A 72,089-nucleotide genomic window follows, 5' to 3' on the forward strand; every position below is an offset into this window, starting at 1 on the left:
TACCTCTATGCATTCCTAAAATTTTGAACATTCAAATTTGAATACATTTCTGAAATCAATTTGCTTGTAAGGGTAAAATAGGCTAAAATTCCAAAATTATTGCCAACACTAATTTAGGAAACAGGGAACAATCAAAAGGGCTACAGCAACCGAAAAAGGATCTCAAGCTCCAATCTCAAGTCTGACTATTTGGGCGACTATAAGTACTGGCTTCACCTCCAAACAGCTTCGCGTCTGCAATACAGCTGTCTCTGGCCTTTCCCTCTCTACAGGTCGCAGTTCAGGTAACATGAAATAACGTACCAAGCACAGTATCTGACATGCAGTGTTCACAAATGGTTTGCTTCCTTCATTCAACACAAGAGACACACTCCCATGAAGGCTGAGGTGGAAGGGAGCCCCCAAGTCCACAAGTCTCCGACAGCACAAAAGACGACAGGTGCTTGGTTCTACTTAAAACAACAAATCAATAATAACACCATCACCAACATTCCACGGACGATTCTGAGGGATCTCAAGCCAGCCACGGGAGCCTGCACTTGCTTCTTCAAGAACTCCATCTGGGCTGCATACACACTGGGCGCTAAAGCCTTAGAAGGAAAACCCCGCAGTCATTGTGCTAAGACATCTAGATTCCTATCTGCTAGTAGGAAAGCTCAGTTGGGCTCAAAGTGGGGCGGTGGCGGGGGGGGGGGGCGTCCACTGAGGTCGAAAACCAATGACTCTGGAAGAAATCAAGACAGCGATGCTGACTTACCCTTCCTGAACCTCGAACACTACCACAGCAGAATCCATTTGGGAACTTCAGGTTTGAAAAACTTTCCACACCAACACTGCTGCCACTTCATGCTTTCAAGAAATCTTACTCAGGAGAGAACCACTGGCACCGCGGAAGGTGCTGATGCTAAGCCTTCAGCGGCAAACAAAGGTGAAGGGCTGAAGAGAGACAATGATCCAGGGTTTCTGCACACACGCCGCTACCAACCGACTTCCCGAACAAGGGCGCAACCGCCTTTAACATCTGAAGGAATTGGCGGCTTCACTCGGGGTGGTCAAGGGAAGGCCGCGAGGGGTGCACCCTGGGGCGGGGGCTCAAGTTCCCATCCTGGGGTTCACGAAGGGCCCCTGCGGGGCGCGGCCCCCACGCCCTGAGCCCCTCCCCGACTCCCTGAGCTGAGCCAGGGCCCACCTGGAAGCTGCGGGAGCAAAGCCCCAGCAACAGCGGCCAGGCCCTGCCCCAGTTCCTGGCGCGCAGAAGACGGGGCGGCTTGGAGGGGGTCGGGGTCTGCGCTGGAATCAGGGCCGAGGGTCCTAGGCCAAGGCCGCGGCTGTGAACGCCTAGGTCTGGAGGGAATCTGCGCGGGTGTGCGCGGCCGGCACACGGGGTGCAGACAATCACCACATCATGCCTCAGGATCCTTCCCCGATGTACCAGAGGTTGCTGTAGGGCGGCCCCACGCCACACGCCTTTCCTGTGGACCATCTTGGAGCCCGTGTCCGCCGCCGCCGCCACCAGAAGCGCGGCAACCAACTCTGCCGTCTCCATGGAAACCGACGCGGAGGCCACAGGCCCCGCCAACGCGCTGCGCTGGCCCCTCCGCGGCCGCCGCTCGGCTCAAGCTGCGCCTCCTAAAGGGACCGCGCCGCTGTCTGTGCAGCTGCCGCCGCTGGCGGCCTGAGGAGAGACAGCAGCGCTCAGAAAAGCGCTGGGCCGCTGGGAACGACTGCCTCCTGCCTGCCTGCCTGATCAAGGGGCGGGCCGGCGGTCGGGGCAGGGGCGTGGCCGAGGGGGCAACTGGGCGGGGCCGGGATGCGTGCACACGGGTTGGCTCCTTTGCCCAGGGGGCGGGGCTGCACGCTCAGGGCCAAGACAAGTGTGTGAACTGTCATCCACCCAGATTTGTATTCACGCCTAAAAGTGTTCTTCCTTCCAAACATGACCAGTTTTCACAAGAACAGCTCGCCCAGCAGGGACAGCATGGGCTGAGACGTCCGTGTTCCCCAGGACTGGGTAGGAGCCGGGTTCCACCCTCGATGGGGGCTGGCCGATACCCCACGGTGTCAGAACAGGGGAAATGACCGGCTTGTAAGGTTGAGATGAGCCATCAATGAGGCACAGGAGCCCAGCAGGGAAGTAGACCACTGCTGTTTCCCACATCTCCCCTGGCCCCCTCCCAATCTGCCTAGTCTTCAACCACAGTGTGTGCTGGCCCACCTCTAAATCATTTCCTCCTCACCCCACCTCACATGCTCTGATCCTTCGTGGACATGGCCTGGCTCTCACCCCTGCTTCTCCCCTACACAGTGCACCTTTTCCAGGCTCTGACTTCTGATTCCTTCCCTGGGACCCAGGCATGGTCAAGACAGCAGAGACTCCCTGAGGAACGCCTGTACACCACCAGCATGGAAAGCTGTGGCCACAGGCTTATGCAGGTGGTGTGGCCCTCCACTTGGCCCTGCAAAGAACTTGCAGAATATGGACCTCATGCCAGGGCCCTCTCTCCGCCTCCCACACGATCTGTAGGTCAGCCCCTCCGGACCTCCTCCACTGCTTTGCCTCCTCCTGTCCACCTGAGCAGCACCCAAGGGCTCCCAGCCCTTCTTGACACTCTGTGAAGGAGACTTTTGGGCACATTTTCAGCTCTGCCATCTCCCTGTCCAGCTGGGCCTGCACCAGAAGAATCCACACACTGTCCAGGCTCCGACAGAGAATCGCCAACCCTGATGGCTGGCACCGTACTGTGTCTCTGCCGTGGGCGGCACACATGGCAGGCAATGGCAAAAAAAAGGAGGAGGTGTGATGACGGACAGATAGAACCTGGACCCTAATTTTCCTGGTGGGATGTATTAGTCCTGTTAGTTCACTGCTTTCAGAAGTTTCATGGTGAATTGGCTAATGAACAAGACCTTCTCCCAGGGCCCTCAGGGAAGGATGGCAATCTCCGTGTACATAGAGGGCTTAGTGGCTGTTATCAGCTGCACAAATTGCAGTCTTTTGGCAAGAAACTGATCAAAGGCTGGTTCTTCCATGCTCCCTAAGGTTAAAGAGGACAGCCTCCTAAGTCCAAATCATCCAAACAACACTGTAGTCCACTGGGCCCAGACTGGCGTCATCAGAACCAGCCAGGCCATGTAGATCACACCCCAAGGAATGCTTTGACTTCTCTTTTCCCTGAACACGAGCTTCTGATAGAACCAGCAACTTCAATGGGAATTTTGCAAATGTATACAGAAATAGACAAGGGCAATACAAACACTCCATCCAGCTCTCAGACATGACACAATGTTAAACAATCTCCCATAATTGCTTCAGCTCATTTTACAAGGAAAACTTTATTAAGACATCGACATAGCCTATAAGTCCCCATTTCAAGTGTACAATATTGGGGGGCGGTCAGCATATTCATAGACTTTGTCATCATTGCCACAATACATTTCACAAAGTTTTCATTATCTCCAGAAGATACCACATATCCTTTCGCTATGATGTCTTGTCTCCACATCCATGCCTCAACAACCACTAATCCTCTTTCTGTCTCTGTATGTTTGCATATTGACGACAGCCACTTGAATGTGTCATCAACGTTTGACTTCTTTCACTTAGAATGGTTCTCAAGTCCATTCATTCGTTCACAGCACTCTGTTCCTGAAGTGAATGGACATATTCAAGACTTTTTTTTTTTTTGGACGAATTTTAACTAGTTTCTGTACCTAGCTAGCCTACTTGGCAAATATTCCCTCTATGCATTTCTTAAATTTTGGACGTTCAAATTTGAATACGTTTCTGAAATCAATTTGCTTGTAAGGGTGAAATAGGCTAAAATTCCAAAATTATTGCCAACAGTAATTAAGGAAAACAGGGAGCAATCAAAAGGGCTCCAGCAACCAAAAGAGGATCTCAGGCTCCAATCTCAGGTCTGAGTATTTGGATGTTGATAAATACTGGCTCCACCTTGCAACAGCTTCGAGTCTGAAAGACAGATGTCTCTGCCCTTTCCTCTCTAGAGGTGGCTGTTCAGGTAACATGAGAGAACATATCAAGCACAGTATCTGACATGCAGTGTTCACAAATGGATTGCTTTCTTCATTCAACACAAAAGACACACTCCCATGAAGGATGTCGAAGGGAGCCTCCAAGGCCACAAGTCACCCTCAGCACAAAAGACAAAGGGAGCTGGTTTCACGGAAAAAAATAAATCAGTAACAAAACCATCACTCCGATTCCACGGACGATTCTGAGGGATCTCAAGCCAGCCCCGGGAGCCTGCACTTGCTTCTCCAAGAACTCCATCTGGGCTGCATATATACTGAGCGCTCAAGCCTTAGAAGGAAAAGCCCACAGTCATTGCGCTAAGACATCTAGATCCCTATCTGCTAGTAGGAAAGCTCAGTTGGGCTCAAAGCGGGGCGGTGGCGGAGGGAGCGTCAACTTAGGTGGAAAACCAAATGACACTTGAAGGAACCAAGACAGCGATGCTGACTTACCCTTCCTGAAACGCGAACAGTGCCATAGCAGAATCCATTTGGGAACGTCAGGTTTGACAATCTTTCCACACCAACACTGCTCCCACTTCATGCTTTGTAGAAAGCTTTCGCAGGAGAGCACCACTGGCACCGCGGAAGGTGCTGAAGACAAGCCCTCAGCGGGAAACAAAGGTGAAGGGCTGAAGAGAGACAATGATCCAGGGTTTCTGCACACACGCCGCTACCAACCGACTTCCCGAACAAGGGCGCAACCGCCTTGAACATCTGAAGGAATTGGCGGCTTCACTCGGGGTGGTCAAGGGAAGGCAGCGAGGGGTGCACCCTGGGGCGCGGACTCAAGTTCCCGTCCTGGGGGTCACGAAGGGCCCCACCGGGCCGCGGCCCCCACGCCCTAAGCCCCTCCCCGACTCCCCGCGCTGAGCGAGGGCCGACCTGGAAGCAGCGGAAGCAAAGCCCCAGCAAGAGCGGCCAGGCCCTGCCCCAGACCCCGGACGCGCAGAAAACTGGGCGGCTTGGCAGGGGTCGGGGTCTGCGCTGGAATCAGGGTCGAGGGTACTAGGCCAAGGCCAAAGCTGCGAACGCCTAGGTCGGTTGGGAATCTGCGCGGGGGTGCGCGGCCGGCACACGGGGTGCGGACAATCACATCATGCCACAGGAGCCTTCCCCGATGTACCAGAGTTTGCTGTAGGGCGGCCCCAAGTAGCACTCCTGCCCGCGGACCATGTCAGAGACCGTGTCCCCTCCGCCGGCATCACCGTCGCCTTCGCTGCCGCCGCCCCCGCAACCACAACCGCCAATGCCGCCTCCATGGAAACCGACGCGGACGCCACCGGCGCCGCCAACGCTCTGGGCTGGCCCCTTCGCGGCCGCCGCTTGGTTCAAGCTGCGCCTCCTAAAGGGACCGCGCCGCTGCCTGTGCAGCCGCCGCCGCTGGCAGGCTGAGGAAGGACAGCGCGGCTCGGAAGAGCCCCGGGTCTCTGGGAACGACTGCCTCCTGCCTGCCGGCCTGATCAAGGGGCGGGCCGACGGCCGGGGCAGGGGCGTGGCCGAGGAGGGCACGGGGGCGGGGCCGGGCTGCGTGCACGGGGAGTGGTTCCTTCGGCCAGGGGGCGGGGCTGCACTCTCAGGGCCAAGACACCTGTGCGAACTGGTATCCACTCTGATTTGCATTCTCCCCTAAGATTTCTTCCTGACAAACTTGAGCAGTATTCACAAGAAGAGCTCGCTCAGCAGCGACATCATTGGATGAGATGTCTGTGTTCCCCTGCAATGGGTAGGAGCCGGTATCCAAGCTTATGGGTGTGGATGCTTCAGTCTCCCTACTTGGGGGGCTGGCCTAGAGCCCACGGTGTCAGAACAGGGGAACTGACCCGCTCATATAGTTCAGATGAGCCATCATTGAGGGACAGGAGCCCAGCAGGGAAGCAGACCACTGCTGTGTCCCTGAACTCCCCTCCCCCGCCAATCTGCCTAACCTTCATCACAGGGTGTGCTGTCCCACCTCTGCAGCCTTTCCATCTCACCCCAAATCACATACTCTGATCTTTCTTGGACATTGCTTGGCTGTTATCCCTGCTTCCCCCCTGGACATTGTGCATTTTCTAGTCTCGGAGTTCAGATTCCCAGGCAATTATAAAGGTTTGGTTGGGTGAGTGGGTCATTGAGGGCTACGGGGTGAGGAATGTGGGCTTTTAAGATTCACTATAGGATTTCACTCAGGTGCCTGACCTGAAGGCATCCATTTCCTGAAGGGGACTGGGCAGAGGAGGTGCCGGACAGCCTGGGAGGGGGTCCCAACAGTCTAGCCAGATGGCAAGGGATCTCTCATGGAATCCAGGGTTCCAGTGTGGCCCTGACTTTGCCCCTCATTTTGGAAGGACCTGGGGACCGGCAAAGGACAAATCACCCAGTCAAGGCCTAGCCGAAGGCAGTGTTTTTGCCTGGAGACTGTCAGACCAGGTGTGCTGGCATGGGGGTTGCAAGGGGATGTGGAAGATTTGGTTCTGATGTACCTGTCTCCCTTTCTCTCATCTTGCCTAGACATGATTTAAGAAGTATACCAAGAAAGAGTATTTAAATGCAATCAAGAAAAGACCAAAAAAAAACCCAAAAAACAAAACAAAACAAAACAAGACTCAGTGTAAGGTACAAATTCTTTGCTCTGAGACAGTTCAGACAGTGAGAACATAATAATGGTTCTGGCTTCACTGTGAGGGGAGGGTTCCCTGCAGGAAGCTCAGAAGTGAGCGCTTTGGGAAAGTTAACATGCCTGTTGGGACATGACACCAGGCACAACATTCTTCCCTTCCCAGTGCCCAGTCTTCTCTTAAATGCCAGCTCTTACACTGAGAGAGTGCCCATTCACTGACTGGCAAGTTACTTTTATTTTGGCTCATTGGTTAGTTTAATGAATATTATTTTGGTGAAAGAATGCATCTGTCAGCTTACAGTTGATGGGCCTAAAGCTGCTGTTGAAATAGACATTCATTTGCTAATTTCTGTTAGTTCTTCCTAACTTCTAGCATAATAAATGCCATTTGTAAGTTCTAAAAGGGTTAAAAATTTTTGCTCCATTTTTGGTTAATAGGGTTAACTGTCCACATTTAAAAATACCTTCAAATAAATAATTTCTCTTTTCTAACCAAGGTGTGACCTCTGAATACTATTCTTTTCTACACCATTTGAGATGGTTCAAGCTTTTCACCCTAAAGCTTGGTTTATTCCTTGGTATTGGCTTCTGTAACAATGAAAATGTGTGATCCTAGGCCTGTGTACAAGTAAAGACGTGGCCATTCCACAGGTGAAAAAGAGATAAAAATATAACTCTGCAGGTTCAAATGAAGCCAGAACAGAAACCAAATTTTTCCTGGCTTAAATCAACAGCATCACAGCCTTATGATTTCACATGTACATTTTACAAGAATGTATTTGGTTGAAGGCCCAAACTGAAATTTTCATTTCTATATTCTCATCTGTTACTTTAAATTACAGTATATTTGTAATTATTAATTTGGCTTAAAGGCAAAGTTTCACTGGCAGTTTTCAAAGGCATTAGTCCAAGGGAATTTGGATATATAATTTATTTATTAAACATACTCATTGTAAAAATAGTATTAATTCACACTGATATTTTCCCATCCTATACAAACTGTTGTATTTCAAGCACTGTAACTATATTGAACTAAATTCTATTTGATCATAATAAAAAAAACTACATGATCATCGTTCAACTGTGTAAATAAAGAATTTAGTGAGAAGTAAATAAAAAGCATAATTTCAGATGACTTACATAGAATTAAAATGTTCTTAAAATAGCTAGAAGTAGTCTGATTTCACAATCATTTCTTCATATTACACCAGTTATAAGAAGCCAATTAGAGAGATTTTAGCCCAACAAGAATCTAGAGTATTTTCATCATAAATTGTCCCTACACAGGAATGGGCAGTGTTTTGGCATTCTGAGTTCTCTTTTCTAGAGACGTCTCAGTGAATAAAGAAGAAATTTATATGTTTATTATATAACTTATTTTCATTTCAAGTTCTTAAACAACAAAATCTTAACACCAATGTAGGCAATGTTAGTTACAAGGGACTCAGAATAAAGAATATCACATCTCTTTCATTGACTGTGACTCTTGAAAGTGCTCTAAAAACACTATGAGCTTGATTAGCATCAAAGCATTAGCCTAATGGAAACCTCCCTCCTCCCTTAAATATGTATATAAGTATACACATACTATAGGTCAGTATCTTCTATCAGTCCAACTTAAATCCAACAATTGTTCTCAGAGGCTGTGCAAGGTTGCAAATACTGTCTACGCTGTCTTAGAGTTCAAGACCACTAGCACCTGAGTGCTTAAGAGAAAACCAGTCATTTCATTAAAGCAAACAAAAAGCTACAAAGTCATAAAATCTGAATTTCTTTTAAGAGCAGAATAATTGAGGGCTCAGTGAATCACCCAATATATTAACTTTTCTGGGTTCTATAATTTTATCTAAAACTATTTTTTATACATGGAAGGCTAAATGCCTTTACATAAATAGTTTCAGCAATTCTAAAAATATAAAATATTCCTTTGAAAAATAGGACAAGTTTTGTTTTCTTTTGTTTTGAACTTGGAGAACAGTTCGGTGAGGGGTGGGTTTTCTTCTCACAGATGAATTTTGCAGCATCCTTCCCCCAGGAGCACGCTGACAGCTCCGTCATCCTGCATCTAACGCACCCCCGGGATGAGCCTCTAGGAAGGGACCCTACTGGCATCATTGTAGGCTGGTCTTCTCTCTTGCACACTCCTCTAACAGCTCCCCATCCCTGGGCATCTTGCAGTAGTGCCTCACGTCCAGAACTTGAACTTGACTGGGAAACCACATCCATTTCAAAATGCAGCATTTTCATCTGTTGGTTGGGTGATTCTTGGTGCCCCAGGGATAGGAGTGATACCTGGAAGAGTCAGAAGTAGAAAGAGTTAGCTACAGCCTCAAGTGTTTTAGTTCACACATTCAATTTCAAAAGCAGCAGCTCAGGTATATAAGTAAACAAATCACATGGAATCAAAATGTGATTCTAAACATGACAGAATAGGGAGAATGTCAGAAAGCTGCCTTTTGCTGAAGTTCACTGCTAACACTGTGTTTCTCAAACTATAAACTCAGTGGGACCTAATAACCTTTTAGAGTGGAAAAATCACCACTCCAGAGTAGCCTGTATCTTAAATGACTATTTCACATATTCAACAGTTAATTGCAGGAAAAATAATGCAAGCTGATTCAATGTACTTTTTAAAAAATCTCAACACATATTACATTGTCACAAAATAAAATGTTAATGCGTACCCGTAAGTATACAAGGATGATATGTTGGTCATCTCTTCACTTAAAAAACACAACGCTTTTACTCTCATAAACAATGCTGATCAAATTCAGGCGTGCCAGGCTGTAACCTTCTGGTTAGGAAGCGAACTGTTATGTGTGTAACAGATGTAATTAATGAGACAAGCCTGCAAATCATCAGGAGTAGAGCCCTTCCGGGTCTGGCCCAGCTTGTTTGAACCCTGTTTCATTTTCTTATACAGCTGTCTTCAGTTCAACTCCATACTACCCCCTCTTCCCAAAGCCCTCATTCTGGCTAGGGTCCCTCACTGCTGTTTCTGTTTCTGCTACCATTTTCTTTAACTAATGCAGCATTTTGTGCCTGAGAAAGTCTCCCTCCTGACTGCCCAAGCCATCTTACTATTATTTAAACAGTTCTCGGTAACTTCCCCGAAGACAGCTAATAGCTAGATAATGGCCTTGTCCTGAGATTCAGTTTGAGAATCACATCTCTCTATCCCTAACTACACATAAACTCCACGATCTAAGCTGAAAATGTGCCATATCTTGGCTTAATGCTTTAGCTGTTGTCTGGATGCTTTGTACACATGTGTCTTAATTTGAACGGACAGTCTTAAATGGTAAACTTGAGTTATACAGGACTTAGCACGTAATTCTCTGTCCATGGTGATGAACCAAGATCATTGAATACTATTTTGCAGTGATGACAATGATGATTAAAAGGATGATGGGAACAGTAGCAGATCTGGATTAATACTGGTGGAGGAGTTAAAACAACGCTTCCTATTTCTAACTGTACTTCTAGGGCAGGTATTCTCAGTTTGTGTTCCAAGTAAAAGATGAAGATTCATTGGGGTGAACAAGGTCAGCAGACTTCTTTCCTACAGTGCACCTCAAAGTCCTTAATATATTAATACATGTTAACATTCTCCAAAAATGGAAAAACATACAATCAGAATTTCCCAAATATATTTGTTCAAGGAATTTTATTTTTCAGGGAGCGTCTATTAACATCTTTGAGGATATTGGCTATTTACAAATCTTATTTGGGAAAATACACTCTACTGATTCTAAGTACTAATTATAAATACCTCTATATGTCCTGCGATGTTTTGCATCCTCTATCCTTGGACTATGGGTAAATCATGACTGTCACATTTGATCTGATTCGTATTTGGAATTATGTGTGTTTTCAGCTTGTGAAGTATTAGGTGTCTATGTGGAGCCTGATTTTCTCTTGGAAATTAATTGGGGACACCAGTAAACAAGTAATGGCTTTAAGCACTACCATGGGTTCTTTTTACTTGTAAACAATGAAAACTCTCTCCCAGTGATATATTTTATCATTGCTATTAGAAACTGAAGAAGGAATGTCATGGCCATGTGGCTCTTTAAATGGATTATTCATTTAAACTTGGAGCATTTTAAGAAAACTTCATGTCATTACCATCATATATTGCTTTAACTTGATCATGTATAGCATGCCGTCATATTGTATTCACAATTCTGAATATAACTAAACAATTTCACCTTCATTATTAAGCATCTTATTGTCTATTTACCATAATAAGAAAATCTGCAATGTCTTTTAATACAGGAATATGTCTTGGAAAATATAGTATTTGATTTTTCAAAAAACTCAATAATCATAGAATTGAAGGATAACCATACATTTGAAAGTAAGACTGAAATTATTATTTCTAAAAAAGGAAAAATAAGACCTCTTGTAAGAGTCTCCCTAAGTTCCTTACACTGTTACTTAGTGGATTCTCTGCAAAAATTTGAAGACAGTCATAGCACATGATCCTGAGTCTCAGAAAATGCAGATGCAACAATGGTAAGTATGATTTTTGCCCCACCACAAGCAAGGGCACTTGAAATATGAAGTTGCCAAAAGTCAAGAATAGAGACATTCACACCATCCGTGGAAGGCTGAATGTATTCAGATCGAGAATAGAAAATGAATGTTCCAAATCCCTCCAGGATAGTGGGAACAGAGTGATGATGGAGAGGGTGATTTCTGTTAACAATATGCCTTCATTTCTCTGAAGTTACAAATCACAACAGAACTAAACTTACAAAGGTTGAATTTTGGAAATACATTCTCAAGCCAAAAGAACAAGCATTTGAATACACTTATGTGCGATTCATAATAATAACTTGTTGAAACAGAAGGGAAAAATGCTGGAGAATGAATTAATATCAAAAAAAGAATCTAATTTCCATATAATGACCATAACAGGTTGTTCTTAAGACTTCTTTCTCTTTCCAAGGCTAATAGTTATCTTTGGGAAAGACTTTGAGAATAATTTAAATAGCGGTCACCTGATAGCTTCATCAGCTTGACAGAAAGGCTGTATCTCCAGGCAGAAAAGGCCACTTTGGGACAGCAGACTCTACAGGCCTCCTAAAGAAACTTTAGCCATACAGGATGTGTAAGTGGTGGCTCACGGTTGATCTGATAATTCAGTTACCAGTGGGCTCCTCGACAAAGCCCAGAGACATTTCATTTATAGTAAACACTGGCAGCGCCCATATCCCCTCATTCAAACCCCTTCAAAATGTGCTGGCATGACTTCCAACCACTAGCATCTGCATTCCTTTTCCTGAGGATTTCTCTGGCCTCTAAAATCTGCTTTGCCCACTCTTAGAGGAGGCCAGAAATGCCAAGGAACTAATGTCCCGAGAAGAAAAATGCCTCCAACAAGGACTGATGGGAATTAGAAATCAGTATCCCAGATACCTGAGCCCTGGAGCACTCAGAGTCCCAGTGGGTTCAAGTTCCATCCGCCACAATGGTAACTTGCTTCATTGATCTCAATGCCCTACCAGAGTTTTCTGGGATTGCCTCTCAAAGAAACTAATGTAAGCACATTTTGACAGGAAGAGCTCTCTGCATGAAGTCCCTTTGTCTGGTCACTGACTTTAAATCTGTCACCCCCATGCCCTGCTCAAATCCAGGTCTAGCGCACCTTTCAAATATTTTGATCACACTACACCTTGCTTAACATGTTGGTTCATTCCTAGATCAAAGAAGTAGAAATGGAGACTAAGTAATTATCAGATGACCAGATCACTTTCCTAGCTTCCCCTTCAGTCATCCCATGAACAAACTGTGTGAACAAGATGGCATCTAAAGAAAAATCACAAGAGGATTACAAGCCTGCACATGAAGGAGTGGGGAGAGAAATGACTCTGACCCCCATCTCAATGACTTACCTGAAGTCACTTCCTTTTTCCCTTTAAAACATTCATGATTGAGCAGACTCTTTGGAGTTGTTTTTTGTAGACACTAAGTCCACCACCTCCCCAGACTGCCATCATTTGAACAAAAGGCAACTGTCCCTTCTACCAAAATTTGTCCCTCTCGAGTATTGATTTTTGAGTGGTGAGCTGCTGGACCTGAGTTGGGTAACAGATTTTGATGCCCAACATGGGGCTGCACCCTCTCGGTGGTGAGAATCCTCTGGGCTTCCTGTGCTGCAGCTGCCGGCTGTGGCAACACACAGGGTTGAGTGTGAAGAGCCAGCTGCCTGTGGCAAGCTGGCCAGAAGGTGGTTCTCAGGAAAGTCCCAGGAGTTGCTGGAACTATTCGTCCTTGGGATTCTGTCCATATGTTCCCTGCCCAGCACTGTCTGCCAGTTTTCACTTAAGGTTGGTGGGGATGAATTCTAAGTTCTAAACTGATCTTTAATATTTGAAAGCAAACCCTGGATCTCACCTGTTAGAATTAAAATTGTAATACCCACTTTCCTGTAGGACTTCTTCAATCACAGTCTAAAATGGAAAAAGAAATCAGGTTAGTACTGAATTAAAAGCAACAAAATATAATCATTCAGAGGCGCTGCAGAAACCTTACCTGCATCTGTTCATATGTGATGCCCTTCTCCAGATCAAAGCTGGTGGGTACACCTGAAGTAGACAAATTATTGTGTCTGGCACCTGGTTCATGTTTTTTTAGTTGGATTTTATTGGCAATTATAAGCGGGCAGTGAAAAAGATCAATTTCTTAATGATGAAGATGAGTACTTAGAAGCACATTCCAAATTATCTTGGCTTTGAATACTCAGATGCTTCGTTTCTCTTCCTTTAATAGCTTTCCACTTTTGGAGTGGCCAACAAAAAATAATACTCAAGATTTAAAGGCGTCAGATAAACTGGTCAATTAAGTTGTGTGTATGTTTGTGTGTGCATGTGGGTCCGTGTGTGTGTGTCTTATGAACAGGAAAGTAGTGACTCTAAAGACAAACTACCTGGAAGGTAAAGAAAAGGTTAAGAAACTCTCCCTCATCCACAAGACAAAAAGAGTGGAAGGATAAATTCTTAGTGGAGGAAGTAATAGCCAGTGAACCCCAACAAAGATCTGACCACTTCCGTTGGCTGCCAGCAGAAAAATAAAATACATTTAAAGCTTGAAGGCAATATTTCTTCTGCTGTTTAGTCTGAGTGCCAGCAGTTAACGTACTCCGGTGCCACCCAAAGCAGTGTTGACCATCTTCCACTCAAATCAATCAACACGTAGAGGCCACGAGATCCCCTGACACTCAGGAGAGAGAAGAGAATGGGTTGAAGGCTGAGGGGAGGCATGAGGATGTGAATCCTGGCTTAAAGCCCAAAGTGCTTTATGGTTCTGCTGTCTTCCCTTTTGCCCAGCCTGCTGTGACAAGGGACACACCCAGTCTCCTCTGGGATGGTGTGTCCAGCTTCTGGGAAATCCTGTCAAGTCCCTCTCTGACCACTGAGAGAATTCAATCAGAGCTCTTCCCTTAATGGAGCTGCTGCTGTCAAAATTCTGGCCTGTGACTGACTGACCTGCCCTGGGAGATATTTTTAAAAGCAAGTGGTTTTTTCCATTCTGAGTCTGTTTCTGTTTTGTAAATAAGTTCAGCTGTCTTGTTTTCTTTTTAGATTCCACGTACAAGTGATGTCATGTGATATTTGTCTTTCTCTCTCTGACTTACTTCACTTATTATGACAATCTCTATGTCCATCAATGATGCTAAAACTGGCATTATTTTAAAATCTTTTTTATGGCTGAGTAGTATTCCATTGTGTATATATGCCACATTAAATTCAGTGAAGTCACTCAGAGAAAGACGAATGTTGTATAACACTTATATGTGGAATTTAAAAATTTATACAAATATTTACATAAGAGAAATAGACTCACAGACACAGAAAACAAACTTACGGTTACCAAAGGGGAAAGGTTGGGAGGAGAGATAATTTAGGATTATGGGATTAACAGATACACAATTCTGTATATAAAATAAACAAAAAGGATTTACTGTACAACAGCAGGAACTATAGTAAATATCTTGTAAACCTATAATGGAAAGGGAAAAAAATCAGAATCAATTTCCTGTGTACCTGAAACTAACACAATATTGCAAATCAATGATACTTCATTTAAAAAATAAAGAAAGCTAATGACTTTAGAGAACAGTTTATCTGGATCTTATACATTTCTCAGGGGCTATTTTAAATGAAATTCTGCCTACCCAGGTTAGCTTTATCCTAGGAATCCAAGTCTTAGGGAAAGTCTGATAATTATTACATGAAATGATTTGCCTAAAGTAGTCAACAACAAAAGCACACCAGCAAACAGCGATGTTCTTGGCTAAGGAAATGGCAGGTTTTCATTTAACCCTAAAAGGTTCACATATGTTTCTGCATCACTGAGGGACGTAACTGTAGTTTACAAGGATTCAAAAATTTTGCAGTAATTCTACAGCCTCAGAATTGCCTGAAGATCTGTTCTGAGAATCATACGTCACAAGGAGTGTTACATTACACTCAGCCTGCAGGCATACTGGCTAAGCATTTGTTATGTATTTACACTGATCGTTGCAATAATCTTAAAATGCACATAACATTATTATCCCCATGTTACAGGCAAGGAAACTGGGGTTCAGCAAGGTCAAATAGTTTGCTCAAGGTCAGCTACTTAGTGACTCAGTGTGCACCTTTAATCCCTAAGTTACTTTGCCTCCCTATATGAAGTTTTTCCAGAAAAGAAAAAACAAATTAAATATGTTTGATGTGATTCTTTAGGTAAGTTTCAAATTTTCTGTTTTATTCAAACTCTTCCCTTTCTGCTTTTTATCTCCCCGGATGCTTTTTGGCATTTGGTTTCTGATCATCAGATAAGAAGAAATAAAAGGAAATACAATTTAACCACATGGATTCTCTTCGCTTCTGGTATTAATTAATAATCAAGGAAGCTGTCCGAAGTGGGTAAAGTAAACCTCAGGGAATTGCCAGATTCCTACTGCACATCCCTCTCAACTACCATAGCAGATAATAAATATAAGATCTATTTTCTTTTTAAATTGAAGATAATCTTTTAAGGATAGCTGTTGATCCAAACAATCTGTTCTGTTTTTCTTTTTTTTAATTGAGTTACAGTCAGTTTACAATGTTGTGTCGGTTTCTGGTGTACAGCACACTTCCTGTCATAATTGAATATACATATATTAATTTTCACATTGTTTTTCACCATAAGCTAGTACAACATCTTAAATATATTTCCCTGTGTTATATACAATGAAATACTACTCAGCCATAAAATGACAACATAATGCCATTTGCAGCAACATGGATGTCCCTAGAGAATGTCATCCTAAATGAAGTAAGCCAGAAAGAGAAAGAAAAATACCAGTCTGTTTCTTCATGAAAGCCAGACTCCTGTGTTGAAGACCGTTACCTGTTGAGTTATTTGTGGACAGGGTGATTTCACTTGATGAATGATGCAATAAATGGTAATATGCTGTGAAAAAGCTGTGTTCAATTGGTTCTGGAGATCCCTGAGATAACTGAAGCAGAAAAAGTAAAACTGTGTCTTATTTCACATTCAGAGTCAAGTGACATGAGACCTCCGTGTGTGTCTTTGCAAGAGGGACCAGAGCTCTTTGGCTGTCAATCCCTCTGACACAGAGAAAGACCCATCTTTGTCCTTTCATAAGAACGTATACAAGGGGAGGCTGTAGCTCAAGTGGTTGAGCACATGCTTAGCATGCATGAGGTCCTGGGTTCAAGCCCCGGTACCTCCACTCCCCAGTACCTTCTCTAAGAATAAGTAAGTATATAAACTGAACTGTCACCCCCAACCAACCCCCCCGAGAAAAAAAAGTGAGGCAGGCAAATTACAGTGAAAGCAAGCAAACAGTTCCCTGGTCAGGTGAAACACACACACACACACACTATACTTTACAATCTTATGAGAACAAAATTTAAATGGACAGAAAAATAATGGTGTAGGGTCTGGAATACCAAAATGTTATTTTTACCAGGTGTGAGAGGAATAAACTCCAATTATTCAACAGAACATTATGTATAGCCCTAATCTATACTTTTTCATGTATCTGCTGTGAAAATGCCTTCTTGTTTGGCCAAGGCAAACAAGTTTTTTAATACATCTTTCTCAATCACCATTAATTAATTTTTATCTCCACACATTAATTCTCAACACTGCAAAGGAAAGACTAATTCAATAAAAGCCAGAATTTATTAAAGTTCCAATCATTTAATTCCCTTCTATATAGATGAATTTTTTAAATGAAATTTTCAACTTCCTTTCAACTTTCATTTTAACCAGCACTTGGTTTGGCCAAGTTTTGTGCCTGTGTAATACAATATGCTTTAAAAATGTCGATTCATATTAATAAACTAGAAACAAAAGGAACAACGTAGACTATGCCACAGTAGTTACCTTGGATTCATATCCTCTGTTCATTAAATTAGGAATTTTGAAATGAGGTACTGAGATCGAAACTTGCACAGAGAAGGATGCTAAAGCTATGAAGACCAATGTGGTTTTTATAAATTAATTTTTAAAATAACTTTATTGTGGTATAATTTCTGTACAGTAAACTACACATATTTCAGCTGTACAATTTGATGAATTTTGATAGACGGATACACTGAGAAAACCATCACCACCTAACATTTCCATCACTCCCTGAGAGGGGCAAACTTCTAACTCCCAATTTATCCCTTCTCACCCCCTTTATCAACAAGGTTTTCAGAAGCTCTGCAGAGGGGACACTGGAGCTGAACCTCAAAGGCTGGATTTGGGTGGACAGAAGGAAGCCAAGTGGACATTCCAGGTGAGAGGACATCGAGGGCAGAGGCTGAGCATTGCACAAAAGGGGCATGGTGATACAGGGCTAGGACATTAACCCAAAGATCTAGAGGCATGGGGATTTAGGCTGAAGAGAGGAAGGCAAGTGCTGTTCATTCATTCAGGGAGTATTTTTTAAACAAACTTTTGTGTTCCATGCACAGCTCCAAGCAACAAAAACAACCAATGTTGGCCAAAAACCGTATTCTTGGAGCTGACTGCCTAATTAGGGAAAAATGTGTCTGTGAAATACCCACCTGGATATATGTAAAATTGCAACTGAGCTGAATGCACTGAAGGCCAGGGCGGTGGTTCTAGGAGGTCACAGATAGACCTAACTGAGACAGGGAAGGCTTTTCTGAAATAATGCTTCTGCTGAGAGACAGAATAATGAGCAAGAGTGAGTAAAGGATGGAGTGGGCAGAACATCACAGGCAGAGGAAAGAGCATGTGCAGGCTGGGGAGGAAGCAGCATGGTAGGTGGACCCTGTGGTGGGTGAGTAGACAGCAAAGGGCGAGAGCGGTACAAGGTGAGGGTGGGGAGAGGGGTCCAGGCTTGGACCAAACAGGACATGAACATTGTGGTGGGAATGTTGGCATTTTATACTCAGACCCATGAACAGTGTGTGTGTGTGTGTGTGTGTGTCTGTGTGTGTGCATGTGTGTGTGTGAGATAGAGAGAGAGAGAGAGAGAGAGAGAGACATGACCACATTCTGTTTTAAAAGGATCACTCTGGATGCAATATACACATAACAGTCTGAATGGGGCTGGGGCTGTGGGGTGAATGCAGACAGATCAGGAGGAGGCACCTGCAGAGAGCAGAGGCCAAGGCAGCTGGATCCAGAGTCAGATGGGGAGGCAGGAAACTGGAAGCAAGTGATTAAGAACACTGCCAACGTCTGGCAAAACTGACTGGAGAAGACATCCAGATGGCCGACAAGCACATGAAAAGATGCTCAGCATCACCAATTGTTAGAGAAATGCAAATCAAAACAAAGATGAGGTATCACCTCACACGGGTCAGAATGGCCATCGTTGAAAATTTCACAAACGATAAATGCTGGAGAGGGTGTGGAGAAAAGGGAATGCTCCTTCACTGAGGGTGGGAATGTGGTTTGGTGCAGCCACTGTGGAAAACAGTATGGCGATTCCTCAAAAGACTAGGAGTAGACCTACCATATGATGCATTAATGCCACTCCTGGGCATATATCTGGAGGAAGATAGAATTCAAAAATACATGTGCACCCCAATTTTCACAGCACCATTATTTACAATAGCCAAGACATGGAAACAACATGAATATCCATCGACAGATGACTGCATAAAGAAGATGCGGTATATTTCAACAACAAAATACTATGCAGCCATAAAAAGAAAAATAATTCCATTTGCAGCAACATAAATGGACCTGGAGAATGTCATTCTAAGTGAAGTCAGAAAGAGAAAGAAAAATTTTGTATGATGTCACTTATATATAGAATCTAAAAAAAAAATCACATGAATGAACTTATCTACAAAACAGAAACAGAGTCACAGACATAGAGAACAAACTTACAGTTACCAGGCTTAAAGGAAGTGGGAAGGGATAAATTGGGATTTTGAAAATTGCAGCCCTTGGGGAGTGCTGGAAATGTTAACTTTCATGAGTGTGGCAGTAGTTTCATGGGTGTAGACTTCTATCAAAATTCATCAAAGGGTACATGTGAAATGTGTGTGGTTTACTGTATAGGAACCATACCACAATAAAAATTGCTTTAAAATAAAAGGATATCAACATGAGAAGGATGCAAAAACCTCAGACTAGTTGATAACCAGAAGGAAGGATGGCTACTGAAGATCAAATATACTTAATTAATAACAGTAGCACCTATGGCCACTAGTTAGTGCTTACTGCATTCCAGATAGATTTGATGTTCTATTTGGTTCTTACAACTACCCTGTAAGGAAGGCATTATGTCCAATTTACAGATGAGGAATCTGGGATGTAAAGTAATTCACTCCTAAGTGGCAGGAATAGGGCTATAATATCAAAGGCCAAGCAAAACCACCTGCACGATGAAGACCCACAGGTGTTAATGAGGTAGGAGATGCAAGAGATAAAGTGGAATATCTGGAGGTGACCACATGGTTTGAAGACCGAGCAGAAGGAAAACAGATGCTGCCAATGATATTTGATGCAAAGAAAGGAGGAAGATGGTGAGTTCAAGCCTGGACATACCAGATGGCAAGTAAATGTTCGACCGGCAAGTGGAAATCTGTCTGATACAACAGAAGCTTTCTAAGCAGTGGCCTCTCCAGCCAGCTGAGGCCACGAGGTGGGTCTGCAGTCCCAGACCAGCATCCTGGGGCCCTCTCTTGGCTCGTGAATATTGAGCTGAGGGGCACCTCCCGTCTTCAGCATTATGCTCTGCTTGGAAGAACGTGTACAATCCTCCTTCTGAACTGATATAAAAGGGCTCTTCTGCTCTGAACAAACACCTACACTTCCAAAGGGCAAATGGTTCTGTGTACTATTGAACTAAACAAGTCACTATTAAAGAGAAAAGGCTCTATCACTGCCATTATTCTCCTCCTCCCCAAACACACTGATGTTGAGCAAATATTGAACAATTTTACCACCTTATTGGTTAACTGAGAACACAGTTACTTTCTGGGCAAAAGACTAAATAGAAGAAAACAAAGAGAAACTACAAATGTAATCCTCATTAAATTCCCCAAACTGTATCTTCTTTTCATATCATAAAATAAGGTTATCTTTGCTGTGGGACAACTACATAAATGACTTCGAAGCTAATCAACTGAGGAAGGACTCAGAAGGAAATTAAGCCCAAATGAATGAGATTAGGTATCAGAAGTGAGAAAAGTTTCAGCACTTTTCTCATCACACTTCACTCGCCAGGCCTCAGATCTGTTTTCCTTTAGGTTTTCCTTGTCCTCTTTCACTGAATCATATAACATGTTAAGTCACAAAGTATTACCTTTTTCTTTTTTCATTTCTTCTCACCTATAGCTCTTTTCTATTAGGATTTATTAGGCTTTTGAGGCCACTTTGTTAACACAAACATCAGTATTTACACTGACTATTTTCATATACTTAAATCTTAGAGGCTGATTAGATGCAGGTTCAAGGATTTACTTCACAGTAAACTTCACAGATGGTGCTACGCACGCCCATGAGGAAGCATGGAATGCCCGGCTGTCCCTCTTTCGTGATGTCAGTGGCCAAGAAGGGTCATGTCTAGACCCATCACTTCTTTAAAGGGGCTGCAAAATGACAGTGTTTTTACACCTTTGGTACTTATTAGCTGAGGGAGTTCTGTAATGAGAGAATTTCCTTTCATCGATTTAGTTACCCTGAGACAGAATTCACAAGGGAAAGGCAGAATAAATGTTTAATTCTTTCCTTCTGTAAACAATTTTTGAAATAAGCTGTTGGTCACTCACTGTCTTCCAAAGGTAACCAGTGAGGGATATTCTTTTTTTTCCACTATCATGAAGCCTTGGAGTTAAATATTAGTTGGTGCCCTTGATCCACTGTGGTTATCATTCTCTTCAATTCTCTAATTATCCAACAGAGAGCAGTGGGCTCCTGAGTCCTCTGATACACCCTCGGGAGCCCTGGACAGCATCCCCGCCCTGCACCCTGTGATGTCAAGATATTCCAGCCTAGTCTTGTTCAGTTTCTGCTCAAGAGCTGCCAATGGCTGTATTTCCAAAGCCGTGGATGCAGAGGGAGCACACTGCTGCTTGCTTAGTTTCTAAACAAACTTAGTGAAATTTTTGGAAATATGAATTTTTTTAAAGATAAGATTTATCATGAATTCATACTCATTCATACTGATCTTTCCAATTCTAATTTGAATTAATACCTTCTATTTTGCCTCTGCTGCTTTTCTCTCCCATGCTGAAAATCCTGAACCTTAGACACCTATCCAGTTACTCAGATGCTTTATTTGTCTTGCAATTCTAGCCAAGGTTGAGCAGGCTGGATGGAAGATACCTCAGGTGAGTAAAAAAATAAAGAGCTTCATTTTTCAGAAAAGGGCTCGCCCATGTTTTGGCTCATCTGTATACACTGGGTCTCAGGCGGCTCATAAGTAAGGCACAGTCATCCCATGAAAACACCTTCAAACTGCAGGTGCGGAGTCCCTGGATTTCAGGGGGAGTTCAGAGGGGGAGGGGGAAACTGATTGCACTTCTTGTATTGTCACCACTGCTTCACATCTATGTTGTGGGACGGTTGTGGCATTCAAAGGCTAAAGGGCCCCTCCTCTGTGATGGCACAGTGGAAGAAAAAGCCATTTCTGAACAAAACCCATTGCTAAAGATTACATCACAAAGGGGAAAGACAGGTCAAAAACACCTATTTAGGTTTCAGACTAGGGAAAAGGTGGCTACTTTCTGTTCATGGAGAATTATACAAATGTATCAATACTTACATTTCAATAAAGAATAGAACCAGCATAGGCCATGTTAGACAGCGTGCAGGTGCACAAACCTAGAACCTATTTGATACTCAACAATATTAACCATCAGGCACCTACCAGGCACTGGGTACGACCCTGGGGAATCAAAGATGAACAAGACACACTCACTGCCTTTGGAGAAGCCATAATAATGCAAGTCTGAATGGTGAGCTACTTAAAACAACAGTAAGAGTGAAAACACATATAGAAAGGGGAGATTAATTCTTGATGCGGAAACAAAGTTTCAGTGGAGGAACTGGTTAATACGCCAAGTGGAAGCTTTATTTAGATCACAGAAGGCAAGGCCTGCCTCCCTGATTGTAGGGTTTCATAAGGGCATGAACCACCATGAGCTTAAATTATCAGACAAGAGGGCAGAGCACCCTACAGAGGGTAACTGAATCTGCCTCTCAGCCAGGTTGAAAGCAAAGATAATCATGTGTCCCTACAACTGTCAAACAGGACAAAGGGGCTTCTGTCACCAAGTTGTGATAACCAGAGATAAGCAATTTTCCTTCTTCCTGGTTGATTTAACCTGCCAGTGAGTTAGTTCCCTTATTTAAGAATAGAAATATCTACCAGCACCCACTGTCTAGGAGACTGCAGAATGTCGATTATGGAAAGAACCTTAGAAATGGTTCATTCCATCCTCATAGCTGAGAAAAATCATGGCCTCAGATGTTAGCTGACTTGTTCCAAGTTGCAAAGCTCAACTCAGGGGTTTGTTGAAGAATATCCTAATAAAGATTGGACTAGAACTGTCTAATATGTTGTTTGTGTGTGTGTGTGTGTGTGTGTGTGTGTGTGTGTATGAGATATTAACTTACATATATTATATATTAAATGTATATATAGATACACACTTAGAGATATTTAATAACATTTTTTAGGAAAACATGCAATAATATTGAAAGAACTTTCTATTACTCTTCTGAGACTGATGGCTTCACAAATGAAGGTGAGAAAATTAGAGGCAAAGGCATATCCTTGATTTACTATCTCAAGTGATGCTACAGTCTGAATCTTTGTGTCCCCCTCGAAGGTGTATGTTGAAACCTAATCCCTGAGGTGACGGTTTTCAGAGGTTGGACCTTTGGGAGGCAAATTGGGCCAGAAGGATAAAGTCCTTATATAAGTGTTCCTATTTTTAAAAATACTCATAAAAAGAGGTCTAGGGGACCTCCCTTGCCTCCCCTCCCATGTAAGGACACACAAAATGTCAGCAGTCTGCAAACAAGAAGCGTGTCCATGCCAGACCCGACCATGCTGGCACCGTGATCTTGGGCTTCCAGTATCCGGAATCGTTAGCAATAAGTTTAAGCTGTTTCTAAACACATTATCTTATTGTATTTTTACTATGGCAGCACAAATGGACTAAGACCACCATGGACAAAGCCCTTTCATAGTGGGCAGAGCTTAAAAAGAGGATGAACGCTAAGGAGGCAGACAAACTAATTCCTACGATGTGTTTTTGTTTGGTAGCCAAAGAAGAATTCCTGTATTTAGAGCACCATAGATTTTTAATTTCAGATTTCATGTTGCAAGGGTTACTCTGCTGGCTGAAGAGGTTATTCCTGAATCTCTTTATAACCTTTCCTTTCAAATTGTGCAGCAGAGCTAGAGGAAGCTACATAAAATGAGAAAATCCTTATCAGCAACTCATTAGCAAAGCATAGCTGACTCCCAGGAAGCATTACTGAGGGTCAGTCACAGTACTCCCTGCATGGGACCAAATAAGAATTAAAATTTTACCCTGACTAGCATGACTTAGTGTTACACTTATTCATTCTACAATCCAGAACAAATATATTACTCTGTTCTCTTTCAAAAGGCTAGTTCTACTTATGTTATTGTTCTTTCATTTTATTGATATTATTTTTCATAGAACAACTGAATTATATATTAGTTGCACATATGAATTGAATTCAGTTTGCAAATAACAGGCTTCACAAAGATGCATTCCTTGAGATGCTGGAGTGCTTCTATCAGTCCCAGAACCATGCTAAATGCTCTAACTTTGTCTTTGTCCTGAAGGACCTAATACTATGGACCAGGAAGCCCTTATCTCTATTAACACATCATCAGAGACCTGTTTGTGAGCACGTCTGAATGTGCAACTGATCAGAGAGAGAGATCACATGGCAGGGACTAATCTTACCAGGAAGAAAGAGAAATGAACTCATATACATTAGGGCCCAGCCAGTATGACTTAGATTTGAAGAGTAAGTAGTAGGAAGTCCCAGGTAAGAGTGGAGAAGGTATGGAAAAGTTCTTGAAGACACCTTTTTGCCCCAAATATTCCCTACTGTTACCCAACACAAGTTGCCACCTCTCTAATTCAAACACCAAAGGGCGGTTCAACATACACAAATCAATCAATGTAATACATCAAATCAATAAGAGAAGGGACAAAAACCACATGGTCATCTCAATAGATGCAGAAAAAGCATTTGATAAAATTCAACACCCATTTATGATAAAAACTCGCAGCAAAGTGAGTATAGGGGAACGTATTTGAACATTATAAAAGCTATATATGACAAACCGACAGCCAGCATAATACTCAACAGTATAGACCTCAAAAGCTTCCCACTAAAGTCTGGGACAAGACAAGGCTGCCCACTATCACCACTCCTATTCAACATAGACTTGGAAATCCTATCCACAGCAATAAAGTGTGAGACAGAAATAAAAGTGATCAAAATTGGAAAAGAAGAGCTAAAATTGTCACTATATGCAGATGACATGATAATATAAATAGAAAAATCTAAAAGGTTGACACAAAAACTACTAGAAATAACTGAAGAATTCAGCAAGGTAGCAGGTTAGAAGATTAACGTACAAAAATTAGTTACATTTCTTTACACTAATGATGAACCAAAAGGACAAGTAAGTAAATAAACAATCCCCTTTAAAATAGCACCCAAAATAATAAAACACCTAGTCATAAAAATAACTAAGGAGATGGAAGACTTACACATGGAGAACTAGAAAACACTGATTAAGGAAATTAAAAAGACTACTTTAAAATATTGATTCTTCCAATCCAGGAGCATGGGATGTCTTTCCATTTTAATAAAATAGTCAAACTGCCCAAGGGAATCTACAGATTTAATGCAATCCCTATTAAATTACCTAGGACATAGTTCATAGAAGTAGAACAAATAATAATCAAATTTATATGGAACCATAGAAGACCAAGAATTTCCAAAGCATTACTTAAGAAAAAGTAAGAGGATGAAGGAATAACCCTCCCAGGCTTCAGACAATCCTACAGAGTCACAGGCACCAAAACAGCATGGTATTGGTACAAAATCAGACATATGGACCAATGGAAAAGAATAAAGAGCTCAGAAATGATCCCACAAACATTTGGTCAACTAATCTTCAACAAAGGAGGCAAGAATAGACAATGGAATAAAGACAGTCTATACGGCAAATGGTGTTGGGAATACTGGACAGTAGCCTGTAAACCAATGAAGCTAAAACAGTCCCTCACACTATACACAAAAACAAATTCAAAATGGATCAAAGACTTAAACATAAGACAACACACAATAAAACACCTAGAAGAAAATATAGGCAAAACGTTATCTGACATATATCTCAAAACTGTTCTCCTATGGCACTCGACTCAAGCAACAGAAATAAAAGCAAGAATAAACAAATGGGACCTAATGAAACTTACAAGCTTCTGCAGAACAAACGAAATAATAAGGAAAGCAAAATTACAACCTACAGAACGGGAGAAAATTTTTGCAAATGAAACCGACAAAGGCTTGATCTCCAGAATATAGGAGCAACTCATATGAATTAATAAGAAAAAACAAGCAATCCAATCCAAAACCGGGCAAAAGACCTAAGCAAGCAATTCTCTGAGGAAGACATATAAATGATCAATAATCATGAAAAAATGTTCAGTATCACTAATTATCAGGGAAACATGAATCAAAATTACAAACAGGTATCACCTCACATCAGGCAGAATGGCCATCATTCAAACGTCCACAAATGACAAATGCTGGAGAGGCTGTGGAGAAAAAGGAACCCTCCTACACTGGTTGTGGGATTGCAGTTTGGCGCAGCCACTGTGGAAAACAGTATGGAGAATCCTCAAAAGACTAGGAATAGACTTACCATATGACCCAGGAACCCTGCTTCTGGGCATATATCCAGAAGGAAACCTACTTCAGGAGGACACCTGCACCCCAATGTTCATAGCAGCATTATTTACAATAGCCAAGACATGGAAACAGCCTAAATGTCCATCAACAGATGACTGGATGAAGAAGTCGTATATTTATACAATGGAATACTACTCAGCCAAAAAAACCTACAACATAATGCCATTTCCAGCAACATGGATGCTCCTGGAGAATGTCATTCTAAGTGAAGTAAGCCAGAAAGACAAATAAAAATACCATATGAGATCGCTCATATGTGGAATCTAAACAAACAAACAAACAAACAAAGCATAAATACAAAATAGAAATACACTCACAGACATAGAATATAAACTTGTGGTCCCCAAGGGGGTGGGGGGTGGGAAAACATAGACTGGGATTTCAGAATTGTAGAATAGATAAACAAGATTATATAAAGTATAGCACAGGGAAATATATACAAGGTCTTATGGTAGGTCACAGAGAATACAAATGCAACAATGAATATATGCATGTTCACGTATAACTGAAAAATTATGCTCTACACTCGAATTTGACAGGATATTGTAAAATGATTATGAATCAATAGAAAAAGGCTTAAAAAAACAAAGACAGGATAAGGGAAATCCCACAATCTGAACATGACATAGAGAAGCAAGTGAAAACCATTGGAAGCCATGTATTTCAAACCTGAGATAATAAGAGGTATGCCATTCTATGAATCAAAGGGGCCTCAGATGGAAAAGAAAGAGAAAAGGGTTTGGAAAAGGGAACTGAAGGAATCAGACTAACATTTCCCAAACTGAAGAAAGAATCAGCTCTCCCAATACAGGAAACACAGTCGGATCCATACAAGAGAATCACAAAGAGACCTACAACAAGACATGTTGTCATGAAAAGGACCTCATTTCATGACAAAGAAATGATTCTAAGTTCACCAAAACAATAACAAGTCAATCACAAGAGAACCTCCATCAGGCTTTCAGCAGAATTCTCAACACAAACGTTGAAGGCCAAGAAGGGAGTTCACAGAGAGAGACAAATCCCTGAATGAGAAGAACGTGCAATCTAGCATAACCTATGCCACAAGACAGTACTTTAGAATAACCGGAGAGATCAAAAGTTTCACAGACACGCAAACACGGAAAGAATCTTGCAATAAGAAACTTACCCTGCAAGAAAGATTGAGAATTTAAGACCCTAATGAGAAAAGAAGTGATGACCTAGAAATGAGAAAACCATCATTGGAAAGGCAATAACGGCAAGAATTTGTGAAAGAATAAACATAAAGTTGTAAAACACATCATCAAAATCATTAAAGATGGGAGAGGGAAGCCAGGATATAGAGATTTGTTTCCATTCTTTTCAGGATGTGTTTGAGATTATATAATTATCTGTTTAAAGACAACAGAGAGAGAAATGGGTTAATGTATTTGAGAATCAGGGTGACCACAGACCAAACGCACACAATGGACTCACAAAAACCAAAGAGAAACCAAGGTAATAAAAAAGGAAATACTCAAAAGGCAGTTAAGGTGTATTTAAGACACAATGACGCAGTATCACTGCTTGCAAATATTCTTCACACATGTTGAAACAACAGATTATTACAAAAAAGATGCATGTATAAATGTTCAAAATGTGAATTCATACTAACGAAAAATGTACTAACCCAAATGTCTATTATTATAAAAAGGGATAAATAGTTTCTGATACACTATTACAGGCCATACATAAAGAATAAATGCATGGCATATTAAGCAATATGACCAGTATGAAGTTCATATTCATATGAAGAAGATCTTGCACGCAAAAATAGGACTGAGAGAAAACGGACAGCCACTAACCTGTGAACTGGGATGGATTTCATGTCTATGAAATTGAGATTTGCATATTCTTGACATCCAATTCAATGGATTCATAGAATATGTGATCATCAATGTTTGTCTTTTTTCACTTAGAATGGTTTTCAAGTCCAGATATTCATTAACAAAGGTTACACAAACTGGAAGGAAATATTCAAAACATTTTTCTTACACATTATATTTTCTCTTCGTACTTATCTAGCAAACATGGTAAAACATTACCACTATGCATTCCTAAAATTTTGAACATTCAAATTTGAATACATTTCTGAAATCAATTTGCTTGTAAGGGTAAAATAGGCTAAAAGTCCAAAATTGTTGCCAACACTAATTAAGGAAAACAGGGGGCAATCAAAAGGGCTACCGCAACCGAAAGAGGATTCAAGCTCCAATCTCATGTCTGACTATTTGTGCGACTCTAAGTACTGGCTTCACCTCCAAACAGCTTCACGTCTGAAAGACAACTGTCTCTGGCCCTTCCCTCTCTACAAGTGGCAGTTCAGGTAACGTGAGATAACGTACCAAGCACAGTATCTGACATGCAGTGTTCACAAATGGTTTGCTTCCTTCATTCAACACAAGAGACACACTCCCATGAAGGCTGAGGTGGACGGGAGCCTCCAAGTCCACAAGTCTCCGTCAGCACAAAGGACGACAGGTGCTTGGTTCTACTTAAAACAACAAATCAATAACAACACCCTCACCCTGATTCCAAGTATGCTTCTGAAAGATCTGAAGCTAGCCACGGGAGCCTGCACTTGCTTCTCCAAGAAGTCCATCTGGGCTGCATACACACTGGGCGCTCAAGCCTTAGAAGGAAAACCCCGCAGTCATTGTGCTAAGACATCTAGATTCCTATCTGCTAGTAGGAAAGCTCAGTTGGGCTCAAAGAGGGGCGGTGGCGGGGGGAGCGTCAACTCAGGTCGAAAACCAGATGACTCTTGAAGAAATCAAGACAGCGATGCTGACTTACCCTTCCTGAACCGTGAACACTACCACAGCAGAATCCATTTGGGAACTTCAGGTTTGAACCTTTAAACACCAACACTGCTGCCACTCCACGCTTTGTAGAAAGCTTACACAGGAGAGCACCACTGGAACCTCGGAAGGTGCTGAAGCTAAGCCATAAGCGGAAAACACAAGCGAGGGGCCAAAACGAGACGATGATCCCGACTTTCTGCACACACGCCTCTGACAGCCAATTTCCTGACGATGGCCGCAACCGCCTTGAATATCTGAAGGAATTGGCGGCTTCAATGGGGTCGTCAAGGGAAGGCAGCGAGGGGTGCACCCTGGGGCGCGGACTCAAGTTCCCGTCCTGGGGGTCACGAAGGGCCCCACCGGGCCGCGGCCCCCACGCCCTAAGCCCCTCCCCGACTCCCCGCGCTGAGCGAGGGCCGATCTGGAAGCAGCGGAAGCAAAGCCCCAGCAAGAGCGGCCAGGCCCTGCCCCAGACCCCGGACGCGCAGAAAACTGGGCGGCTTGGCAGGGGTCGGGGTCTGCGCTGGAATCAGGGTCGAGGGTACTAGGCCAAGGCCAAAGCTGCGAACGCCTAGGTCGGGAGGGAATCTGCGCGGGTGTGCGCGGCCGGCACACGGGGTGCAGACAATCACATCATGCCTCAGGATCCTTCCCCGATGTACCAGAGGTTGCTGTAGGGCGGCCCCACGTCGCACGCCTGCCCGCGGACCATGTCGGAGACCGTGTCCCCCTCCGCCGCCATCTCCGTCGCCTTCGCCGCCGCCGCCGCCGCCACCACCACCGCAACCGCCGCTGCCGCTTCCATGGAAACCGACGCGGACGCCACCGGCGCCGCCAACGCTCTGGGCTGGCCCCTTCGCGGCCGCCGCTAGGCTCAAGCTGCGCCTCCTAAAGGGACCGCGGAGCTGCCTGTGCAGCCGGCGCCGCTGGCAGGCTGAGGAGGGACAGCGGCGCTCAGAAGAGCCCCGGGCCGCTGGGAACGACTGCCTCCTGCCTGCCGGCCTGATGAAGGGGCGGGCCGGCGGCCGGGGCAGGGGCGTGGCCGAGGAGGGCACGGGGGCGGGGCCGGGCTGCGTGCACTCGGGTTGGCTCCTTAGGCCAGGGGGCGGGGTTGCGCGCTCAGGGCCAAGACACGTGTGCGAACTGGTATCCGCCCTGATTTGCATTCTCGCCTAAGAGTTCTTCCTAACAAACATGAGCCTTTTTGACGAGAACAGCTCGCCCAGTAGCGACAGCATTGGGTGAGATGTCTGTGTTCCCCAGGACTGGGTAGGAGCTGGGATCCAGGCTGAGGGGTGTGGGTGTTCCAGTCTCCGTCCTTTGGAGGTGGCCGAGAGCCCACGGTGTCAGAGCAGGAGAACCGACACGTTCATATAGTTAAGAGGAGCCATCAATGATGGACAGGAGCACAGCAGGGAAAAAGACCACTGCTGTGTCCCAGAACTCCCCTTCCCCCTCCCCCAATCTGCCTAGCCTTCATCATAGCATGTGCTGGCCCAACTCTAGAGCCTTTCCTTCTCACCCCAACTAACATGCTCTAATCTCTCTTGGACAATGCTTCACTGTTCGCCCTGCTTCCCCCTTGGACATTTTACATTTCCCACACTCGGAGTTCAGATTTCCAGGCACTTATGAAGATTTTGGAAGTGTGAGTGGTTCATTGAGGGGTCGGGGGTGAGGAATGTGGGATTTTAAGTTTAACTATACGAATTCACTCAGGTGCCTGACCTGAAGGCATCCATTTCCTGAAGGGGACTGGGCAGAAGAGGTGCCGGACAGCCTGGGAGGGGTCCCAACAGTCTAGCCAGATGGCGAGGGATCTCTCATGGAAGCCAGGCTTCCAATGTTGCCCTCACTTTGCCCTTCATTTTCCAAGGACCTGGGGACCGGCAAAGGTCGTATCAGCCTCGGACAAGGCCTAGCCGAAGGCAGTGTTTTTGCCCGGAGCCTGTCAGACCAGGGGTGCTGGCATGCGGACTGCAAGGCGACGTGGAAGATCTTGCTCCTCATGAACCTGTCTCCCTTTCTCTCATCTTGCCTAGATATGGTTCCAGAACCGGAGAGCTCAGTACCCGGAGCAGAGCAGTGGGGCGCCTGCCAAGGCCCGGGCAGAAGACCCCGATGCCAGACCAGCCCCAACTGTCCCATCGGACCAACGGCCCCCGCCCAACATCCACAACGGCGCTCATCAATTTCCTCCAACTGATCCACTGGACAGCTTCCGGTCCCTTGCCGCGGCCGCCCCTCCTCTGTCCCCCAGCTTCTTTGTGCCTTGTGCGCCCCCTGGTGGCTGGGTGGGCCAGCCACTGATGCTCCTGGTGCTCCAGCCCACCTCGGCTTGGCAGGAAGTTGAGAACCCTCCACATCCGGGAACAGACCCAAGAGGCACCGCAGCAGGGCCGAGTCCAGGAGGGGGTCTTGCACCCGTGCACGCGGCACTCACGCCCTCTGCCCACGGAGGGCCCTGCCCGCACGACAGCCTGCACCCTGGCGCGGCAGCACCCCCTCAGCCTGTCCCCCGCAGCGGTCCTCCACAGACCAGGCAGCATCCGGCTCAGCCGCGCAGCCCCTACGCGGCAATTCTGCAGCCCGAACAGGCCGAGACACACCTGTGGCAGCAGCAGGCCCCATCGGATCAACTCACCTCTCCTCCGCTCCACCCGCAGCCCCAGCCCTCAGGCGCCACAGGCTCAGGGAGCCTCTTAGATGAACTCTTGTCAGACGCCAGCCTTCTGGAAAAGGCACAACCTTTCCTGAGCGATGGCACCCCGGAAGAGGGACTCTGGCCAACCGTGGAAGAACCCCTAAGTGATGACGAATTGCAGGCCCTCCTGGACATGCTGCCAGGCTCACCAGGGCCTCAGGAAAGCCTTTGGTCGAGCCCAATTCAGGCCTCTTTCCCTGGGATGCCGAGCCACGGCTGAGAACAAAGGACGAGGAGCCAGCCACACTCCTAGGGCTCGGCAGCAAGGGCAAGGCGCCCAGACTGCCAGCGCCACTGCGTGGCCTCCCTCAGCCCTGCCGTGCTCCCCGGGCGCTCTCAGGACGCACGGGCACTAGCAGGGGCATCCTCCCTGATGTCGGAAGGGATGCTAGCATGCCAACCATCAAGAGGATGGCCCAAGCCCTCTTGCCTTAGAGGTGGATTTGTGGGTTCTCTCTGACATTTCCTTGATCCAATAAACCTGGCTTTGAACTCAACGCAAAGTCTTTGGCTCTGTTTTGGTCCCTTTGTAGTCTGGGCCCCAGCATCCATGCCACTCCTCAGAGATTCACCGTGTCCCCGTTTGCCTGGGACTGAATGGGAAGGGGGTCGGGGGCCCTTGATAAGAACCCAGCTTCTACTTGCAAACTAGATTCTCTTGGAATCCCTACAACAATGAACCACCATCACTGGGATTCTGGGAGCAAGAGAGCTTCCATTAGGGCCAGTACAGGGGAGCACCGTTGCACAACTCTCCTAGCACTTTTCTTGGTTCCCAGATTATAGCCAGATTATTCTCAGCAGGGCTCCAATTAACCAAGGTGCTGGGGATATCAGGCAGGCAATCAATCTCTCTCTCTCCCTCACGCCCTCCATCCCTACCTCCCTCTCTCACGTGTCTCCTTCTGCCTCTCTCTTGTTCTCTCTCTCTCTCTCTCTCCCTTTCTTATGGTCTCTTGGCCACAAACACTTACAGCGCACACACACACACACAAACACACAAGCATCGTTTGAACCAAGTGCTGGTAGAATTAGACTCATCCCCAATTGTTGCGGAAGAAGCTTGCAGTCTCCATCTCAGTGCACATGGATGAGTCTCATGAACAAGGGTGGCAAAAGAGTACACTAAAGACAGCCCATTATGTGTTTTGGGTTTCCATGTTTCAAGGGTCTAGGGCCTAGGCTCAGCTCAAATGTCAGACGGGTTTGTATGTTGCAGCCAAATATTCCTTCCTAGCACAGCTCTGCCACCATTCTCTAGGAAGCTTTGGAATTCCCCTTCTCCTTCTCTTCCTCCTCCTCCTCCTCCTCCTGCTTGTCCTGGACTCCCCCTCCCCTCCCCCTTCCCGCTTCACTCCCCCACACCCCACCTCTCCCCTTCCCCCTCCCAATCCCCCTCCCTTCCCTCTGCTCCTCCCCAGGTATTCGATTTTTGAAAACACACCCTGGCTTCCCATCTCTGTCCTACTGGGTCCATCTTGGCTGAGGCGGGGCTACCATTGCATTCCCCAACGTGATTTGAGTTGTCTGTCTCTTCTCCCAAGTGCTGCTGCCGGGCCCTCCTTTTCAGCTCTGGTTTCTTGCCTGACTTTCCCGGACTCGCGCCGTCCAGAGAAGGAATGATCGTCTACAGATAGCCTGGTTCCATGCCTTTTCACCATCAAAGGATTTGGCCTTGCTTCCCCTTTGGCGGCTTAGGCTGGGAAGTTCGCTTAGGAATGCATTCCTTCAGTTTGCGTGGGCCGGATTCCCAACGACTGAGGAGCACCCGATGCCATTGGGCATGGGTCCTTGGGGCTGCTGGAGAGCTTCTGACCTGGGTTGACCTGGGAGATGGCCCCAGGCGACTGAGGGCTGCTCCCCGCTCCCCTCCCCCTCCCGCTCTTCCCCAACCACTCTCCCTCTTCTCCCCTCCCCCACCCACTGTTGGAAGGTGCACTGGGCCTGGCTTCCCAGGGAGACAGGCTTGCCAAGAGAACTGCTTGGACGTAGCCAGGTGTAGCTGCCACGTTTTGGCCTGGATGGACTTTAGGGGACCGGACCCTCATCAGGCCTCCCTGGAAAGGCTTTGAAGATGCTGGCAGACAGGAGGGGCAACTAGCCATGTTGGATTCGCCCAGGACAAGCCTCGCACGTCGAAGCCACCTCATGTGGCCCAGCTTGTGTGGTAGTGGTGTCTGCCCCTGTCTTCTGGCACTCCCTGGCCCGTGAGGAAGGGGGCGGGCTTCACATGACAGCTGGAAAAGTTTCCAAAGTTTGTGACTAAATAGCATGACCCGTTTGTCGAATCCTCTGTCCGTCGGCGCATTCAGCCTTCCTATTGGAATGAGCGGGACCTCAGCCTCCAGTCAAGGAAATGCCTCAGGCCTGGAATGCAATGAGGTCCAGGAGATGCCGAGGGAAGTGGGAAGTAGACACCGGGAAGCTAGGCCCTCCACAATGGAAAGAACAGTGGGGCCAAGCCTTGTCACCACGAACCAAGAGCCAGGGAACGCCAGGGAGAGCAAACACTGTGTGGAACGGGAAAACGTGTGAAAACCAGAGAGCCCCGGAGTCCATTCAGCCCAGGGAACGGAGGATGCCAGGCTTCCAAATAAAGGTCCTTGCTGGCCTCTGGATTGGCCTTTTAGTCCAAGTCCCCTAACATGGAAACATGGGAAATGGGAAAACTTCAACGTTCTCAAGGGGGAAGGGGGGGCTGGGATCCCGAGGCAGCGATTTCCATAAATAGGGGCGGGGCGTGCCCGATCCCTTGATAAGGCCCGTGCTCCCGGGAACTCAGCATTTGGCCAGCAGCCTCTGTGCCGGACGGGTGTCTCTCCGGCCATGGATGACTCACGCACGTCCAACGGTAAGTAGACATCAGCACCTGGGCTCTCTCCTGGCTCATCTGAAATGCATTCCTGCCCTCTCAGGGGTGTGGACTAGGGGAGAAATGGCCCCTGAGACTGCAGGGAAGGATTTGGCTGGGCTCTGTTAAAGGAAGCCATTGGGCCAAATGATTGAGGGTGGCTTGGGTAGTTTTGTTTTTCCTTTCATTGGTCTCTTTGGCCCCGTTGAAATGGACATGGGAGCGGTAGCCCTGTGGCCCACCCACAGCTCCTCTCTCACAAGTCCTGACGTGCAGCTGCACAGAAAGCTGCATCCGTTGTCCAAGGCTTCCGACTGCAGGAAGCGCATTTCTAGTGGACCACGTTTGGACATTTGAGTTGGTGTCGCTGGTTCTTTCTCATGGTGGTTTAGCAGCTCTCTCTTGGCTTGAGTTCCATGGGAAAGGGTCCGTTTCTCTGCTGTCCCAGGAAATAGTCCACACGCAGAATTCCCAAGAAGCATGGCAGGAGCATAGGTTCCCTTGCCAGCAAACTCAACACTAGGGCTCGGGAGGCACTGATCCCAGAAGCCCTTGAATTGCCTCCCACTCGACTCCAAAGTAGGGAGTGGGGCCTGGGGGCAGGGGCGCCTGGGGACACATGTGGGGGTGGGGCTTTCTGAAGGGAAAACCCCCAAGGCCAGGCTACCGTGTGCTCCATGACTTCTGTCCGAAGAAACATCACTGGAGCTGGCAAGCAGAAAGGATGCTTGTGAAGGAAGCGTCACTTGGGGTGCACAAGCCATGCCTTGCGTCCTTCCAGGCAGACCCCTTGACACCCTAGTTTGGCACCTGACAGTGGCTAGCAGGGAATTCCTTTCTCAGGAGGGCTGATGTTCTAGTGTTTGAATCCACTTCAGGAAATCCAAGTCGTCCTGAAGCCCGGGACGTGCCCGATACCACGTCGGACTTTCCACAGAATGTGTGAAACAAGCACAGTCCTATTCCTCTGCATCACAAAAACAAGTGTCCACTAGGACAGGGCTCCATCACTCCAAGCTTTCCACAGAGAAAGAATTGCATGTATGCTGCCAGTCCACATGGCACGTTGACGTCCAGGATGGGGTGCTCCTCCTCTGTGGTGTCCCAGCGCGGGCACCGTCAGAATCAGGGTCGGGGCACGAGGGCCGCAATGTGGGTATCCGACACAACCTACCCACATGTGGCCGTGCTTGGCTTGATTTTCAGGTAGTTCAAGCAGGTGTGCCATGGATGGGTGAGGAGCCGCAAGGCGGGCTCTTCTAGCTGGCCTAAAGTTCGAGGTCCATCCTGCCAGGGGCCATCCAGACATTCCACGGCCGGTAGCCGGCGGCCACATCCCCTGGGTGGGAACATCTTCCACCCATTTGGAACGTGAGCCTGTTGTCCTAGGCCTTCCCAGCTGGTTGCTTCGTAGCTCTGTGGGCTGCCGCTGAGTGGGGGGTAGATCCCAAGAGCATGAATCATCTCATCTCTGCTACTTGGCCTAGATGGAAGGCCCAGGGTCTCCCCTTCAGAAGGGCTTTGTGTGTGCTTCTGTTAGATAGAAAGGGACGTTCATCTGTGCACTTGGGTCTACTCCCCCTGGCTTCCCGGACACAAAAGGCAGGCTGGCGTGGCCCCACCCATCACCACCCCGCACCACCGTTGGTGCTGCTGAACGGATTCCATATCAGACGTTTCCCCCTGTTGTCTTTGGCAGGACCACGCCCAAGTGGACAGCGGAGAAGGAGGCTGGTTTTGAAGCTCAGTCAGAAGGACGCTCTGCAAGCCCTCTTTCAACAGAACCCCTACCCTGGCATCAAGGCCCGAGAAAGCCTAGCCCGAGACCTGGGCATTCCCGAAAGCAGAATTCAGTTAAATCTCAGTCTCTGAATTCCACCTTTCTCGGGGTCCATGTCCGGACGCCCCCCACCCCGGCCCAAGCCGTGTGGAGTCCCACTTCCAGGTCGGGAAGCTGGCTGCCGAGGCTTAGCCTGGCTTTGTCTCTCGTGCGTTGGGAGGGACCCGAAGATAAGCCAGCCAGCATCAGGAAAAGGGGGGTCCTCTAATGAGCGTCTGTGCTGCAGGGTTTGTACGTGGCTTCCGAGCCCAATATGCAATTGGCTACAGACACTTGGTGGTGGAGGGCACGCTAGGGAGAGGACCCGTCTCCTCCCCTTGGTGCTCCTGGTCTGGGTGCTTGAGGCAAGCCTGGACTCCACTCCCGAGAAGGAATGGCTGTCCCTTGGGAGAACAGGGCCAGGGGGAGCTGAGTGGCCCTGGGTCCTATGCCAACGGGTGGGCAGGAATCCAAGCCCAGGGAACGAGGGTGCGTGAGGCTGCTTGTGCCACGGAGTCCGGTCCTTTGTGGCTCACCTCCGAGACACTAAAGGTGCTCAAGGCGTCCTGTCTGGTCAGCCGGGAGAGGAGTCCTGAAAGGGGAGAACCGCAGGAGCAGGAGCACAGTGCCTGCGACATTTCAAGGGGCACTAACACGCGCAGGCTTCCCTTACTGAACTGACTGGCAGGTTCAACAAACTGCCCACCCAGCCCCATCAGAGATGCCTAAAAATGCAAACAAACACGCCCACACCCTCACCGACACCCATACCCACCCCAATGGCCACACCTTCACCAACCCCAACCCCAACCCCCGCCACCCTGCCCTCCCCTAAGCCTCACCCGACCTCACTCGCCCTCACTCCGCTGCACCCTACCCTTCTCCACACCACTCCACTCCACTCCACTCCATCCACACCTAACTCTGCACTTGTTTCTTGGGGAACGAGGAAGGCAACATGTGGCTTCACAGTTGAAGACAGTGACACAGATTTCAAAGGTGGGGATCGGGTACCTAAGAGCCTCCAGACCTGGAAGTGGCAGGACCTTGTGCTCCTAAGAGCTCCCTGGCAAGGAGTCATTTCCAGGCAGCATGGGCTTTTCAGGGGGTTGCCCGCATTCAGTGAATTTTGGACAAGAGCACTCACCTATGCGTGGTGTGTTAGGAAAGGGTGCTGTCCATGGGGCTAGAAGGGAGAACAGAGGAACATTCCCCGGGCACTGAGCATGGCCAAAAAGGAGGCACAAAGACTCAGAGGGAGCAAGTGAGAGAAACAAGAGAGAGAAATGGACACAGGGTCAGAGACAGCGACTGAGAGAAAGGAAAAGAGCAACAGGCAGAAACAGGTAGACGGACAGAATCGGAGAGTGAGACTACCAGGCCAACAGGGACCGTGGCAGGTTTGACAAGAATGGAAAATGTCAAGAGAGACAGAGAGCTAACCAGATGGAGAAAGAAACGGAGAGAGAGAGAGAGATGATCAGAGAGAGTGGGTCGGGGGAGGAAATGAGGGAAAGTGAGAGGAGGAGAGAGAGAGAGAATATTAGCAAGCTCCTTCAGACTGACTTTGGGAAGGGAAACATTGCCTCCTGCCTCACGGGTTTTAGTCTTTGGATTCCAGAGGGAGGATGGCAGGGGAAATGCTGATTTTCTTCCGTGCGGATTGTGTTTTCTGGAATCCTGTGCAGTTCTTCCGAGGTGAAAGCCATAATCTGTGGCAAGTTCAGTCCCTTTGGGGGCTAAATCCTTCCCCTGGGGGCACATGGAGTCCACAGTTTGTCCATTCCTTGGCTTGTCTGTTTGTTCTGTTGTGAATCACTGTGATAGCTCTTGAGATCTATCCCTAAGCATTTGAGTGACAAGGGTTTTTCTCCTTCTACTGAGGTTTGGTTCCAAAACCAACGAAGAAGGTGCCTAAGGCAGAGCCGACCGCCATCGGAGAACATCTTACCAGACGGGCAATCGCATCATGTGCACGAGCCTTAGTTTGGTAACAAATTTTGACGCAGAAACGTGGAGCTGCACTCTCTCGGTGGTCAGCGTCCTCTGGGCTTCCTTCTTGCAGCTTCTGGCAGTGGGAACACACAGGGTCGAGTGTGAAGAGCCAGCTGCCTGTGGCAAGCTGGGCAGAAGGGGATTCTCAGGAATGTCCCAGCAGTTGCTGCAAATGTTCATCCTGGGGATTCTGTCCATCTGTCCCCTGCCCAGCACTGGCTGCCAGTTTTCACTTAAAGTTGGTGGGGATGAATTCTAAGTTCTAAACTGAACTTTAATATTTGAAAGCAAACCCTTGAGCTCACCTATTAGAAGTAAAATTGTAATACCCACTTTCCTCTAGGACTTCTTCAATCACAGTCTAAAATGGAAAAAGAAATCAGGTTAGTTCTGAATTAAAAGCAACAAAATAGAATCATTCAGAGGCACTGCAGAAACCTCACCTGCATCTGTTCTTACATGATGCCCTCCTCCAGATCAAAGCTGGTGGGTAGACCTGAAATAGACAAATTATTGCAAGTCTGGCAGAAGGTTCATGTTTTCTCATTTGGATTTTATTGCCAATCATAAGTGTGCAGTGAAAAAGGTCAGTTTCTTAATGATGAAGATGAGTACTTAGAAACACATTCCAAATTATCTTGGCTTTGAATATTCAGATGCTTCGTTTCTCTTCCTTTAATAGCTTTCCACTTTTGGGGTGGCCATCAAAAAATAATACTCAACATTTAAAGCTTTGGATAAACTGGTCAATTAAGTTGTGTTTGTGTGTGTGTGTGTGCGCATGTGTGTGTGGGTGTGTGTTTGCCTTATGAACAAGAAAGGAGTGACTCTAAACACAAACTACCTGAAAGGCAAAGAAAAGGTTAAGAAACTCTCCCACATCCACAAGACAAAAAGAGTGGAAATGTATAAGCAAGGATAAATTCTTAGAGGAGGAAGTAATAGCCAGTGAATGACAACAGAGTTCTGACCTCTTCCCTTGGCTGCCAGGGGGGAAATAAAATGCACTTAAAGCTAGAAGACAAGATTTCTTTTGCTGTTTAGTCTGAGTGCCAGCGCTTAACCTACTCTGGTGCCACCCAAAGCAGTTTTGACCATCTTCCACTCAAATCAATCAACACATAGATGCCAGGAGCTCCCCTGACATTCAGGAGAGAGAAGAGAACGGGTTGAAGGCTGAGGGGAGGCGTAAGGATGTGAATCCTGCCAGCATGTTTTTTGAGCATGGCTTAAAGCCCAAAGTACTTCATGGTTCTGCTGTCTTCCCTTTTGCCCAGCCAGCTGTGAAAATGAACACACCCAGTCCACTCTGGGGTGGTGTGTCCAGCTTCTGGAAATGCCTGTCAAGTCACTCTCTGAACACTGAGAGATTTCAACCGGAGCTCTTCCCTCATTGCAGCTGCTGCTGTCAGAAGTCTGGCCTGTGACTGACTGACCTGCCCTGGGAGATATTTTAAAAGCAAGTGACTTTTTCCATTCTGAGTCTGTTTCTGTTTTGTAAATAAGTTCAGCTGTCTTATTTTCATTTTAGATTTTCACATACAGTTGATGTCATGTTATATTTGTCTTCCTCTCTCTGACTTACTTCATTTAGTATGACAATCTCTAGTTCCATCTATGATACTACAAATGGCATTATTTTAAAATCTTTTTTATGGCTGAGTACTATTCCATTGTGTATATATGCCACATTAAATTCAGTGAAGTCAGTCAGAGAATGATGAATGTTGTATGATACCACTTATATGTGGAATCTAAAATATTATACAAATACTTACAAAACAGAAACAGAATCACAGACACAGAAAACAAACTTATGTTTACCAAAGTGGAAAGGCTGGGGGGAGGGATAAATTAGGAGTATGGGATTAACAGATACACACTACTGTATATAAAATAAACAATAAGGATTAACGTACATTGGGAACTATAGTCAATATCTTGTAAACATATAAAAGGAAAAGAATCTGAAAAGGAATATACAATATATATTCAGATACATATATATATATATCGGAATCACTTTGCTGTACACCTGAAACTAACACAATATTGCAAATTAATGATACTTCACTTAAAAAATAAAGAATGGAAATGACTGTAAACAACAGTTTATCTGGATCATATACATTCCTCAGGGGCTATTTTAAATGAAATTCTGCCTACACAGGTTAGCTTTATTCCAGGAATCCAAGTCTTAGGGAAAGTCTGATAATTATTACATGAAATGATTTGCCTAAGATAGGCACTAACAAAAGCACAGCAGCAATGAGCGATGTTCTTGGCTGAGGTAATGGCAGGTTTTCAATAACACTAAAAGGTTCACATCTGTTTCTGCCCCACTGAGGGACCTAACTGTAGTTTACAGGGATTCAAAAATTATTCAGGAATTCTACAACCTCAAAGTAGCCTGAAGATCTCTTCTGAGAGCCACACCTAACAAGGAGAGTTACATTACACTCAGCCTGTAGGCATACTGGCTAAGCATTTGTTATGGATTTACACTGATCCTTGCAATAATCCTAAAATGCACGTAACATTTTTATCCCCATGTTACAGGCAAGGAAACTGGGGTTCAGCAAGTTCAAATGGTTTGCTCAAGGTCAGCTACTCAGTGACTGAGTGTGCACCTTTAATCCCTAAATTACATTGCCTCCCTATGTGAAATTTCTCCAAAAAAGAAAAAAAGTTAAATATGTTTGATGTGATTCTTAAGGTATGTTTCAAATTTTCTGTTTTATTCAAACTCTTCCCTTTCTGCTATTTATCTCCCCGGATGCTTTTGGGCATTTGATTCCCCGTCATCACCTAAGAAGAAATAAAAGGAAATACAATTTTACCACATGGATTCTCTTTGCTTCTGGTATTAATTAATGATCAAGGAAGCTGTCCCAAGTGGGTAAAGTAAATCTCAGGGAATTGCCAGATTCCTACTGCACGTCCCTCTCAACTACCATCATAGATAATAAATACAAGACCTATTTTCTTTTTAAATTGGAGATAATCTTTTGAGGATAGCTGTTGATCCAAACAATCTGTTTCTTTCTTCTTTTTGTAAATAACTTCTAGTCAGTTTACAATGTTGTGTCAGTTTCTGGTGTGCAGCACAATTCTTCAGTCATAAATGAATATACATACATTCATTTTCACATTGTTTTTCACCATAAGCTACTACAAGATCTTGAATATATTTCCCTGTGTTATATACAATAGAATACTACTCAGCCATAAAAAATGACAACATAATGCCACTTGCAATAACATGTATGTCCCTAGACAATGTCATTCTAAGTGAAGTAAGCAAGAAAGAGATAGAAAAATACCAGTCAGTTTCTTCATGAAAGCCAGATTCCTCTGTTGAAGACCATTACCTGTTAAGTTATCTGGGGAAAGGATATATTCCCTTGATGAATGATGCAATAAATGGTAATCTGCTGTGAAAAAGCTGGGCTCAATTGGTTCTGGAGATCCCTGAGATAACTGAAACAAAAAGTAAAACTGCATCCTATTTCACATTCAGAGTCAAGAGACATGAGACCTCCGTGCATGTCTCTGTAAGAGGTAATGGGGCTCATCGGCTGTCAATCCCTCTGACACAGATAAAGATCCATCTTCTTCCTTTCAAAAGGACTTATAACGAGGGAGGGTGTAGCTCAAGTGGTAGAGCACGTGCTTAGCATGCATGAGGTCCTGGGTTCAATCCCCAATAAATCCTCTAAGAATAAGTAAGTAAATAAACTGAACTACCTCCCCCAACCACCCTCCCCACCATTCAGAAAAAAAGGACTTATAAATTAGAGCCAGGCAAATTACAGTGAAAGCAAGCAGACCGTTCCCTGGTCAGGTGAAAAACACACACACACACAGAGTCTATACTTTACAATCTTATGAGAACAAAATTTAAATGGAAAGAAAAATAATGGTGTAGGGTCTGGAATACCAAAATATAATTTTTAACAGGTGTGGGAGGAATAAACTCCAATTATTCAACAGAACATTATGTATAGCCCTAATCTATACGTCTCCATGTATCTGCTGTGAAAATGCCTTCTTGTTTGGCCAAGGCAAACAAGTTTTTTAATACATCTTTCTCAATCACCATTAATTAATTTTAATCTCCACACATTAATTCTCAACACTACAAAAGAAAGAGCAATCCACTAAATGCCAGAATTTATTAAAGTTCCAATCATTTAATTCCCTTCTATAAAGCTGAAATTTTTAAATGAAATTTTCAAATTCCTTTCAACTTTCACCGTAACCAGCACTTGGGTTGGCTAAGTTTTGTGCCTGTGTAATACAATATGCTTTAAAAATGTCAATTCATATTAATAAATCACAAATAAAAGGAAGAACGCAGACTATGCCATAGTAGTTACCTTGGATTCATAGCCTCTGTTCATTAAATAAGTAATTTTGAAATGAGGTGCTGAGATCGAAACTTGCACAGAGAAGGATGCTAAAGCTATGAAGACCAATGTGGTTTTTATAAATTATTTTTTAAAATAACTTTATTGTGGTATAATTTCTGTAGAGAAAACTGCACATATTTCAGATGTACAATTTGATGAATTTTGATAGACAGATACACCGAGGAAACCGTCACCACATAACATTTCCATCACTCCCTGAAAAGGGCAAACTTCCAACTCCCAATTTATCCCTTCTCACCCCCTTTACCAACATGGTTTTCAGAAGCTCTGCAGAGGGGACACTGGAGCTGAACTTCGAAGGCTGGATTTAGTTGGACACAAGGAAGCCAAGTGGACATTCCAGGTGAGAGGACATCGAGGGCAGAGGCTGAGCATTGGTGATACAGGGCTAGGACATTAACCCAAAGATCTAGAGGCATGGGAATTTAGGCTGAAGAGAGGAAGGCAAGTGCTGTTCATTCATTCAGGGAGTATTTTTTAAACCAACTCTTTTGTTCCATGCACAGACCCAGCAACGAAAACAACCAATGGTGGCCAAAAACCATATTCTTGGAGCTGACTTCCTAATTAGGGAAAAATATTTCTATGAAATACCCGCATGGATATATGTAAAATTGCAACTGAGCTGAATGAACTGAAGGCCAGGGCGGTGGTTCTAGGAGGTCACAGACAGACCTAACTGAGACAGGGAAGGCTTTTCTGAAATAATGCTTCTGCTGAGAGACAGAATAATGAGCAAGAGTGAGTAAAGGATGGAGTGGGCAGAACATCACAGGCAGAGGAAAGAGCATGTGCAGGCTGGGGAGGAAGCAGCATGGGAGGTGGGCCCTGTGGCCAGGGAAGAGACAGCAAAGGGCGAGAGCGGTAAAAGGTGAGGGTGGGGAGAGGGGTCCAGGCATGGACCAAACAGGACATGAACATCGTGGTGAGAATTTGGCATTTTATACTCAGACCCATGAACAGTGTGTGTGTTTGTGTGTGTGTGTGTGTGTGTGTGTCTCTGTGTGTGTGCATGTGTGTGTGTGAGATAGAGAGAGAGAGAGAGAGATACAGAGAAAGGCATGACCACTTTCTGTATTAAAAGAATCACTCTGGATGCAATATACACATAACAGTCTGAATGGGGCTGGGGCCGTGGGGTGAATGCAGACAGATCATGAGGAGGCACCTGCAGAGAGCAGAGGCCGAGGCACCTGGACCCGGAGTCAGATGGGGAGGCAGGAAACTGGAAGCAAGTGATTAAGAACATTGCCAACGTCTAACAATACCGACTGGAGAAGACATCCAGATGGACGACGAGCACATGAAAAGATGCTCAGCATCACCAATTGTTAGAGAAATGCAAATCAAAACTACGAAAAGGTATCACCTAACACCGGTCGGAATGGCCATCGTTCAAAAGTCCACAGATGACAAATGCTGGAGAGACTGTGGAGAAAAGGGAATGCTCCTTCACTGAGGGTGGGAACGTGGTTTGGTGCAGCCACTGTGGAAAATAGTATGGAGATTCCTCACAAGACTAGGAATAGATCTACAATATGATGCATTAATCCCACATCTGGGCCTATATCTGAAGGAAGATAGAATTCAAAAATACACATGCACCCCAATTTTCACAGGAGCACAATTTACAATAGCCAAGACATGGAAACAACACCAATGTCCATCGACAAATGACTGGATAAAGAAGCTGTGGTATATTTATACAACAGAATACTATGCGGCCTTAAAAAAGAAAAATAATGCCATTTGCAGCAACATAGATGGACCTGGAGAATGTCATTCTAAGTGAAGCCAGAGAGAAAGAAAAATATTGTATGATATCACTTATATGTAGAATCAAAAAAAAATCACATGAATGAACTTATCTACAAAACAGAAACAGACTCACAGACATAGAGAACAAACTTACAATTACCAGGGCTTAAAGGGAGTGGGAAGGGATAAATTCTGATTTTGAAAATTGCACCTCTTGGGGAGTGCTGGAAATGTTAACTTTCATGAGTGTGGCAGTAGTTTCATGGGGGTAGATATGTATCAAAATTCATCAAAGTGTACATCTGAAATATGTGTAGTTTACTGTATAGGAACCATACCACAATAAAAATTGTTTAAAAAAAAAGGAAATCAACATGAGAAGGATGCCAAGACCTCACACTAGGTGGTGACCAGAAGGAAGGAATGGCTACTGAAGATCAAATATACTTAATTAATAACAGTAGAACCTACGGCCACTTGTTGGTGCTTAATGCATTCTAGATAGATCTGATGTTCTATTTGGTCCTTAGAACTACCCTGTAAGGAAGGCATTATGTCCACTTTACAGATGAGGAAACTGGGATGTAAAGTAATTCACTCCTAAGTGGCAGGACTTGGGCTATAGTATCAAAGGCCAAGCAAAACAACCTGCATGATGAAGACCCCCAGGTGTTAATGAGGTAGGAGATGCAAGAGATAAAGTGGAACAGCTGGAGGTGACTGCATGGTTTGAAGACCTAGCAGAAGGAAAATGGATGCTTCCAGTGATATCTGATGCAAAGAAAGGAGGAAGATGGTGAGTTCAAGCCTGGACATACCAGATGGCAAGTAAATCTTCGCCCACCAGGTGGAAATCTGGGTGATACAATAGAAGCTTTCTAAGCAGTTGGCTCTCTGGCCAGCTGAGGCCATGAGGAGTGTCAGCATTCCCAGACCAGCACTGTGGGGCCCTCTCTTGGCTCGTGAATATTGAGCTGAGGGGCACTTCCCGTCTTCAGCATTATGCTCTGCTTGGAAGAACGTGTATGATCCTCCTTCTGAACTGATAAAAAAGGGCTCTTCTGCTCTGATCAAACACCTACAGTTCCAAAGGGCAAATGGTTCTGTGTACTATTGAACTAAACAAGTCACCATTAAAGAGAAAAAGCTCTATCACTGTCACTAATCTCCCCTTCCCCAAACACACTGATGATGAGCAAATATTGAACAATTTTACCCCCTTATTGGTCAACTGAGAACACAGGTACTTTCTGGGCAAAAAACTAAATAGAAGAAAACAGAGAGAAACTACAAATATAATCCTCGTTAAATTACCCAAACTGTATCTTCTTTTCATATCATAAAATAAGGTTATCTTTGCTGTGGGACAACTACATAAACGACTTCGAAGCTAATCAACTGAGGGACTCGGAAAGAAATTAAGCCAAAATGAATGAGATTAGGTGTCAGAAGTGAGAAAAGTTTCAGCATTTTTCTAATTGCACTTCACTCGCCAGGCATCTGTTTTTCTTTAGGTTTTCCTTGTCCTTTTTCACTGAATCATATGACATGTTAAGTCACAAAGTATTACCTTTTTTTTTCATTTCTTCAAACCTACAGCTCCTTTCTATTAGGATTTATTAGGCTTTTGAGGCCACTTTGTTAACACAAATGTCAGTATTTACACTCACTATTTTCTAATACTTAAATCTTAGAGGCTGATCAGATGTAGGTTCAGGCATTTATTTTACAGTAAATTTCACAGATGGTGCTACACATGCCCATGAAGAAGCTTGGGATGCACGGCTGTCCCTCTTTAGTGATGTCAGCAGCCAAGAAGGGTCATGTCTAGACCCATCACTTCTTTTAAGGGGCTGTAAAATTACAATATTTTTACATCTTCGGTACTTATTAGCTGAAGGAATTCTGTAATGAGAGAATTTCATCAATTAAGTTACCCTAACAGAATTCATAAGGGAAAGACAGAATAAATGTTTGATTCTTTCTTTCTGTAAACAGTTTTTGAAATAAGGTGTTGGTCACTCACTGTCTTCCAAAGGTAACCAGTAAGAGATTTTCTTTTTTTTTCCACTATCAATAAACATTAGTTGGTGCCTTTGATCCACTGTGGATATCATTCTCTTCGATACTCTAATTATCCAACAGAGAGCAGTGGGCTCCTGAGTCCTCTGACACACCCTCAGGAGCCCTGGACAGCATCCCTGCCCTGCACCCTGTGATGTTAAGATATTCCAGCCTAGTCTAATTCAGTTTCTGCTCTACAGCTGCCAGTGGCTGTACTTCCAAAGCTGTGGGTGCAGAGGGACCACACTGCTGATTGCTTAGTTTCTAAACAAACTTAGTGAAATTTTTGGAAATATGAATATTTTTTAAAAGATAAGATTTATTATGAATTCATGCTCATTCATACTGATCTTTCCAATTCTAATTTGAATTAATACCTTCTAATTTCTCTCTGCTGCTTTTCTCTCCTGTGTTGAAAATCCTGGTCTTCAGAGACAACTATCCAGTTACTCAGATGTTTTATTTCTCCTGCAATTCTAGCCAAGGTTGAGCAGGCTGAACTGAAGATACCTCAGGTGAGTCAAAAATTAAAGAGTGTCATTTTTCAGAAAAGGGCACATCCATGTTTTGGCTCATCTGTATACCCCAGGTCTCAGGTGGTTCATAAGTAAGGCATAGTCATCCCATGAAAATACTTTCAGACTGCAGGCACGGAGTCACTGGATTTCAGGGGGAGCTTCAGAGGGGGAGGTGGAAACTGAGTGCATTTCGTGTCTTGTTACTACTGCTTCCATGGCCATGGTGTGGGACGGCTGTGGCAGTCAAAGGCTAATGGGCCCCTCCTCTGTGATGGCACAGTGAATGAAGAAGCCATTTCTGAACAAAACCCGCTGCTAAAGATTACATCACAAATGGGAAAAATAGGTCACAAATGCCTCATTTAGGTTTCAGACTAGGGACAATGTGGCTTATTTCTGCCCATGGAGAGGTATACAAATGTATAAATACTTACATATCAATAAAGAATAGAACCAGCATAGGCCATGTTAGACAGCGTGCAGGTGCACCAAACTAGAATATATTTGATACTCAACAATATTAACTATCAGGCAACAATCAGGCACTGGTTACGACCCTGGGGAATGAAAGATGAACAAGACACATTCACCAACTTTGGAGAAAAAGTAATCCGAGTCTGTTTGAATGATGAGATACTTAAAACAACAGTAAGGGTGAAAACTCATAGAGAAAGGGAGATTAATTCTTGATGAGGAAACAAAGTTTCAGTGAAGGAGCTAGATAATATGTCAAGCAGAAGCTCTCTTTAGCTCACATGAGGCGAGGCCTGCCTCCATGATCGTAGGGTTTCATAAGGGCATAAACCACCATGGCTTAAAATATCAATGGGGCAGAGCATCCTTCAGCGGCTAACTGAACCTGACTTTCAGACAGGTTGAAACCAAAGATGATCCTGTGTCCCTACAGCTCTCAAACAGGACAAAGGGGCTTCTGTCAACAAGTTGTGATAACCAGAGATAAGCAATTCTCCTTCTGCCTGGTTGGCTTAACCTGCTGGTGATTTGGTTTCCTTATTTAAGAATAGAAATATCTACCAGCACCCACTGTCTAGGAGACTGCAGAATGTCGATTATGGAAAGAACCTTAGAAATGGTTCATTCCATCCTCATAGCTGAGAAAAATCATGGCCTCAGATGTTAGCTGACTTGTTGCAAGTTGCAAAGCTCAACTCAGGGGTTTGTTGAAGAATATCCTAATAAAGATTGGACTAGAACTGTCTAATATGTGTGTGTGTGTGTCTGTGTGTGTTTGTGTATGAGATATTAAATTACATATATAATATATAAAATGTATATATATACACACACACTTAGAGATATTTAATAACATTTTTTAGGAAAACATACAATCATATTTAAAGAAATTTCTATTACTCTTCTGAGACTGATGGCTTCACAAATGAAGGTGAGAAAATTAGAGGAAAAGGCATAGCCTTGATTTACTATTTTAAGCAATGATACAGTCTGAATGTTTGTGTCCTCCCCGAAGTTGTATATTGAAACCTAACCCCTGAGGTGATGGTTTTGGGAGGTGGGCCATTTGGGAGGTAAATTGGGCCAGAAGGATAAAGTCCTTATATAAGTGGTCCTATTTTTAAAAATACCCACAAAAGGAGGCCTGGGAGAGCTCCCTAGCCTCCTCTCCCATGTAAGGACACAGTAAGAAGTCAGCAGTCTGCAACCCAGAAGCAGGTCCACGCCAGACCCGACCATGCTGGCACCCTGATCTTGGGCTTCCAGTTTCCAGAACTGTTAGCAAAAAGTTTCTGCTGTTTCTAAACACATCATCTTATGGTATTTTTACTATAGCAGCCCAAATGGACTAAGACAACCATGGACAATGCCCTTTCATAGTGGGCAGAGCTTAAACAGAGGACAAAAGCTCAGAAGGCAGACAAATTAATTCCTACGATGTGTTTTTGTTTGGTAGCCAAAGAACAATTCCTGTATGTAGAGCACCATACCTTTTTAATTTCAGATTTCATGTTGCAAGGGTTTATCTGCTGGCTGAAGAGGTTTTTCTTGAATCTCTCTATAACCCTTCTTTTCAAATTGTGCTGCAGAGCTGGAGGAAGCTGCATAAAATGAGAAAATCGTTATCAGCAAGTCAGTAGCAATGCATAACTTACTCCCAGCAAGAATTAGTGAGGGTCAGTCACATTACTCCCTGCATGGGACTAAATAAGAATTAAAATTTTACCCTAACTAGCATGACTTGAGTTTACACTTGTTCATTCTACAATTCAGAACAAATATATTACTCTGTTCTCTTTCAAAAGGCTAGTTCTACTTATGTTACACTTCTTACATTTTATTGATATTATTTTTCATAGAACAACTGAATTATATATTAGTTGCACATATGAATTGAATTAAGTTTGCAAATAACAGACTTGACAAAGAAAGATGCATTCTTTGAGATGCTGGAATGCTTGTATTATTCCCAGAACCATGCTAAATGCTCTAACTTGGTCTTGTCCTGAAGGACCTGATACTATGGACCAGGAAGCCCATATCTCTATTAACACATCGTCAGAGGCCTGCTTGTGAGCACGTCTGAATGTACAACTGATCAGAGAGAGAGATCACATGGCAGGGACTAATCTTATCAGGAAGAAAGACAAATGAACTCATATACATTAGGGCCCAGCCAGGATGACTTACATTTGAAGAGTAAGTAGTAGGAAGACACAGGTTAGAGTGGAGAAGGCATGGAAAAGTTCTTCCAGACACATTTTTGCTCTAACAATTCCCTACTGTTACCCAACACAAGTTGCCACCTCTCTAATTCAAACACAAAAGGGTGGTTCAACATACACAAATCAATCAATGTAATACATCAAATCAACAAGAGAAAGGACAAAAACCACATGGTCATCTCAATAGATGCAGAAAAAGCATTTGATAAAATTCAACACCCATTTATGATAAGAACTCTCAGCAAAGTGGGTATAGGGGAACATATCTCAACATTATAAAAGCTATATATGACAAACTGACAGCCAGCAGAATACTCAACAGTAAAGACCTCAAAAGCCTCCCAATAAAGTCTGGGACAAGACAAGGCTGCCCAGTATAACCACTCCTATTCAACATAGTCTTGGAAGTCCTAGCCACAGCAATCAGGTGTGAGAGAGAAATAAAAGGGAACAAAATCGGAAAAGAAGAAGTAAAAGTGTCACTATATGCAGATGACATGATAATATAAATAGAAAAATCTAAAAGGTCCACACAAAAACTCCTAGAAATAAATGAAGAATTCAGCAAGGTAGCAGGTTACAAGATTAACGTACAAAAATGAGCTACATTTCTTTACACTAATGATGAACCAAAAGTAAAAGAAAGTAAATAAACAATCCCCTTTAAAATAGCACCCAAATTAATAAAACACCTAGTGATTAAACTAACCAAGGAGGTGAAAGACTTACACATGGAGAACTAGAAAACACTAATTAAGGAAATTAAAGAAGACTACTTTAAAATATTGATTCTTCCAATCCAGGAGCATGGGATGTCTTTCCATTTTAATAAAATAGTCAAACTGCCCAAGGCAATCTACAGATTTAATGCAATCCGTATCAAATTACCTAGGACATAGTTCATAGAAGTAGAACAAATCATCATCAAATTTATATGGAACCATAGAAGATCTAGAATTTACAAAGCATTACTTAAGAAAAAGTAAGAGGTTGGAGGAATAACCCTTCCAGATTTCAGACAATCCTATAGAGTTACAGGCATCAAAACAGCATGGTATTGGTACAAAATCAGACATATGGACCAATGGAAAAGAATAAAGAGCTCAGAAATGAACCCACTACCTTTTGGTCAACTAATTTTCGACTAAGGAGGCAAGAATAGACAATGGAAAAAAGACAGTCTCTTCAGCAAATGGTGTTGGGAATACTGGAGAGCAGCCTGTAAATCAATGAAGCTAAAACAGTCCCTCACACTATACACAGAAACAAATTCAAAATGGATCAAAGACTTAAACATAAGACAACACACAATAAAACTCCAAGAAGAAAATATAGGCAAAACATTATCTGACATACATCTCAAAACTGTTCTCCTACGGCACTCTACTCAAGCAAAACAAATAAAAGCAAGAATAAACAAATGGGACCTACTGAAACATACAAGCTTCTGCATAACAAAGGAAATCATAAGGAAAATGAAACGACAACCTACAGAACGGGAGAAAATTTTTGCAAATGAAACCGACAAAGGCTTGATCTCCAGAATATAGAAGCAACACATATGAATTAATAAGAAAAAAAAAGCAATCCAATCCAAAACTGGGCAAAAGACCTAAGCAAGCAATTCTCCGAGGAAGACATACAAATGATCAATGATCATGAAAAAATGCTCAATATCACTAATTATCAGAGAAATGTGAATCAAAATTAGAATCAGGTATCACCTCACATCAGGCAGAATGGCCATCATTCAAATGTCCACAAATGACAAATGCTGGAGAGGCAGTGGAGAAAAGGGAACCCTCCTACACTGGTTGTGGGAATGCAACTTGGTGCAACCACTGTTGAAAACAGTATGGAGAATCCTCAAAAGACTAGGAACAGACTTACCGTATGATCCAGGAACCCCGCTCCTGGGCATATATCCACAAGGAAACCTACTTCAGGATGACACCTGCACCCCAATGTTCATAGCAGCATTATTTACAAAAGCCAAGACATGGTAACAGCCTAAATGTCCATCAACAGATGACTGGATGAAGAACTGGTATATTTATACAATGGAATACTACTCAGACTTAAAAACCGACAACATCATGCCATTTCCAGCAACATGGATGCTCCTGGAGAATGTCATTCTAAGTGAAGTAAGACAGAAAGAGAAGTAAACATACCGTATGAGATCGCTGATATGTGGAATCTATACAAACAAACAAACAAACAAACAAAGCATAAATACAAAATAGAAATACACTCACAGACATAGAATATAAACTTGTGGTTCCCAAGGGGGTGGGGAATGGGAAAACATAGACTGGGATTTCAGAATTGTAGAATAGATAAACAAGATTATATACTGTATAGCACGGGTAAATATATACAAGGTCTTATGGTAGCTCACAGAGAAAACAAATGTGACAATGAATATATGCATGTTCACGTATAAATGAAAAATTATGCTCTACACTCGAATTTGACAGGATATTGGAAAATGATTATGAATCAATAAAAAAAAAACAAATCAGGATAAGGGAAATCACACAATCTGAAGATGACATAGAGAAGCAAGTGAAAACCAAAGGAAGCCATGTATTTCAAACCTGAGATAATAAGAAGTATGCCATTCTATGAATCAAAGGGGCCCCAGATGGAAAAGGAAGAGAAAAGGGTTTGGAAAAGGGAACTGAAGGAATCAGAATAACATTTCCCAAACTGAAGAAAGAATCAGCTCTCCCAATACAGGAAATACAGTGGGATCCAAACAAGAGAAAAACAAAGAGACCTACAACAAGATATGTTGTCATGAATAGGACCTAATTTCATGATAAAGAAATGATTCTAAGTGCACCAAAGTTAAAACAAGTCAATCACAAGAGAACCTCCATCAGGCTTTCAGCAGATTTCTCAACACAAACCTTGCAGGCCAAGAAGGGAGTTCACAGAGAGAGACAAATCCCTGAATGAGAAGAAAGTGCAATCTAGCATAACCTATGCCACAAGACAATAAGTAAGAATAACCAGAGAGATCAAAAGTTTCACAGACACGGAACCACGGAAAGAATCTTGCAATAAGAACCTTACCCTGCAAGAAAGATTGAGAATTTTAGACCCTGATGAGAAAAGAAGCAGGATGACCTAGAAATGAGAAAACCATCATTGGAAAGGCAATAATGGCAAGAATTTGCAAAACAATAAACATAAAGTTGTAAAACACAGCATCAAAATCATTAAGGATGGGAGAGGGAAGCCAGGATATAGAAATTTGTTTCCATTCTTTTCAGGATGTGTTTGAGATTATAAAATTATCTGCTTAAAGACAACAGAGAGAGAAATGGGTTAATGTATTTGAGAATCAGAGTGACCACAGACCAAAAGCACACAATGGACTCAAAAAAACCAAAGAGAAACCAAGGTAATAAAAAAGGAAATACTCAAAAGGCATTTAAGGTGTATTTAAGACACAACGACCCAATATCACTGCTAGCAAATATTCTTCACACATGTTAAAACAACTGATTATTACAAAAAAGATGTATGTATAAATGTTCAAAATGTGAATTCATACTAATGAATAATGTACTAACCCAAATGTCTATTATTATAAGAAGGGATAAATAGTTTCTGATACACTCTTACATGCCATACTTAAAGAATGAATGCATGGCATATTAAGCAATATGACCAGTATGAAGGTCATATTCATATAAAGAAGACGTTGCATGCAAAAATAGGACTGAGAGAAAACGGGAAGCCACTAACCTGTGAACTGGGATGGATTTCCTGTCTATGAAATTGAGATTTGTATATTCTTGACTTCCAATTCACTGGATTCATGGAATATGTGATCATCAATGTTTGTCTTCTTTCACTTAGAATGGTTTTCAAGTCTGGATGTTCAATAACTGAAGGTTACACAAACTGGAAGGAAATATTCAAAAAATTTTTCTTACACATTATATTTTCTCTTCGTACTTATCTAGCAAACATGGTAAAACATTACCACTATGCATTCCTAAAATTTTGAACATTCAAATTTGAATACATTTCTGAAATCAATTTGCTTGTAAGGGTAAAATAGGCTACAACTCCAAAATTATTGCCAACACTAATTAAGGAAAACAGGGAGCAATCAAAAGGGCTACAGCAACCGAAAGAGGATCTCAAGCTCCAATCTCAAGTCTGACTATTTGGGCGACTATAAGTACAGGCTTCACCTCCAAACAGCTTCGCATCAGAAAGACAGCTGTCTCTGGCCTTTCCCTCTCTACAGGTGGCAGTTCAGGTAACATGAGATAACGTACCAAGCACAGTATCTGACATGCAGTGTTCACAAATGGTTTGCTTCCTTCATTCAACACAAGAGACACACTCCCATGAAGGCTGAGGTGGAAGGGAGCCTCCAAGTCCACAAGTCTCCATCAGCACAAAAGACGACAGGTACTTGGTTCTACTTAAAACAACAAATCAGTAACAACACCATTACCCCGATTCCACGGACGATTCTGAGGGATCTAAAGCCAGACCCAGGAGCCTGCACTTGCTTCTTCAAGAACTCCATCTGGGCTGCATACACACTGAGCACTGGAGCCTTAGAAGGAAAAGCCCGCAGACAATGTCCTAAGACATGTAGATGCCTTTCTGCTAGTAGGAAAGCTCAGTCGGGCTCAAAGTGGGGCGGTGGCGGGGGAAGCGTCAACTGAGGTCGAAAACCAAATGACACTTGAAGGAACCAAGACAGCGATGCTGACTTACCCTTCCTGAACCGCGAACAGTACCACCGCAGAATCCATTTGGGAACTTCAGGTTTGAAACTTTCCACACCAACACTGCTGCCAATTCATGCTTTCAAGGAAGCTTACTCAGGAGAGCACCACTGGCACCTCAGAAGATGCTGAAGCTAAGCCGTCAGCGGGATACACAAGCGAGGGGTCGAAACGAGACAATGATCCTGGGTTTCTGCACACATGCCTCTGACAACCAATTTCCTGAGGATGGCCGCAACCGCCTTGAACATCTGAAGGAATTGGCGGCTTCATTGGGGTGCTCAAGGGAAGGCCGCGAGGGGTGCACCCTGGGGCGGGGGCTCAAGTTCCCGTATTCGGGGTCACGAAGGGCCCCACGGGGGCGCGGCCCCCACGCCCTGAGCCCCTCCACGACTCCCCGCGCTGAGCGAGGGCCGACCTGGAAGCTGCGGGAGCAAAGCCCCAGCAAGAGCGGCCAGGCCCTGCCCCAGACCCCGGACACGCAGAAGACGGGGCGGTTTGGCGGGGGTCGGGGTCGGCGCTGGAATCACGGTCGAGGGTCCTTGGCCAAGGCCGGAGCTGTGAACGCAGAGGTCGGGTGAGAAGCTGCGCGGGGGTGCACGGCCGGCACACGGGGTGCGGACAATCACCACATTATGCCTCAGGAGCCTTCCCCGATGTACCAGAGGTTGCTGTAGGGCGGCCCCACGCCACACGCCTTTCCTGTGGACCATCTTGGAGCCCGTGTCCGCCTCCGCCATCACCAGAAGCTCGGCAACCGACTCTGCCGTCTCCATGGAAACCGACGCGGACGCCACAGGCCCCGCCAACGCGCTGCGCTGGCCCCTCCGCGGCCGCCGCTCGGCTCAAGCTGCGCCTCCTAAAGGGACCGCGCCGCTGCCTGTGCAGCTGCCGCCGCTGGCGGCCTGAGGAGAGACAGCAGCGCTCAGAAAAGCGCTGGGCTGCTGGGAACGACTGCCTCCTGCCTGCCTGCCTGATCAAGGGGCGGGCCGGCGGTCGGGGCAGGGGCGTGGCCGAGGGGGCAACTGGGCGGGGCCGGGCTGCGTGCACACGGGTTGGCTCCTTTGCCCAGGGGGCGGGGCTGCGCGCTCAGGGCCAAGACAAGTGTGTGAACTGTCATCCACCCAGATTTGTATTCACGCCTAAAAGTATTCTTCCTTCCAAACATGACCAGTTTTCACAAGAACAGCTCGCCCAGCAGGGACAGCATGGGCTGAGACGTCCGTGCTCCCCAGGACTGGGTAGGAGCCGGGTTCCACCCTCGATGGGGGCTGGCCGATACCCCACGGTGTCAGAACAGGGGAAATGACCGGCTCGTAATGTTGAGATGAGCCATCAATGAGGGACAGGAGCCCAGCAGGGAAGTAGACCACTGCTGTTTCCCACAACTCCCCTGGCCCCCTCTCAACCTGCCTAGTCTTCAACCACAGTGTGTGCTGGCCACCTCTAAATCATTTCCTCCTCACCCCACCTCACATGCTCTGATCTTTCGTGGACATGGCCTGGCTCTCACCCCTGCTTCTCCCCTACACAGTGCACCTTTTCCAGGCTCTGACTTCTGATTCCTTCCCTGGGACCCAGGCATGGTCAAGACAGCAGAGACTCCCTGAGGAACGCCTGTACACCACCAGCATGGAAAGCTGTGGCCACAGGCTTATGCAGGTGGTGTGGCCCTCCACTTGGCCCTGCAAAGAACTTGCAGAATATGGACCTCATGCCAGGGCCCTCTCTCCGCCTCCCACACGATCTGTAGGTCAGCCCCTCCGGACCTCCTCCACTGCTTTGCCTCCTCCTGTCCACCTGAGCAGCACCCAAGGGCTCCCAGCCCTTCTTGACACTCTGTGAAGGAGACTTTTGGGCACATTTTCAGCTCTGCCATCTCCCTGTCCAGCTGGGCCTGCACCAGAAGAATCCACACACTGTCCAGGCTCCGACAGAGAATCGCCAACCCTGATGGCTGGCACCGTACTGTGTCTCTGCCGTGGGCGGCACACATGGCAGGCAATGGCAAAAAAAAAAGGAGGAGGTGTGATGACGGAAGGATAGAACCTGGACCCTAATTTTCCTGGTGGGATGTATTAGTCCTGTTAGTTCACTGTTTCAGAAGTTTCATGGTGATTTGGCTAATGAACAGGACCTTCTCCCAGGGCCCTCAGGGAAGGATGGCAATCTCCGTGTACATAGAGGGCATAGTGGCTGTTATCAGCTGCACAAATTGCAGTCTTTTGGCAAGAAACTGATCAAAGGCTGGTTCTTCCATGCTCCCTAAGGCTAAAGAGGACAGCCTCCTAAGTCCAAATCATCCAAACAACACTGTAGTCCACTGGGCCCAGACTGGCTTCATCAGAACCAGCCAGGCCATGCAGATCACACCCCAAGGAATGCTTTGACTTCTCTTTTCCCTGAACACGGGCTTCTGATAGAACCAGCAACTTCAGTGGGACTTTTGCAAATGTATACAGAAATAGACAAGGGCAATACAAACACTCCATCCAGCACTCAGACATGACACAATGTTAAACAATTTCCCATAATTGCTTCAGCTCATTTTACAAGGAAAACTTTATTAAGACATCGACATAGCCTGTAAGTCCCCCATTTCAAGTGTACAATATTGGGGGGGGTTCAGCATATTCATAGACTTTGTCATCATTGCCACAATACATTTCACAAACTTTTCATTATCTCCAGAAGATACCACATATCCTTTCACTATGATGTCTTGTCTCCACATCTATGACTCAACAACCACTAATCCTCTTTCTGTCTCTGTATGTTTGCATATTGACGACAGCCACTTGAAAGTGTCATCAACGTTTGACTTCTTTCACTTAGAATGGTTCTCAAGTCCATTCATTCGTTCACAGCACTGTGTTCCTGAAGTGAATGGACATATTCAAGCCTTTTTTTTTTTTTGGACGAATTTTAACTAGTTTCTGTATCTAGCTAGCCTACTTGGCAAATATTCCCTCTATGCATTTCTTAAATTTTGGACGTTCAAATTTGAATACGTTTCTGAAATCAATTTGCTTGTAAGGGTGAAATAGGCTAAAATTCCAAAATTATTGCCAACAGTAATAAGGAAAACAGGGAGCAATCAAAAGGGCTCCAGCAACCAAAAGAGGATCTCAGGCTCCAATCTCAGGTCTGAGTATTTGGATGTTGATAAATACTGGCTCCACCTTGCAACAGCTTCGAGTCTGAAAGACAGATGTCTCTGCCCTTTCCTCTCTAGAGGTGGCTATTCAGGTAACATGAGAGAACGTATCAAGCACAGTATCTGACATGCAGTGTTCACAAATGGATTGCTTTCTTCATTCAACACAAAAGACACACTCCCATGAAGGATGTCGAAGGGAGCCTCCAAGGCCACAAGTCACCCTCAGCACAAAAGACAAAGGGAGCTGGTTTCACGGAAAAAAATAAATCAGTAACAACACCATCACCCCGATTCCACGGATGCTTCTGAGGGATCTCAAGCCAGCCCCGGGAGCCTGCACTTGCTTCTCCAAGAACTCCATCTGGGCTGCATAAATACTGAGCGCTCAAGCCTTAGAAGGAAAAGCCCACAGTCATTGCGCTAAGACATCTAGATCCCTATCTGCTAGTAGGAAAGCTCAGTTGGGCTCAAAGCGGGGCGGTGGCGGAGGGAGCGTCAGCTTAGGTGGAAAACCAAATGACACTTGAAGGAACCAAGACAGCGATGCTGACTTACCCTTCCTGAACCGCGAACAGTGCCATAGCAGAATCCATTTGGGAACTTCAGGTTTGAAAATCTTTCCACACCAACACTGCTCCCACTTCATGCTTTGTAGAAAGCTTTCGCAGGAGAGCACCACTGGCACCGCGGAAGGTGCTGAAGACAAGCCCTCAGTGGGAAACAAAGGTGAAGGGCTGAAGAGAGACAATGATCCAGGGTTTCTGCACACACGCCGCTACCAACCGACTTCCCGAACAAGGGCGCAACCGCCTTGAACATCTGAAGGAATTGGCGGCTTCACTCGGGGTGGTCAACGGAAGGCCGCGAGGGGTGCACCCTGGGGCGGGGGCTCAAGTTCCCATCCTGGGGATAACAAAGGGCCCCACCGGGCCGCGGCCCCCACGCCCTGTGCCCCTCCCCGACTCCCCGCGCTGAGCGAGGGCCGACCTGGAAGCTGCGGGAGCAAAGCCCCAGCAACAGCGGCCAGGGCCTGCCCCAGACTCCGGACACGCAGAAAACTGGGCGGCTTGGCGGGGGTCGGGGTCGGCGCTGGAATCAGGGTCGAGGGTCCTAGGCCAAGGCCGCGGCTGTGAACGCCTAGGTCGGTTGGGAATCTGCGCGGGGGTGCGCGGCCGGCACACGGGGTGCGGACAATCACATCATGCCACAGGAGCCTTCCCCGATGTACCAGAGTTTGCTGTAGGGCGGCCCCAAGTAGCACTCCTGCCCGCGGACCATGTCAGAGACCGTGTCCCCTCTGCCGGCATCACCGTCGCCTTCGCCTCCGCAGACCCTGCAACCACAACCGCCGATGCCGCCTCCATGGAAACCGACGCGGACGCCACCGGCGCCGCCAACGCTCTGGGCTGGCCCCTCCGCGGCCGCCGCTCGGCTCAAGCTGCGACCGCCAAAGGGACCGCGCCGCTGCCTGTGCAGCCGCCGCCGCTGGCAGGCTGAGGAGGGACAGCGGCGCTCAGAAGAGCCCCGGGCCGCTGGGAACGACTGCCTCCTGCCTGCCGGCCTGATCAAGGGGCGGGCCGGCGGCCGGGGCAGGGGCGTGGCCGAGGAGGGCAAGGGGGCGGGGCCGGGCTGCGTGCACAGGGAGTGGCTCCTTAGTCCAGGGGGCGGGGCTGCGCGCTCAGGGCCAAGACACCTGTGCGAACTGGTATCCGCTCTGATTTGCATTCTCCCCTAAGAGTTCTTCCTGACAAACATGAGCAGTATTCACAAGAAGAGCTCGCTCAGCAGCGACATCATTGGATGAGATGTCTGTGTTCCCCTGGAGTGGGTAGCAGCCGGTATCCAGGCTGATGGGTGTGGATGCTTCAGTCTCCCAACTTGGAGGCTGGCCTAGAGCCCACGGTGTCAGAGCAGGGGAACTGACCCGCTGATATAGTTCAGATGAGCCATCATTGAGGGACAGGAGCCCAGCAGGGAAGCAGACCACTGCTGTGTCCCAGAACTCCCCTCCCCCCCCAATCTGCCTAACCTTCATCACAGCGTGTGCTGTCCCACCTCTCCAGCCTTTCCATCTCACCCCAAATCACATACTCTGATCTTTCTTGGACATTGCTTGGCTGTTAGCCCTGCTTCCCCCCTGGACATTGTGCATTTTCCAGTCTCGGAGTTCAGATTCCCAGGCAATTATAAAGGTTTGGTTGGGTGAGTGGGTCATTGAGGGCTACGGGGTGAGGAATGTGGGCTTTTAAGATTCACTATAGGATTTCACTCAGGTGCCTGACCTGAATGCATCCATTTCCTGAAGGGGACAGGGCAGAGGAGGTGCCAGACAGCCTGGGAGGGGTCCGTACAGTCTAGCAAGTCACCGAGGGATCTCTCATGGAAGCAAGGGTTCCAGTGGGGCCCTGACATTGCCCTACATTTTGCAAGGACCTGGGGACCGGCAAAGGTCACGTCACCCCGGGTCAAGGCCTAGCCGAAGGCAGTGTTTATACCCGGAGCCTGTGAGACCAGGGGTGTTGGCATGGGGGTTGCAAGGCGACATGGAAGATCTTGCTTCTGATGTACCTGTCTCCCTTTCTCTCATCTTGCCTTGATATGGTTTCAACAAATAATTTAAAAAGTATACAAAAGAAAGAGAATTTAAATGCAATGAAGATAAGACCAAAAAAAAAAACCACCGAAGAACAAAAACAAGACTGAGTGTAAGGAACAAGTTCTTTGCTCTGAGACAGTTCAGACAGTGAGAACAAAATGATGGTTCTGGCTTCACTGTGAGGGGAGGGCTCCCTGCAGGAAGCTCAGAAGTGAGCGCTTCGGAAAAGTAAAGATGCCTGTTGGGACATGATTCCAGGCACATAATGCTTCACTTCCCAGTGCCCAGTCTTCTCTTAAAAGCCGTCTCTTACACTGGGAGAGTGCTGATTCACTAACTGGCAGGTTACTTTTATTTTGGCTGATTGGGTAGTTTAATAAATATTATTTTGGTCAAAGAATGCATCTGTCAGCTTACAGTTGATGGGCCTAAAATTGTTGTTGAAAAAGACATTCATTTGCTAATTTCTGTCAGTTCTTACTAACTTCTAGCATAATAAATGCCATTTGTATGGTCTAAAAGGGTTAAAAAATTTTTGCTCCATTTTTGGTAAATAGGGATAACTGTACACATTTAAAAATACCTTCAAATAAATAATTTCTCTTTTCTAAACAAGGTGTGACCTCTGAATACTATTCTTTTCTACACCATTTGAGATGGTTCAAGCTTTTCACCCTAAAGTTTGGTTTATTCCTAGGTATTGGCTTCTGTTGCAATGAAAATGTGTGACCCTAGGCCTGTGTACAAGATGTGGCCATTCCACACGTGAAAAAGAGATAAAAATATAACTCTGCAGGTTCAAATGAAGCTGGAACAGAAACCAAATTTTTCCTGGCTTAAATCAACAGCATCACAGCCTTATGATTTCACATGTACATTTTACGCGAATGTATTTGGTTGAAGGCCCAAACTGAAATTTTCATTTCTATATTCTCATTTGTTAGTTTAAATTACAGTGTATTTGTAATTATTAATTTGGCTTAAAGACAAAGATTCACTGGCAGTTTTCAAAGGCATTAGTCCAAGGGAGTTTGGATATATTATTTAGGTATTGAACATACTCATTGTAAAACTAGTATGCATTCACACTGAGATTTTCCCATCCTATACAAAATGTTGTGTTTCAAGCACTGTAACTATATTGAACTAAATTCTATTTGATCATACTAAAAAAATACTACTTGATCATCGTACATCAGTGTAAATATAGAATTTAGTGAGAAGTAAATAAAAAGCATAATTTCAGCTTTCAGATGACTTACATAGAATTAAAATGTTCTTAAAATAGCTGGAAGTAGTCCGATTTCACAATAATTTCTTGATATTACACCTGTTATAAGAAGCCAATTAGAGAGATTTTAGCCCATCAAGAATCTAGAGAATTTTCATCATAAATTGTCCCTACACAGGAATGGGGCGCTGTTTTGGCGTTCCGACTTCTCTTTTCTAGAGACGTCTCAATGAATAAAGAAGAAATTTATATTTTTATTATATAACTTATTTTCATTTCATGTACTTAAACAACAAAATCTTAACACCAATGTAGGCAATGTTAGTTACGAGGGACTCAGAATAAAGAACACCGCATCTCTTTCATAGACTGTGACTCTTGAAAGTGCTCTAAAAACACTATGAGTTTCATTAGCAGCAAAGCATTAGCCTAATGGAAACCTCCCTCCTCCCCTTACATGTGTATGTACATATACACATACTATAGGTCAGTATCTTCTATCGGTCCAACTTAAATCCGACAATTGTTCTCAGAGGCTGTGCAAGGTTGCAAATACTGTCTACGCTGTCTTAGAGTTCAAGACCACTAGCACCCGAGTGCTTAAGAGAAAACTAATCATTTAATTAAAGAAAACTAATCATTTAATTAAAGCAAACAAAAAGCTACAAAGTCATAAAGTGTGTATTTCTTTTAAGAGCAGAAAAATTGAGGGCTCGGTGAATCACCCAATATATTAACTGTTCTGGGTCCTATATTTTTCTCTAAAACTATTTTTCATACGTTGAAGGCTAGATGCCTTTACATAAATAGTTCCAGCAATTCTAAAAATACAAAATATTCCTTTGAAAAATAGGAAAAGTTTTGTTTTGTTTTGTTTTGAACTTGGAGAACAGTTCAGCGAGGAGTGGGTTTCCTTCTCACAGATGAATTTTGCAGCATCTTCCCCCAGGAGCACTCTGACAGCTCCGTCATCCTGCATCCAACGCACCCCCGGGATGGGCCTCTAGGAAGGGGCCGTGCCGGCACCAAGGCAGGCTGGTCTTCTCTCTTCCACACTCCTCTAGCAGTTCCCCATCCCTAGGCAGTTTGCAGCAGTGTCTCACGTTCAGAACATGAACTTGACTGGGAAAACCACATCCATTTAAAATGCAGCATTTTCATCTGTTGTTTGGGTGATTCTTGGTGCCCCAGGGATAGGAGTGATACCTGGAAGAGTCAGAAGCAGAAAGAGTTAGCTACAGCCTCAAGTGTTTTAGTTCACACATTCAATTTCAAAAGCAGCAGCTCAGGTATATAAGCAAGCAAATCACATGGAATCAAATTGTGATTCTAAACAGGACAGAATGGGGAGATTGTCAGACAGCTGCCTTTTGCTGAAGTTCACTGCTAACACTGTGTTTCTCCAACTATAAACTCAGTGGGAACTAATAACCTTCTAGAGTGGAAAACTCACCTCTCCAAAGTAGCCTGTATCTTAAATGCCTATTTCACATGTTCAACAGTTAATTACAGGAAAAATCAATGCAAGCTGATTCAATGTACTTTTTAAAAAATCTCAACACATATTTCATTGTCACAAAATTAAATGTTAATGCATCCCCCTAAGTATACGAGGATGATATGCTGGTCATCTCTTCACTTACAAGACGCTTTTACTCTCACAAACAACGCTGATCAATTCAGGCATGTCAGGCAGTAACCTTCCGGTAAGGAAGCGAACTGTTATGTGTGTAACAGATGTAATTAATGAGACAAGCCTGCAAATGATCAGGAGTGGAGCCCTCCTGGGGCTGGCCCAGCTTGTTTGAACCCTGTTTCATTTTCTTGCACAGCTGTCTTCAGTTCAACTCCATACTACCCCCTCTTCCCAAAGCCCTCGTTCTGGCTAGGGTCCCTCACTGCTGTTTCTGTTTCTGCTACCATTTTCTTTAACAAATGCAGCATTTTGTGCTTGAGACATTCTCCTACATCTGCTCAAGCCATCTTACCATTATTTAAACAGTTCTCTGTAACTTCCCTAAAGACAGCTAATAGCTAGATAATGCCCTTGTCCTGAGACTTAGTTTGAGAATCTCATCTCTCTATCCCTAACTAAACATAAACTTCACGATCTAAGCTGAAAATGCACCATACCTTGGCTTAATGCTTTAGCTGTTGTCTGGATGCTTTGTACACATGTGTCTAAGTTTGAACAGACAGTCTTAAATTGTAAACTTGAGTTATACAGGAATTAGCATGTAATTCTCTGGCCATGGTGATGAACCAAGATCATTGTATAATATTTTGCAATGATGACAATGATGATTAAGAGGATGATGGGAACAGTAGCATATCTGGATAAATACTGGTGCAGGAGCTAAACAATGCTTCCTATTTCTAACCATTATTTCTCAGCAGGTACTCTCACTTTGTGTTCCAAGTAAAGGATGAAGAATCACTGGGGTGAACAAGGTCAGCAGATTACTTTCCTACAGTGCACTTCAAAGTCTTTAATATATTAATACCTGTTAACAAAAATGGAACAACATACACTCAAGAGTTTCCCAAATATATTTGGTCACGGAACTTTATTTTTCAGGGAGCATCTATTAACATCTTTGAGGATATTGGCTATTTACAAAACCTATTTGGGAAAATACACTCTTCTGATTCTAAGTACTAATTATAAATACTTCTGTATGTCCTATGTAGTTTAGCATCCTCGATCCTTTGACTATGGATAAATCATGACTGTCACAGCTGATCTGATTCATATTTGGAATTATGTGTGTTTTCAGCTTGTGAAGTGTTAGGTGCCTATGTAGAGCCTGATTTACTTCTTGGAAATTAACTGGGAACACCAGTGAACAATGGCTTTAAGCACTACCAGGGGTTATTTTTACTAGTAAACCATGAAAACTCTCTCCCAGTGATATGTTCTATCATTGCTATTAGAAACTGAAGAGGGAATGTCACGGCCATGTGGCTCTTTAAATGGATTATTTATTTTAACTTGGAGCATTTTAAGAAAATTTCATGTCATAACCATCATATTTTGCTTTAAATTGATCATTAAATTCATTTCTTCATATTGTATTCACAATTCTGAATATAACTAAATAATTTCACCTTCATTATTAAGCATCTTATTGTCTATTTACCATAATCAGAAAATCTGCAATGTCTTTTAATACAGGAATATGTCTTGGAAAGTAGTAGTAGTATTTGATTTTTTAAAATCTTAGTAATAATATAATTCAAAAGCATAACCATACATTTCAAAGAAAGACTGAAATTATTATTTCTAAAAAGGAAAAATAAGACCTCTTGTAAGAGCCTCCCTAAGTTCCTTAAACTGATACTTCGTTGATTCTCTGCAAAAATTTGAAGACACTCATAGCCCATGATCTTGAGTCTCTGAGAAAATGCAGATATAACAGTGTTAAGTATGATTTTTGCCCCACCACAAGCAAGGGCACTTGAAATAAGAAGTTGCCAAAAGTCAAGGACAGAGACATTCACACCATCCGTGGAAGGCTGGAAGTATTCAGATCGAAAGTAGAAAATGAATGATCCAAATCCCTCCAGGATGGTGGGAGCAGAGTGATGATGGAGTGGGTGATTTCTATTAACAATATGCCTGCATTTCTCTGAAGTTACAAATCACAGCAGAACTAAACTTACAAAGGTAGAATTTTGGAAATACACTGTCAAATCAAAAGAGCAAGCAGTTGAATAATCTTATGTGTGATTCATAAAAATAACTTGTTGAAACATAAGGGAAAAAAGGCTGGAGACTGAACTAATGTCTAAAAAAAGAATCTAATTTCCATATAATGACCATAACAGGTTGTTTTTAAGACCACTTCCTCTGGGAAACACTTTGAGAATAATTTAAATAATGGTCACCAGATAGCTTCATCAGCTGTACAGAAAGGCTATATCTCCAGGCAGAAAAGGCCACTTTGGGAGAGCAGAATCTACACACCTCCTAAAGCAACTTTAGCCATACAGGATGTGTAAGTGGTGGCTCACCATCGATCTGATGATTCAGTTACCAGTGGGCTCCTCGACAATGTCCAGAGACAATTCATTTATAGTAGACACTGGCAGCACCCATATCCCCTCATTCAAACCCCTTCAAAATATGCTGGGCTGACTTCCAACTGCCAGCATCTGCATTCCTTTTCCTGAGGATTTCTCTGGCCTCTAGAATCTGCTTTGTCCACTCTTAGAGGCCAGAAATGCCAGGAAACTAATGTCCCCTGGGGAAAGAGGCCTCCAACAAGGGCTGATGGGAATCAGAAATCAGGATCCCAGCTCCCTCAGTCCTGGAGCACCCAGATTCCCAGTGGGATCAAGTTCAATTGTGGTTCAATTACCACAATGGCAATTTGCTTGAAAATGAAATCTTCATTGAGTTTTTCAATACCTACCAGAGTTTTCTGGGATTGCCTCTCAAATAGATTCATGTAAAAGAACCTTTTGGAAGGAAAGAGCTCTCTGCAGGAGGTCCCTTCGTCTGGTCAGTAACCTTAAATCAGGCACCCCCATGCCCTGCTCAACCCCAGCCCTAGAGCACCTTTCAAATCTTTTGGTCACACAATACCTTGTCTAACATGTTGGTTGCTTCCTAGATCAAAGAAGTAGAACTGGAGACTAAGTAATCAACAGATGACAAGATCTCTTTCCTAGCTTCCCCTTCAGTCATCTTATGAACAAACTATGTGAACAAGATGGCGTCTTAAGAAAAATCAGAAGAGGTCGACAAGCCTGCATATTGGGGGGGAGGGGAGAGAAATGACTCTGACCCCCATCTCAATGATTTAACTGAGGTCACTTTCTTTTTCCCTAGAGAACATTCATGATCGAGTAGACTCTTTGGACTTGTTTTTTGTAGACACTAAGTCCACCATCGCCCCAGACTGCCAGCATTCGAATAAAAGGCAACTGTCCTATCTACCAACATTTGTCACTCCTAAGTACTAATTTTTGAGCGGCGAGCTGCTGGACCTGAGTTTGGTAACAGATTTTGACGCCCAATGTGGAGCTGCACTCTCTCGGTGGTCAGGGTCCTCTGGGCTTCCTTCTTGCAGCTTCTGGCAGTGGGAACACACAGGGTCGAGTGTGAAGAGACAGCCGCCTGTGGCAAGCTGGCCAGAAGTGGGTTCTCAGGAAAGTCCCAGCAGTTGCTGGAAATGTTCATCCTGGGGATTCTGTCCATGTGTCCCCTGCCCAGCACTGGCTGCCAGTTTTCACTTAAGGTTGGTGGGGATGAATTCTAAGTTCTAAACTGAACTTTAATATTTGAAAGCAAACCCTGGAGCTCACCTGTTAGAAGTAAAATTGTAATACCCACTTTCCTCTAGGACTTCTTCAATCACAGTCTAAAATGGAAAAAGAAATCAGGTTAGTACTGAATTAAAAGCAACAAAACAGAATCAGTCAGAGGCGCTGCAGAAACCTCACCTGCATCTGTTCATACGTGATGCCCTCCTCCAGATCAAAGCTGGTGGGTAGACCTGAAATAGACAAATTATTGCAAGTCTGGCACTTGGTTCATTTTTTTTAGTTGGATTTTATTGGCAATTATAAGCGGGCAGTGAAAATGGTCAATTTCTTAATGATGAAGATGAGTACTTAGAAACACATTCCAAATTATCTTGGCTTTGAATACTCAGATGCTTTGTTTCTCTTCCTTTAATAGCTTTCCACTTTTGGGGTGGCCATCAAAAAATAATACTCAAGATTTAAAGGCGTCGGATAAACTGGCCAATTAACTTGTGTGTGTGTGGGTGTGTGTGTGTGTCTTATGAACAGGAAAGGAGTGACTCTAAACACAAACTACCTGAAAGGCAAAGAAAAGATTAAGAAACTCTCCCTCATCCACAAGACAAAAAGAGTGGAAATGTACTAGCAAGGATAAATTCTTAGTGGAGGAAGTAATAGCCAGTGAACCACAACAAAGATCTGACCCCTTCCGTTGGCTGCCAGGAGGGAAATAAAATACATTTAAAGCTAGAGGACAAGATTTCTTTTCCTGTTTAGTCTGAGTATGATATGCCAGTGCTTAACCTACTCTGGTGCCACCCAAAGCAGTGTTGACCATATTCCACTCTAACCAATCAACACGTAGAGGCCAGGAGCTCCCCTCACACTCAGGAGAGAGAAGAGAACGGGTTGAAGGCTGAGGGGAGGCGTAAGGATGTGAATCCTGGCAGTGTGCTATTTAAGCCTGGCTTAAAGCCCAAAGTGCTGCATGGTTCTGCTGTCTTCCCTTCTGCCCAGCCTGCTGTGACAAGGGACACACCCAGTCTGCTCTGCGGTGATGTGTCCAGCTTCTGGAAACGCCCGTCAAGTCCCTCTCTGACCACTGAGAGAATTCAACCAGAGCTCTTCCCTCAACAGATCTGCTGCTGTCAGAAGTGTGGCCTGTGACTGACTGACCTGCCCTGGGAGATACTTTTAAAAGCAACTGACTTTTCCATTTTGAGTCTGTTTCTGTTTTGTAAATAAGTTCAGCTGTCTTATTTTCTTTTTAGATTTCACATACATTTGATGTCATGTGGTATTTGTCTTTCTCTCTCTGACTTACTTCACTTATTATGACAATCTCTAGTTCCATCGATGATGCTACAAATGGCATTATTTTAAAATCTTTTTATGGCTGAGTAGTATTCCATTGTGTATATATGCCACATTATATTAGGTGAAGTCAGTCAGAGAAAGACGAATGTTGTATGAAATCACTTATATGTGAAATCTAAAAAATTATACAAATATTTACAAAAGAGGAATAGACTCACAGACACAGAAAACAAACTTATGGTTACCAAAGGGGAAAGGCTGGGGGGAGGGATAAATTAGGAATATGGGATTAACAGATAAACACAACTGTATATAAAATAAACAACAAGGAATTACCATACAACATTGGGAACTATAGTCAATATGCTATAAACCTATAAAAGGAAAAGAATCTGAAAAGGAATATATAATATATATATATCTGAATCACTTTGATGTACACCTGAAACTAACACAATATTGAAAATCAATGATACTCCAATTAAGAAATATATGAAAGCAAATGAATTTAGACAACAGTTTATCTGATCTTATACATTTCTCAGGGGCTATTTTAAATGAAATTCTGCCTGCCCAGGTTAGCTTTATCCCAGGAATCCAAGTCTTGGGGAAAGTCTGATAATTATTATATGAAATGATCTGCCTAAGGTAGGCACCAACAAAAGCACACCAGCAATGAGCGATGTTCTTGGATGAGGAAATGGCAGGTTTTCATTTAACCCTAAAAGGTTCACATCTGTTTCTGCCCCACTGAGGGACCTAACTGTAGTTTACAGGGATTCAAAAATTATGCAGGAATTCTACAGCCTCAGAGTAGCCTGAAGATTTCTTTTGAGAGTCACACGTAATTAGGAGAGTTACACTATGCTCAGCCCGTAGGCATACTTGCTAAGCGTTTGTTATGTATTTACACTGATCCTTGCAATAATCCTAAAATGCACGTAACATTTTTATCCCCACATTACAGGCAAGGAGACTGGGGTTCAGCGAGGTCAAATGGTTTCCTCAAGGTCAGCTACTCAGTGACTGAGTGTGCACCTTTAATCCCTAAGTTACATTGCCTCCCTATGTGAAATTTCCCCAAAAAAGAAAAAAAAATTAAATAGGTTTGATGTGATTCTTCAGGTATGTTTCAAATTTTCTGTTTTATTCAAACTCTTCCCTTTCTGCTATTTATCTCCCCGGATGCTTTTGGGCATTTGATTTCCCATCATCAGATAAGAAGAAATAAAAGGAAATACAATTTAACCACATGGATTCTGTTTGCTTCTGGTATTAATTAATGATCATGGAAGCTGTCCCAAGTAGGTAAAGTAAATCTCAGGGAATTGCCAGATTCCTACTGCATGTCCCTCTCAACTACCATCATAGATAATAAATATAAGATCTATTTTTATTTTAATTTGAAGATAATCTTTTGAGGATAGCTGTTGTTCCAAACTGGTCTTTTTCTTTCTTTTTTTTTAATTGAGTTATAGTCAGTTTACAATGTTGTGTCAGTTTCTGGTGTGCAGCACAATTCTTCAGTCATACATGAATATACATATATTATTCCTTTTCATATTCTTTTTCACTGTAAGCTACTACAAGATCTTGAATGTATTTCCCTGTGTTATATACAATGAAACACTACTCAGCCATAAAAAACATAATGCCATTTGCAGCAACATGGATGTTCCTAGAGAATGTCATCCTAAGTGAAGTAAGCCAGAAAGAGAAAGAAAAATACCAAACAATCTGTTTCTTCATGAAAGCCAGATTCCTGTGTTGAAGACCATTACCTGTTGAGTTATTTGGGGACAGGCTGTGTTCCCTTGATGAATGATGCAATAAATGGTAATCTGCTGTGAAAAAGCTGGGCTCAATTGGTTCTGGAGATCCCTGAGATAACTGAAACAGAAAAAGTAAAACTGCATCTTATTTCACATTCAGAGTCAAGTGACATGAGAATTCCGTGCGTGTCTCTGCAAGAGGGACCGGGGCTCTTCGGCTCTCAATCCCTCTGACACAGATAAAGACCCATCTTCTTCCTTTCAAAAGGACTTTTAAGAGGGGAGGGTGTAGTTCAAGTGGTAGAGCACATGCTAAGCATGCATGAGGTCCTGGGTTCAAGCCCTGGTACCTCCTCTAAGTATAAGTAAGTAAATAAACTGAACTACCTCCCCCAACCACCCTCCCCACCGTCCAGAAAAAAGGACTTATAAATTAGAGGCAGGCAAATTACAGTGAAAGCAAGCAGACAGTTCGCTGGTCAGGTGAAACACACACACACACACACATCCTACACTTTACAGTCTTATGAGAACAAACTTAAAATGGATAGAAAAATAATGGCATGGGGTCTGCAATGCCAAAATGTTATTTTTATCAAGTGTGGGAGGAATAAACTCCAATTATTCAACAGAACATTATGTATAGAGCAATTCTATACTTTGTCATGTATCTGCTTTGAAAATGCCTTCTTGTCCGGCCAAGGCAAACAAGTTTTTTAATACATCTTTCTCAGTCACCATTAATTAATTTTAATCTCCACAGATTAATTCTCAACATTGCAAAGGAAAGAGTAATTCACTAAAAGCCAGAATTTATTAAAATTCCAATCATTTAATTCCCCTCTATACAGCTGAATTTTTTAATGAAATTTTCAACTTCCTTTCAACTTTCATTTTAACCAGCACTTGGGCTGGCCAAGTTTTGTGCCTGTGTAATACAATATGCTTTAAAAATGTCGATTCATATTAACAAACCAGAAGCAAAAGGAACAATTTAGACTTTGCCACAGTAGTTAACTTGGATTCATATTCTCTGTTCATTAAATAAGTAATTTTGAAATGAGGTGCTGAGATCGAAACTTGCACAGAGAAGGATGCTAAAGCTATGAAGACCAATGTGGTTTTTATAAATTGTTTTTTAAAATAACTTTATTGTGGTATAATTTCTGTAGAGAAAACTGTACATGTTTCAGATGTACAATTTGATGAATTTTGATAGACAGATACACCGAGGAAACCGTCACCACATAACATTTCCATCACTCCCTGAAAAGGGCAAACTTCCAACTCCCAATTTATCCCTTCTCACCCCCTTTACCAACATGGTTTTCAGAAGCTCTGCAGAGGGGACACTGGAGCTGAACTTCGAAGGCTGGATTTGGTTGGACACAAGGAAGCCAAGTGGACATTCCAGGTGAGAGGACATCGAGGGCAGAGGCTGAGCATTGCACAAAAGGGGCATGGTGATACAGGGCTAGGACATTAACCCAATGATCTAGAGGCATGGGGATTTAGGCTGAAGAGAGGAAGGCAAGTGCTGTTCATTCATTCAGGGAGTATATTATAAACCAACCCTTGTGTTCCCATGCACACATCCAAGCTACGAAAACCACCAATGGTGGCCAAGAACCGTATTCTTGGAGCTGACTTCCTAATTAGGGAAAAATGTGTCTGTGAAATACCCGCCTGGATATATGTAAAATTGCAACTGAGCTGAATGCACTGAAGGCCAGGGCGGTGGTTCTAGGAGGTCACAGACAGACCTAACTGAGACAGGGAAGGCTTTCCTGAAATAATGCTTCTGTTGAGAGACAGAATAATGAGCAAGAGTGAGTAAAGGATGGAGTGGGCAGAACATCACAGGCAGAGGAAAGAGCATGTGCAGGCTGGGGAGGAAGCAGCATGGTAGGTGGGCCCTGTGGCCGGTGAGGAGACAGCAAAGGGCAAGAGCGGTAAAAGGTGAGGGTGGGGAGAGGGGTCCAGGCTTGGACCAAACAGGATATGAACATTGTGGTGAGAATTTTGGCATTTTATACTCAGACCCATGAACAGTGTGTGTGTGTGTGTGTGTGTGTGTGTGTGTGTGTGGTGTGTGTGTGTGTGTGTGTGTGTGTGTATGCATGTGTGTGTGTGAGACAGAGAGAGAGAGAGACATGACCACATTCTGTTTTAAAAGGATCACTATGGATGCAATATACACATAACAGTCTGAATGGGGCTGGGGCCGTGGGGTGAATGCAGACAG

The 72,089-nt window shown here is 44.3% G+C and overlaps 2 protein-coding genes and 2 long non-coding RNA genes across 4 annotated transcripts in view; 1 reads left to right on the plus strand and 3 right to left on the minus strand.

Annotated features, from left to right (window-relative positions):
- Positions 1-7,598: 7,598 nt before the first annotated feature.
- On the minus strand, positions 7,599-29,924 carry LOC140686682 (uncharacterized). Its single transcript, XR_012060481.1, has 3 exons — positions 29,577-29,924; positions 13,037-13,092; positions 7,599-8,926 (listed from the first exon to the last, which is right to left on the minus strand). It is a non-coding gene; the product is annotated as an uncharacterized lncRNA (long non-coding RNA).
- A 586-nt stretch (positions 29,925-30,510) lies between these two features.
- Positions 30,511-31,924, plus strand: LOC140686680 (uncharacterized). The gene is made up of 2 exons (XM_072940890.1): positions 30,511-30,562; positions 30,957-31,924. The coding sequence occupies exon 2, from the start codon at positions 31,224-31,226 to the stop codon at positions 31,836-31,838; it is 615 nt and encodes a 204-aa protein (XP_072796991.1). The 5' UTR covers positions 30,511-30,562; positions 30,957-31,223; the 3' UTR covers positions 31,839-31,924.
- Positions 31,925-47,397: 15,473 nt separating this feature from the next.
- LOC140686681 (uncharacterized) lies at positions 47,398-58,827 on the minus strand. Its single transcript, XR_012060480.1, has 4 exons — positions 58,234-58,827; positions 53,515-53,673; positions 49,021-49,131; positions 47,398-47,613 (listed from the first exon to the last, which is right to left on the minus strand). It is a non-coding gene; the product is annotated as an uncharacterized lncRNA (long non-coding RNA).
- Positions 58,828-62,060: 3,233 nt separating this feature from the next.
- The window catches only part of NEK10 (NIMA related kinase 10), a 162,462-nt gene continuing 152,433 nt past the window's right edge, over positions 62,061-72,089 (minus strand). The window contains exons 35-37 of the mRNA XM_072940891.1: positions 66,954-67,006; positions 66,816-66,871; positions 62,061-62,711 (exon numbers count right to left, since the gene is read on the minus strand). Of these exons, the coding sequence (XP_072796992.1) occupies positions 62,663-62,711; positions 66,816-66,871; positions 66,954-67,006 (158 nt within the window). The 3' untranslated portion in view covers positions 62,061-62,662. The remainder of the gene's footprint in view (positions 62,712-66,815; positions 66,872-66,953; positions 67,007-72,089) is intronic.

Source organism: Vicugna pacos, chromosome 17 (assembly GCF_048564905.1).
Source record: "Vicugna pacos chromosome 17, VicPac4, whole genome shotgun sequence".
In the NCBI taxonomy this organism is placed as follows: Eukaryota; Metazoa; Chordata; class Mammalia; order Artiodactyla; family Camelidae; genus Vicugna; species Vicugna pacos.

Coding starts and splice junctions, on each gene's coding strand:
- LOC140686680 (XM_072940890.1), top strand. CDS start 31,224: ATGCTCCTGGTGCTCCAGCCCACCTCGGCTTGGCAGGAAGTTGAGAAC.